Genomic DNA, 69,179 nt, shown 5'->3' on the forward strand with positions numbered 1-69,179 from the left:
TGTCCCATCTCTGACCCCTCGGCCTCCCTCAAGACCCCAAGCCCCAGGGCAGGGACTGAATCTGAGTGTCTGATTTTTCCTCCGGGCTACCGGCGGCCCCCACAGGCTGGGGCTTGGGGAAGGGGCGCTCCGTGGGCGTTAGAGGGCCGCGGAGGAATGCTCACTGGCCGGAGAGCCGATCTGGGCCGCCAGGGTGGCCGGGGACACCCCCTTCCCCGGCGGGCACCGCCCACAGCCTGCGCAGTACACCCGGGTGGGGGGATCCCGGGAGGGGGCCCCCGGCCCCCGGCTCCCAGCTCGGGCGGGCCCCGGTGGGTGGGCGTACCCGCGACCCAGGTGGCTACCTGCCGCGCGTCTCCAGCAGCCCAGGAGTCCGGTGGCTCCGGCCGCGTCGGGCGCCCTACGCGGGCCCGGGGGGCGGGGCGGGGCGGGGCCTCCGAGGCCCCCTCCCCCGGCCCCGGGCTCCGGCTCTGCGCGGTGGCAGCGGCGGCGGAGGTGGTGCGTGGACCAAGGTGAGTGGCGGGGACGGGTCCCGGAGGCCCCCGTCGGAGGAGGGGTCCGGGTGGGCAGAGGGCGGCACGCGCGCCCCTCGGAGGGCGGGGGCCCGGGCGGCGCCGGCAGAGTGGCGTGTGTGCGCGCGCGCGCGTGTCCCCGCCGAGTGCGGGGACATGGGTTGGGCGGGGGTCGGGCCTTCCCCTTGGTTGGGGGTCCAGCTCCTCCCACCCCCGTCTCCTGGGACCTCCGGAGCGCATCCTCTCTCGCAGTCTCTCTCTCGCCCACGCCCCGCCCCCCCCGCCCCCCCTTCTCTTCTCTGTCTCTGAGTTTTTCTCTGTCTCCGTGGGTGGGTCTCTGCGTGTCCGTCCGGCCGCTTGTCCAGCTGCCTTGTTTCCTGATCTTCCCCTCCCCCGACACTGCCCCTCCCCATCGCAGCTCCCCCCTGTCTTTCCACTGCCCCCCCCCAACAGAGCGAACAAAGATGGTCAGAAGGGAGACACCTCCTTTCTGAGCCCTGTCCTGGCTCGGCGTGCGGCCCCACCCCTCTGGCCTCTGGCCTGGGCCGCCCGCCACCTTCCTGCAGGGAGCTGGCCCTGCAGAGCTGTGCGGGTGCGTTTGGGGCAGCAGGCACAGCTGAGGGCAGAGGCAGAGCCTGTAGAGGTTCGTGCCCTCAACCTGGTGGGCCCCCTCCCATCCCTTGAGAGGTGGCACACGGGGCAGGTCTGCCCGGTCCGGGGTGTGGGCCTCTGGCAAAACCTCATCATGCAGAGAGCCCGTTCACATGAGCAGCGCCTGACGCTTTCTAAGGTTTTCTCTGATGGAGCCAAGGTAGGGGAGAACTTGCTGGGCTGGGGGAGGGTCCCTGGCCCGAAGGTCGCAGGGTGTGGTCTCAGCCCTGCTCGGCCAGGCCACTTCCTGAGGGCGAGCTCCATTTTCCCGTCCGTGGCTCAGGGCAGCCCTGAGAGCTGTGTGCAGCTGCTGTGAGAACCCAGCGTGTCCAGGTGATCAGCGATGCTCTTGGCTAGAGCGTGGCTGTGCCTGAGTTCCCCGGGATCCCAAAGGCCGGTCCCTGGACTGCATCTGGAGGGGGAGGGCGAGCTCTCTGTGGCCTCTCAGACCTGCTGCACCAGGCCCAACCCAAGACCCTCCCTGGAGGGGTAAGCTGGGGGCTCTGGGAGAAGAGCCCGGGACCACCAGACTGTCCTCTTTAATGACAGGGCTTGATACAATGCCGATTCCTGGACTCCTATCCTGACCTCTGATGGGGCACCAGGAATCTACACTTTACCACTCCCCCCCCTTCTGGTGCACATTCAAGTGTGAGTGCCGCTGGCTGGTGGCATTGGGTGATCGGACAAGGTCACATTAGCTCCCTCTGGCTGGCAGGCAGTGGAGCGGACCCAAGAGGAGTCCATCCTGGGTGCATGGCCTTGCTGTGTCCCTGGGCAAGCCACTTCCCCTCTCTGAGCCCACGTCCCCGTCAGTCAGAGGAGATTAGGGCCTCCCTAGGGTCTTTCCTGCCAAACGGTCTGGGATTCTGAGCCATTTGTTTAAATGGTGGTAAGGGGTGGGTGAGGGCTAGAGAAAAGCTGACCTGGGTTAGCACCTGGGTCAGCATCCACCACTGGCTGGCTGTGTGGCCCTGGGCAAGTCACTGCTTCTCTGGGCCTCAGTTTCCTTATCTGAAAACTGGGAACCTTAAAATTACGAACTCCTTGTGGGTAGTCAGGATCCAAAGAGGCACAACGCCCGACATATCACAAGCTCACCGCAAACTGGCGGTGGGGGTGGGTACCCGTTTTCCCGACATATCACAAGCTCACCACAAACTGGCGGTGGGGGTGGGTACCCGTTTTGAGAGTGGCTGGCACTCCGTGTGTCTCGACTGTTTTAACTCTCTGGTGATGGGGACAGTCACATGGACTTAATTTCTCATCAGCAGGGAAAGTGGTCTGTGCAGAAACATTTGGTAGCTGACGGATGTTTTGTTTCTAATGGGTGGCTTAAAAGGCCTGAGGACGGGCACGTGGAATTGCCTCGCAGCCTCAGGCGGCATTTCATGGCACCCGGCTGTGCGCCAGTGCCAGCTCTCTTGCTCAAGGCAGGCACTGGGAGACGACACCCTTGTTCCCCGGCGACTCCCGGCAGATTCTGGAGAGGCTGGGATGGGAGAAGGAGGGCGAAAGCCCCGGGCCCTCACCAGGTTCCCCAAATTGTGGACATTCATGGACATGAACAAAATCATCTTCTGGGACATCTGTAAGGAGAGCAGAGCTCTCGTGACGCCCAGAGAGGAACGGGAAAGTCATTCATTCATTCATTCATTCGCTCACTCACTCGTTCCCCCAGGCCTTCTTCAGGCCTGGAGGATGGCAAGCGTCCCCAGGGAGGCAGAGGGACCCACGCAGAAAGGGGGAGGCCACAGAAGCAACCTGGATGGGGAGCTGTTGGGTCAGACGTGCTGTCAGTGGTCCTCCAGGTCAAAAGCGGAGTCAGGATGTCCTGCTGCGGGACTCACCCCATAGCCCAGGGTGGCCCTCGGGGGTACGGATGCTGAGGACGACCAGAGTTAGGGTCGGGAGGAATGAATTAGGACCGTGGGCTGTGATGAAGACATGGGAGAGTGAGACAAGGAGGTGACTTCCTGGTGACAGTATAACCTTCTTTTTTCTTCTAACCACATCCCTCTTTTATGTCTCAGAATCGAACCTCAGTGGGGGAGCGCCTAGAGGCGCAGGGACTTTGAAACTCTGTGTGAGCAGAGTTCTAGTGACTCAGGAATCCAGATGTCTCGGGGGAGCAGCCCGGGTGCCGCTGCACAGAGGACTTGGCTCTAACCTCAGACCCTGGACTCTGGGTGGCCTGGAAGGGGAGCCAGCAGGGGCCAGGGAGGGGCCGCAAAGGCTGGAGAGCCCAGAGTCAGGTCCACCTGCTGAGCTTCAGTGCTCTCATGTGTACAGAGTGGATTGGAAAACACACTTAGGTGATTAAGACCTGGGTTCTGGAGCCAGGCTATTTGGGTTCGAATTTCAGCCCCACCTCTCCCCAGCTATGTGATGTTGGCAAGTCACCAAACGTCTGTGTGCACCTCGGTTTCTTCATCTATGACGTGGTGATTATCGTAGCATCTACCACATAGGGTGCTTGTGAGGACAACGTGGCTTCGTGGGAGGTTTCCAGAAGGACGGTGCCCTGTGTCGGTGTGGTAGAGGGGTCGTGCAGTGACGTGTGGTCTTGCAGTGACAGTGGCTTGCGGTCAGGCTGACCTGGCACCGGCCCTGGAGTTCTTATCAGTATTAGCGTTAATGTTGTTGTTGGAAACTCACTTGTGGGGTCACGTGATGACTGGGTGAAGCCATGTACAGGGCCCCTCGGTGCACAAGGAAGCCCTCAGGTGATGCTGGCGCCCATCTGTACCCTCTAGGGAGAGCAGAGAGGACAGAGGTGACATTTGCTACCGCATTACCACGTACTACACCCAGGCGCAAGTGGGGAGGGGCCAGGGCCAGCTCCTTTCTGAAAAGATTTTCAGGAAAATCTATGTAGTTCATTGCAGCGGGGAGTACTGCTCTCCTCGGTTCTGACTCCAAAGCCTGGATTTACCTCTGGAAGGAAGCAGGGGACAGCCATTTCCTGAGCACCTACTGTGTGCCAGGCCCTGTGTGAAGTCTTCCCCAGGCACCGTCCCACTTACTCCTCCCAGCAGCCCAGAAGGTGATCGTGGCCATGCCCAGTTAACAGATGGGCAAACTGAGGCCTGGAGAGGCCAAGGGCTGCCCAGAGACACAGGGCGGCAAGGAGCAGGGTTGGGGCTCAAACACCAGGGTCTCTGGCATGAGGTGTGCGCGCCCACTTTCCACAATGCTACATGCCTTAAGGTGAGGGAATGTCACCAAGATGCCTCACTGTCAGGAACTGCCACCGTGGGCTCCTCTGACCCCAGCAGAAGTCCTGCTCACTTTCTGGAAGGGTCTTAAGGTTTTGCTTTCTGTGCCATCAGCTGGGCTGGCTAAAGGCCTTCTTTGTGTTGCCAAAGCAGTTTCTCCAGCAAAAACAATCAGCTTGGAGTCACTTACATCCCTTTGAGTCTGAGGGGGGTGACTCTCTGTGCTTCAGTTTTCAAGTCTGTGAAATAGGAATTTTTATTTCTGTCCCACTTAGCTCCCACAAGTGGGTAGGTAAAGCTGTGAAATTATAATAGTCCTGGACAGGCACCTGGAAGGCATCTTACCTATTTGCTCTCAGTTAACCCTCTGAGGCCTTATGAGGTCATTGTATGATCCCATTGTACAGATGAGGAGGGCAAGGCACAGAGAGGTCAGTATCTTGTCCAGTGTCACACAGCTGGTAAGACTTTGGGTCTCATTAAGATGGACTGAAAGACAGCCATTGAGGCCACGTCTTGGTGGAGAGACATGACGCTCCTTGCTTGGTTATTCCCATGACAGGGAGCTCACTACCTCGTGAGCCCCTGTGATTGTTAGTCTAGGACTTGAGTAGGTGGTGGTGGTGGTGATCCCTGGTACAGTTGACTTAACGTGGGAGAACATCCTGAGCCTGGCTTTGGCTGTGCTGGGTTTGAGCTGCTGACAGGCCCAGTCATGGAGAGATGGGGAGGGTGACCCCAAGTTCTTTGTTACTTACAATGGTGTCCATCTCATTCCTCCCACTGACTAGATCTGAGGCTGAGAGAGGAGAAAACTCTCAGCAAGGGAGGGCAGACACTAGGTGCTCAATAAATCCTTGTGGTGGACCAATCCTACTTCTTTTTTTAAAGTTATTTATTTTATTTATTTTTATTTTTGGCTGCGTTGTATCTTCCTTGCTGCACGCAGGCTTTCTCTAGTTGCAGCGAGCGGGGGCGACTCTTCGTTGCGGTGTGCGGGCTTCTCCTTGCGGTGGCTTCTCTTGTTGCGGAGCACGGGCTCTAGGTGCACAGGCTTCAGTAGTTGTGTCTCACGGGCTCTAGAGTGCACAGCAGGCTCTAGCTGGGCCGCATGGCCTTAGTTGCTCCGCGGCATGTGGGATCTTCCCGGACCAGGGATCGAACCGTGTCCCCCGCGTTGGCAGGCGGATTCTTAACCACTGCGCCACCAGGGAAGCCCCCCAATCCTATTTCTAAGGAAAATTTCAAATTATAAAACCAACATAGCCACGTTGTACAAAGTCTGGAAAATAGGCTCCGATTTTACCCGTAACCTCAGCCTCTGAACATTATCATCTTGTGTATCATTTCCAGTCTTTTTTGAGTCAGTACATCTTGATGTAGAACTCTTTTCACAGGATGTCATCACACCACACGCAGTTCCGTATCCTCTTCCTTTTCACTTGCTGTAATACTGCTAGCATTTCCCCTGTTCCCTCAATAGTCCACTAGCTCCTAAAGAGCAGTGACGATTTTTCACTGGCTGCACCGTATCCTGTGCATCTTCATCATTCGACTTGGACCATCCCCCTCTCAGTGGAGCCCCCACGTGGACAAGGATGTGAAAAGCAGGTGTTGACCCCGAGGGCACGCCCCAGAGGTCCAGCAGGACAGCTGGTCAGCCCCCCCGAGCTGTGTGACCTCAGGCAGGGTCCTGCCCCTCTCTGAGTCTCAGGTTCCTGCCGTGCTGTGAAATGAGGGTGGGAACCTCATATCACAGGGCTGCTGGGAGGAGTAGACAAGGGGATGTGATGTCAATTATCTGGCCGTAGTGGGGGCTTGAAATGTGGTAGCTGTTATTACTGTTGCTGTTATTATTATTATTACTATTATTATTATTACTTAGGTCCTATCTCCACAGTTAAATTGTGGAGCCCTGCAAGCAGGAGCCAGGCTCTATACATTCCTGTGTCCCACCCCTAGACGTGCCCTATGATATTTATTGATTTGATTCCAAATGTTCAGGTCCCTCCAAAAAGAATGAGTCCATGTGGGCAAGGAGCTGGGAGACCCTTTGTTTATACAGTCTCATCTGGTCCACCATGAGTGGGGACCACCAGCCCCATTTTAGAAACAGGCTCAGAGAGTGTGATGGGCCTGCCCAAGGTCACACAGTGGGAAGAAAAAAGCCAGGAATACTTCCTGGAGGAGGTGGCAGTGCTCTGGGCCAACAGGAAGGGGTGTCTGACCAGGCCAAGGTGCAGAGTGCTGGTGTTCTGGGGGCAGTGCAGAGGAGCCTGGGAGCTGTCCAGGGCAGAGTGGAGCCCAGCACCCGCACAGTGCAAGGCAGATGGTGGCTGAGGCTCAGGGGCGTCTGCTGGGCTGAGCTGACCTGAAGTGACAGCAGGGCAGGAATGAGCTAGCTGTCTGGGCTCCTGACCCCACCGGCACCCCACCCAGCCACTTCCTTCTGTCCAGGCAGGAAGGGGTGCTCTGTGGGATCAGAGGCTGCAGGCACCTTCCTGGGGCCTGCCTGCTCTGTGAGCAGTGATAAAATATTTATCAGAGATGCCGGCAGCCGGGCTTCCCTGCACAGCGTACAGCTGGGGGCACCTCCCACCCCAGACCTGCAGCCTTGACGAGTTCCGCTGAGTCACGCGCGAGCCCGAGCCCTCCTCAGCCCCTCTGCCCTTTGGCCACGTGGATGCCTCATAATATGTAAGCCATTCGGCTGCACACAGGGCCAGGACATCCAGCTTGGTCAGTGCTGAGGGTTTCAGAGCTCATTCGGCGGCCAAGGTCATAGGCAGAGGAGGCCAGAGGGACGGGATCTCCCCCGCACCCACCCCCGCGGGGTCCCAGATCCTTAGTCCTCACTGCACCCACCCAGCAGGGTAGGTCCTCAGCACCTCCGTTTAGTGACGGAGACACCGAGGCTCAGAGCAGGGGCACGACGGGTCCAGTCTCACGCTGTTAGTGGCCGAGCGGAGATTTGGTCCTCAGCTGTCTGACCCCTCCGCCGAGGTGCTGGACTCTGTTCTAGTCCGGGGTCAGGGGCTGGGGGTCCTGCCCGCCCCAAAGTGACACAGTTGTGAATTCAGGTTTGTGCGTTTGATTTTCAGAGTGACAGCAACAACAAAACACAGTAGCAGACGGCGCCTTCCTGCTGCCGGAGGTGTGGGTGGAAGGACAGGGCTTTCGGATTCTTTCGTTCACTCATTCATAAAATACATTCTGGGTGCGCTGGCCAGGGCCAGCGTTCCAGACCCTGGGGACCAATGGGGGACACTTAGGCCGTGGTTGGGGGCGCCCTCGGAGCCGGAGAGGGCTGGCCTCTGCGCCCGGGCCCACTTACTGCTTGCGTCCGTGCTCTGTGACCTCTAGGGGGTTGGTCTCTGGTCTGTGAATGGGGGGGGTAGAATCCGCTTTCTCAAGTGAGGATCACACCTGTGTCCTTGTTCTCCGTCACACCTTCACGTTGGCCTGACGGACATCGATTGGCCTTTGGGACAGGTCTGGTTTCCAGAGAGACCCCGGCAGGCCTTGAGGTTGACTCTCCCAGGAAATAACCCGGAACCACTGCCCCAGGGGCCTTGCAGGTCTGATGGTTGAAGGTGGAAGTTTTTGCCAAGCTTGGTTCTGAAGGGAACTGGCCTCTGGAGCCGCACTCGCTGCCCACAGCTGTGAGAGGGAGCCCTGTGGGTGACCCGGGTCATCTCCCCGCTCACTGCCTGCAGGTCATCTCATATTCCTGCTTGCTGTCCGCCTTTCCCTCCTCTGGACCCTCCTCCTGCCATTCCTCTATCTGGAATTCTTTTCTTCCCTTCTTCACTGGGGGCTTTTGTTGGTTCTTCAAGCCCCCGCTGGAAGATACCCTCCTCTTCCAGGAAGCCCTCCTGGCTGCCCTGCGTCCACCCCAGGCAGGGTGGGTAGGCGCCCCTCCCGTGCCCTTTACCCTGGAATCTTTGCTCATATCTTTGATCCAGCACTGGATCAGCTCCCCGGTCTCCTCCCCTCCAGCCTGGGGCTCCAAGGGCGGAATTCTGCTCTCTTCATCTCTGGGTCCCAGGGCTCAGCTCGGGGTTGGCACAGAGTGGGGCCCCAAGGATGTGTGAGGAACGAGAGAGAATGTCGGACATGAGGGCGGGGCTGGGGTTTTAGGAACGTGTGGTAAGGGGCAGCCGCAAACCTGTGAGGTATGCTCCACGTGTGAACTCCCTGTGTTTCTGTGAGGGACCCCTGTTTTCTTGGTCTTCACAGACGATAGACGTTCAGCTAGACAGCGGGAAATAAGGGCTTCTGGGGCTGAGACTCTTGTGGGGCACGGGGTGCTGAGTCCTGGGGTTCGGGAGGGCTGGGCCCCTCCTTTTGGAACTGCATGACCCCAAGCGACTCAGCCCCTCTGTCAGGCCTCACTCCCATTCTGCAAACCCAGCATTTATTTGTGGAAGAGAAGCGGACAGGCGGCAGGCTTGCGTTCATGGGGTGCTCACGGGGGTGTCCGACAAACACTCACAACCGGCACAGAAAAAAGGCTGGAGGGAAATGCACCAAGATGGTAGCAAGAACTTTCTCTGGTGGTTTGTTTCCTCTTCCAACTTTTTTGTGTTTTTCCAATTTTCTCAAGTTCATTCAGTGACTTTGCATGGGTGTTGAGAGCCTTGCGTTGAACCCTACGAGGCAACAGAGCCCGTGCTGCTGGAACGCTCCGTCTGATAGAGAGGTAGCCCCTCTCCAACAGACTGACCCTACATGGTCTGATGGACCCATGGTGTGATGGAGCTGTCCTGGTGGGAAGCCCGGAGGAGGCCCCTGGCCCAGCCTGCAGGCTTGTGAAGTTGGGACCTTGCTGGGGAGTGGGGGAGGGCGGGGGGTGCGCAGGGGGTGGGTTGCTAGGGAGGCCGGTGTGCTGGGACTGGGGAGTGGTCTTTGGCTGGAGACCTGGATGACGGTGAGGTGAGGATGGTGAGAGACCCTGCAAGGAGAGGGTCTGGACCAGATCCTGAGGGATGGGGGGAGGGGGTGCTTCTGTTAGAATCACAATGGCTGCATCCCCTGAGGGTCCACCCACCAGCCTTTGGGGGGTGGGGGGAGGCACTGTGCACTAAGGAGCCCAGGCGACCCTTACCCCTATAGGGACCCTATGGGACTGGCACTGCTGTGTCCCCACTTTACAGAATGGCGAAACCGAGGCCAAGTACAGTGAGTGACCAAGCTGCACTTCAGATCCAGGTGTGTTTGTCCCCAGAGCCCAACCGGGACCATCTGGCCTCTCCTGCAGCCCTTGCTTGTCGCTGAGCCTTGGGGCCTCTGTTTTGTCATCCGTAGAGTGGGGATTAGAACCTGACATCTTAGACCAAATGAGCACCCTTCCTATAACTGTCAGGTCCACCCCTTGAATATTTGCTGAGTTCATGATTTCTGTCATCTATGGTTAGAGCATCGCCCGGGGTGGCAGGTTAGGGGGACGAGACACAAGCGCAGGAGGCGCCTTGGGGACAGGGCTCTGAGGAGAACCCACAGAAATGGGAAATGAGTTTGATTTCTCAAGACCAACCGGAAGGAACTTCAAGCAGCCAAAAGGAGGTCAACGTGGACAGTCCCAGGACCGGACCCGGGGGAGTGTGGGCCGCGGGCCCCGGGGGTGGCAGAAACAAAGCAGGCCGGTGGCGAGGGAGCCGGTTCAGAATGCTCTGGGCCGGGCCAGCTGAGGACTCAGGCAGGTGGGGAACACAGCTGCCCACAGAGGGGGCAGCCCCCGTGCAGGTAAGGTGTCCTCTGCTTTACCTGAAGCTGCAGAGAAGAACCAGCCAGCGAAGGGAAAAGGCCTCCGTGCTGATGGTCAAGGTCACCGGCCCTCACCTTGGTCTGTGGGCTGCAGGCCTTGGTGCTGGGCAAGGTGTAGGGGGGATGTCGCTGAGCTCAGATGGGTTTCCTCCCTGCACGTATGCTAATACAAAGGGCTCTGATGGGTGCTGTAGGCAGTAGGTGGGCGAGAGGGGAGGAGCGGGGAGGGAGAGGCCCGCCCAGGCCCCAGCCAGGGCCCACCATTCTCTTCCCTTTGCTTCACCAGCAGAGGGTGAGGGGCCCCTGCTCTCTGTGGCTTTCAGCTGGGTGGGCAAGGTGGGCAGAGAAGGCGGTGTGCAGTGGCCCCCCAGGGACCTGGACGTGTGCCCAGTGTGGGCCTCTGTCCCCCGCTGGAAAAATGAGGACAGCCCCCTCCCTTCCCCCACATTCTAGCTTGCTCCCAGAGCAGTTATGGGGCCAGACAGACACTGAGGCTGCCACAGGGTAGAAGATTTGGCCAAGGTCAGGTTCAAATCCAGCGCTTCGCTCAGGGCCTGGTACATATTAGATTCGCATGAAATACTTCCTGGAGAGAAAGTGCACATGGCCTTTGGCAAATTGTGTGGCCCTCTGAGTCCCCGTGTCCTCAGGGAAGGGGGCTGCCGAGGCCCACGCCACCCAGGAATGTTGTGCAGACAGGCCTGGTGCGGAGGGGAGTACTAAGCTGCTAGCCAGGTTAGGACCATAGGAACCAGCTAAGGAAAGAGACAGGAGCATGTCCTTAATAGTGAGGGATCTCACTCTCTGAGCTTCCTGGGGGAAAGTGCCACTGCAGCAGGTGGCCTGGGCAGTACTGTCCTCCAAATGCACGGGTATGTGTGGTCGGGTGGGGCTTGTGGAGAAGGCTTAGGTGGGTGACATCACCCTGAGCAGGGTTTTGCAGGATGAATAGGAGTTGGCCAAGCAGCCCAGGCTTAGGGAAAGGTTATCCCAGACAGTGGGACAAGGGCAAGCATGTGGACGTGAACTGGGCCTGGCCTCCAAGGACTGCACCTTCCACCAAGAAGCTGACTTCTGCTTTCATTTGTTTGGGAGGCTTCAGGAAGGCTATTGGCTCCCTTTCGTCTCCCTTCAGACAACCCATGAGCTGACGGCCTCCCTGTAAGGGGCTGGGAGCTTGTGACTGACTGCTTACCCTCTGTCTCATCCCTGCGGCAAAGCCCAGGAGACCCCACTCCTGTCACCTGCCCCCGAGTCTGGGGAAGTCCCGTGGGCCCGGCCAGTGCAGCAGGTACCATGCAGCTTTACAGTGGAGCTGGCGGCCTCAGCTCCCAGGCAGACTTCTCACCTCGGTCCCCCCCCCGGCATCTGCCACCCACACCAGCAACCACAGAGAAAGAGCCCAGGCCTCCATGACTCAAAAACAGAAACTGCTGAGACCTGAGCCGCTTGGGGGTCAGGCCGGGGGCTGGGCAGGGCCGCCCTCCCACGCCCAGCACCCCAGAGGGGGGCTCCAGGGAGAACAGGTGCCAGGACGCTGTGTCCCCGTGCCAGCTCCTGGCCCTGGCCCTGTCAGGCCATTGATCTGCCCAGGCTCTGTCACTTGGGCGACTTATGGGCCCGCGGGGAGTCCCTTCCCTGAGCCCATCCAGCCGCGCCCCAGGACCCCTGGAGGCACAGTTTCGATACACTCACACAAAGAAAGCAAAGTCACAAGAGTCACTACTTACAGATCCCAGAAATGGGGCTGGGGGAGCATAATGAGGGGGGGAAGGGGGAAGGGCAGCCCCCATCCCAGGTCACCAGCAAGAAGGACACGTGGAGAGCAGGGCGGCAGCCTCCGTGACTTAGAAGGCATCTGGGGCGGAGGCACTGGCTCTTCTCAGCCTCAACTCTAAGTGCCCCGGGGAAAGCAGAGCCCCTGGAAAAGCAAAGTGGGAACCCGGGGCGGAATCCTAAGCTCAGGCCCTTCCTTATCTACTGTCCAATCTCTGGGCGTGAACCGGGTGGTCACACTGTAAAATCTCTGGGCGGCAACTCGGACTCATCACAGGGTCTTCCTGAAACCTTTCCCCCCAAACCCCCTCATGCACCCCGAGGCGGCATCGTGGCACCCACTGTCCTCCCAGCCTTTGGGGCCCCTGCCTGGTGGCCTCACACCCTTCACAGCCCCTGGAGCTCTGGCTCCCGCCTCCCCGGGTTGCATCTTCTGCCTCTGCTCTGTGTGTGCTCTGCCCTCCCTCTGTGATGCCCTCCCCTTCGGCCTGGAGAGAGACCTGGCCCATCTGAGCACCAGCCATGGCCCATCCCCAGACGCCCCCCACCCAGATGCCCCGGGCAGGTCTGGGGCCTGAAGCTGCAGGGGGGGTGAGGAGTGCTGAGGAGAGAAGGAGAGGCCAGAGGGCCACCTCCTGCCTTTGCCCTGACCGTCCCCTCCAGAGCCCAGAGTCTCTCCCGGGGACCGCTGAGTGCAGGGCCTGTCCTCTATTGATGGCTCAGCCCATGTCCTCATCGATGCTGCGGTCCGTCCAATTCCTGCCACCAGGTCTGCAGCCCGCCCCGGCCCTGCTGGGCGAGGCCATCCTTCCAGGCTCGTTTGAAATGTCACTGCCTCTGGAAGCACTTCAGAGCTCCCCAGGGCAGTTGGTGTCCTAGGGGTTCCCATAACCCTCCACCCATTGCCTCCTCTGTTCCTGGCCTCCTGCGACTCCAGGGAAGGGGAAACGTGGCCTCCCCTGGGGACAGGTTCCGGCCTGCAGCAGGTGCTCACAATCACTAATGACTTGATGGGGGCAGAGGGGGTCCCCCGGAGTGACAGCGTGTAGCGCGGGCCCTCCAGGTTGGACCTGGGCTCGATCTCAGCACTGCCGTGCAACAGGGTAGGTCAGTTCCCTCAGAACCTCAGTTTCCTCCTGAGAAAAATGTGGGTGGAAATTCTGACCTGGCTGCCCCAGGAGGGAGGGAGTGGGGGGCCCAGCACCCAGTAGGACCTCAGTATTTGCTCTTTTCACCACACATTAGGACAGTCCTGCTCTGTGTGTGACCCTGAATGTCCCACCCCTGCTCCCGGCCTCCGTCTTTCTGTCTGTAAAATGGACAGCTGAGCTACATTAACTCCGGGGGCCTTTGGACCTGGCCTCCTGTGGGAGCGAGTGGGGTGCAGAGGGCCTGGGAAGCAGCGTCTCTTCCTTCCCCCCTGCGTTTATTGCATTGACCCGCCTTTCTTGTAGGAACGGAGGGCCAGGTGGGTTTTGTTAAATGCTCTTTCTTAGCTGCTTGTGTCAGTTACCAAACTTAAACCACATTCACGGCCAAGAAAGTGTAGGAACTGCAGACTCAGGTGTGTGAGGAGGGCTGGAGGGTCCGGGACTCCAGGGTCCTGGGTCCCTTCCCTCCAGACATCTCTAGGAGTGGAATCCTCCCAGTCTCCTACTCCCCCCACCCCCAGTCCACCCCTGCCCCCAGCCCCTCCCGAGACAGCGGAGCCTGATTGCTGCTGCTACCCTGCTATGCAGGCTGCCAGGGGAAATGCCCTGTCTGAGGCTCCACTGCTCTGATCTCACCCTCCAGGTGCCGCGGGAACATCACCGCGCCTCCTGCAGCTTCATTAGCCCTGTCTGCAGAAGCGGGAATGGCGATACCCGTGTGAGAGGGTATTGGGACTGTATGATCGTATGGTACACCCTTCAGGCCTGTGCTTGGCTATTAGAAAATGCTTATAACGTAATAACTATGGTTGTGTTATTGCTATAATCATTATCAAGATGTTCCTGGATTTTAAAATACAAACACAAAACATGCTAGGAGATCTAGTACATGTGTGAGATATGGACTGATTTTTTTTACTCTGAGCTTCCTGGCAACAAAAGCAAAGAGGGAAAGTGGATCACTCACTAGATTCATAATGCCCTTAAGATGAAAACACAGCCTTTCCTGGGAATGAAATCCAAGGGATGATCCTCCTAGGTGCCCTCCTAAAGGGCTCCCTGTGTGATGTGGTGAACAACACCCTGGCTTGATCCAAGGACCTAGTATCTGGAGCAGGACCCTCAGGCTTTCCTAACTGCAGGGAAGATGGAGAGGGGCATCCTCAGGTGGTCTGCAAGGGGGACCCAGTGAGGCCCATAACCTTGAGATGACTGAAGCTTCATGTGTTATCTTCAAAATCCGTGAGGATTTCACCTCAGTCTATAATTAAGGCATCTGTATTAACTCTAAAAATAATGTTTTCCCTCCTCTACTCAAAATCTTTGGGTACCACAGACGTTCCCTACAGATGGGCCATGCTCATTCCTTGGCTTTGCCATAAGGTGGGGTCCCAGCCCTTTTAGAGAAGCGCATGAAAGCCACACTCCTCTCCCCAACAAAACGCACACTCACATTCAGGAGTTATGCAGACAATTTCAGGGTTTCACAGATCCTGAAAAACTCCCGGGCCTCCAGGACCCTGGCTTGACAGGCTCTGATCTGGGGTGACAGGGGTAAGTGCATATCTTCTGAACCAAGCTCATGAGAATTTTTTCTCCCAGGTGGGCTTCTGTTAGACATGGAGCAGCAGAAATCTCCAATTGATCTTGAGGCTGTCTACTCTGTACAGAGCCAGATGTTTTCACTGTGGCCCAAACAGGAGTAGACCTGGTGCCTAACAGCCTCCTGGACACGCCAGGCACTTGAGTCAGTGAGGACTTTTGCACTGACTGCAGAACACCAGGGAAGGACAGGGAAATCAACGCTGAGACTGCGTACGATGCTCCCTTGTCCTGGGTCCCATCCCCTTTTTTTTTTCTTTTTTTTTTCTTTTTGCGGTACACGGGCCTCTCGCTGTTGCGGCCTCTCCCGTTGCGGAGCACAGGCTCCGGACGCGCAGGCTCAGCGGCCATGGCTCACGGGCCTAGCCGCTCCGCGGCATGTGGGATCTTCCCAGACCGGGGCACGAACCCGTGTCCCCTGCATCGGCAGGCGGACTCTCAACCACTGCGCCACCAGGGAAGCCCCCCATCCCCTTTTACACCTGGGTGGGTGCCCAGTAAGCTGGTACCTGGCTTTTATAGCATCTTGTTATATTCATGCTTTCTTTTCTCTTTGATTATGTTAAGCAAGTTCACTTTACAGTCTCTTTCCAATAGTTTCGTGGCTGAAGTTTTAGGAATGTCATCCTGACATTTGTAGCGTTTGCTCTCCTTTCCCGCATAGCGGCTGTTTCTCCGTGTGTCGCATAATTTGAGATCATGAGTTTATTTCCAGCCAGGCTTTATCTGTGGAAACCCCAGGAGGCCTGGCTTGTGCGCTTACCCCTCCAGAGCATCTCTGTGGTCGCTCTGCTTGGCAGCCTAGGGCTGTCACAGCCCGGGGCCACGTCTATGTTAATCAGTTTAGGCTCTCTCCACCCGAACCCAGCAGCCTGTGAAGGTAGGCTCTTGGCTACCGATTTTCAGGAGCCCATGCTTTTTCCTACCTCGAGTTCAGGTGGTCAGAGACAAGTTTTCGTGTCATCTCTGTCAATGGGGAGATCTTTCTCCCGGCTACCCATTTATTAGGGGTGCAGCCCCTCGAGACCCCTGGCTTTCTGTGAAGAGCTCAGTTGCATCTCCCATCGTCCTGCTTGCTGGTGTCTTATCTCCCGACTGCTGGGTTTAACCTCTCTGTCTCGATATCCCTCTCCCTACCCTACAAGGCACCTTCATTTAACGTCTGGGTTTTTAGTTCACAGTATTTTCCTGTGACTTAAATATTATGCTAATTAGAGTACAGCTAGTAGAGTGTAATAGTTAAGAATACAGACTCTGGAGCTGGACTGCCTGGGCTTGAATCCCAGCTCCACCAGCATGAGATGTGCTCAGTTTCTTCATCTGTGAAATGGGAATAGCAGTAGTTGGGGTTGCTGCAAGCGCTAGAGGGCGTTGACGGAAAACAGTAAAACACCTGTTCTTTTACCAGCAAAAATGGGTTTATTCGGGAACGGCAAAGAATTGCAATTCAGGATGCACAACCTATGGTGAACCACAGGCGAGTCCAGGGTACCATTCTTTTATAAGAGAGAAGGGGAGCTGGGAGGGGCTGTTATAAACAAAGAGTCCATTGGAGCAAACTGGGAGTTTGAAGTGTAATGGCTTTTCATTGGCTGAGTTGTACCAGTCTCTCATTGGCTGGGCTGTTGCCAGGCGAGGAGAAATTCTTCCTTCCTCCTGCTGGCAAGTAAAGTAGTAACCTTTTTCCTGTTGGAGATGCAAAGGTATGTCTCTTCCTGTTGGGTCTGTGGTTGACCAGGAGTGATGGGGTGTGAGAGCTCCCCCTTCTGGCCTCCCAAATCCATTTTAAATGAAGTTTCTGTTTATTAATTTTCACAAGGGCTTGATACATTAAGACAATTGAGAACATCGCTCCTTATTGAATTATTGCATATTGCAAGCATTATACTGGCCTTCAGTAAAATTAATATTAAATATGACATAAGTATACTGATAAGATTATCTTAATGATAATCCTAATATTATTCTGGCCCCGGTGATCATCCTCATTTCCTTACTAGCTCAGTTAGGCATTGAGATATGTGTAATTTTTTTATCCAGCATTTCTAGGCGCTATGTAGGAAAGAGCTTTCAGGTTGTGTCGTTCTCTAAATTGACCTTTCAGTGGTTAATGCAAAACAATGATCATACTCTCCAGGTATTACTACTTCTTACCAAGCACTTTCAGAGCCTGTAGATACCTGTCTAATTCTCCTAGTAAGTTGCAGGCCACCTTTGGAGTCCGGTGGAATCCAGCTCAGCTGCATACCTGCCAGCTCTGTGACACATCTGTGACACATCTTGGGGTCTGTGCAAATCTTCCATCCTTTATCCGACTGACACCCCCAGGGCCAGATGTGACTTTGGAATTCCTACTGTTTTTGAATGATAATACAGTCTGTTGCTGCCCTGTAGAAGGGATCAGGGAGGCATCCTGGGGAAAGTATTGCACAGGATCTCCACTAAGTAGGGTAGACAGAGACTCTAAGTAACCTCACTTCTGGTCAGGTCAGGTTTTGTGGCCGAATGAGCCCTGAAAAATCTGAGTTTTCAGAGCTCTTTGCATTTCTGAATCACAGGTGGAGTCTTGCAGTCGGGGCGGGGGATTGGACTTGACTGTCACTCCAACAAGGAGAAGTGGGGATTTATAGCCAAGGAGCGGGGCGGGGGTCAGTGGATGGGAAAGTAGGAAGAGGAAACATCTGGGGAAGGAGGATTCTTGCTGACCCACTTAGCCAAATCCTTGCTCAAGGCGAGCCAGGGTGGTGAGACGGCGGGGGGGTGGGGGGGCAACGAGGGGGGTCTGACAGTGGCGGGTGGAGGATTTTCACTAAACTGACTTAGGATTCTCACAGTGGATCCTACAAGGACAGAGAGGGAAGCCCAAGGTCAGGCCTCGTCCAGCAGAGGCTCCAAGGAGACTGGTTACAGTTAGGTCAAGAAGAAAGTTTTTGTCCGTGTCCGCTGGGCGTTTGCCTCTCACCTCAGCTTGCAGAAGCCTCGGCCTCCGAGAGCATCTGATGGAGAAGGTAGGCCCGTCCCGAGATCCTAACGCAAGACAGAGGGAGGACGGTCTGGGGGTTGTTGGCTGAGCTGGGTCGAGGGGAGAAAGGTCTGCATCACTGGGGTGGGGACCCAGTGCCCAGGGGAAGCCAGAGGACTGGGAGTGGAGAGCGGGAGGCCAGCTGGTGGTAATGGCTAAGGCTGCTGAGGACCTACTGTGTGCCAGGCCCATCCTAAGCGCTGGACGTCTCTGAATACATTTACAGCCTTGAGATCTCCCAGGGAGGAAGGTGTTATTCTGACTCTCATCTTACAGATGAGGAAACTGAGGCACAATTCAACAGAAGTACTCAGCCCCAGGTGGTCAGCTGTCCACTAGTGAAGGCACGTTCCAGCCCAGGCCATCTGGCTCCAGAGCCCATGCCCCGAATCACAATTCTTTACTGCCTTTTACTACTAATACAATCCCTGAAAAAGAAACTAGTTGGAGGGAAGGGAGGAAGGGCACCCAGGCAGAGGGCAGAGGCTGGGTAAAGGCCCGGAGGTGGGAAGCAGGCAGAAGGGCTGTAGGACAGTGGTTGCCTTGTCTCCTCGGGGGCTGGGGGTGGCAGGACGGGGCCTGGGGGGGCTTCGTGGGAGACGCAGCAGAGATGGGAGGATGAGTACCGCACCCAGGCTGCGGAGGTCTTGGACACCTTGCCGGAACCATGGAGTTTATCCTGCAGGTGAGGGGCCCCGGCTGAAGCCGCTGGGCAGACGGACAGGTCACACCTGGGTGGCAGAGTGAGTGTGCCAGCAGCAGGGTGGAGCCCCGTAGGCTGTGAGGCCAGGAGGCCGTGTCTGGGGCAGGGGAGGTGGTGAAGTCTGGAGCCTTCGAGGCCCAGAGGCGGGCAGGCTCCAGGGACAGGGACGGGGCCTACGCTAGCTGGCCCTGCAGGGGCTGGGGGACAGCAAGGGGGTGCTACCTGCCCAGGCTTCGGGCGGGGAAGGCCCCAGTCTCCTCCAGGAGCAGGCCTGGGTTCAGTCCACGGCCCACCATGGAAGAAGCCGGGGACTGGAACAGGGACCCCTGCATCTATGCTGGCCCTGCCTCTCTCAGCCTGTGACCTGGTAGGTGACACAGGATCTGTGGCCTCAACGTCCGTCTGCAGTGGAGGAAGAGGCAACCCAGCTGGCAGGGTTACCGTGGGGACCATGGGGTGAGCCCTCAGTAAGGGGTACCTCTCACCCCTAGGAGGAGACGCTCCCCCCGCCCCCAAACCTTACAGCAAATCTCCGCAACCGTTTCTCCTGCATTAAATGCATCCCTTCGTGGACTGTGAACTTCGTCCTTGGAGAAGCGGGAGGATGGCGACTGGAGCGCCGTCCTGGGGGGACGCCCCTCCCCTGGGAGCAAAGCCTGAGCAGAGCCCAGCTGACCCCGCATCACCTCCCCTCTGGGCTCTTTGGGCTTTGTTTACAAGGTCAAGAACACAGCCACCCACCCCCCACCGGAGCTAGTCATTCCTGCCTCACGGGGCCGTTTGGAAGAATACGTGAAGCGGCACTTCCAAAGTTCCCACGGCCACCAACCTGGTCCACGAGCTCAGGCTCCTTCTCCTGGGGCTTTTCATCATCAGTGTGAGTTCTGATGTCCTGAGCGGTACTTTTCTTTCCAAGGATTCTTCTAAGAAAAGGCTGCTGGCCAGGAAAGTGCCTAGGGAGGATATAAAGCTGGACATCAAGCCCAGTCCGCCCAGCTCTGCCCTGTGTGCCCTCAGTCCACCCCGCAGGGCCGCCTTGCGGGGCAGCTGCATTTATCCAGGTCAGGAAAGGCAGATGTGGACCCGGCTCTGCTCTCGTTCGGGGGCCACACCACGATGCCTTCGCCAGAAGTAACCTGTCACCGCCCGTCTCCCGGAGTTTGTGTGCTCCTGTTAAAGAAATCGGGAGTAGGGGGATGAGGGTGCCTCCGGTGTGCTGAGCTTTGGGGCCTGGCCTTTCCACGTTTGGATGTGGGAGTTTTCTGGACGTGGAGGTCAAAGCCGGAGTCTGGGGGAGTGCAGGCCCTGTGTGGGGAAAGGCAGTATACTGGTGTCTCAGGACTGCTTTCACCAGTCGCCACAAACTGGGTGACTTAAAACAGAAGTTGATTTTCTCACAGTTCTGGAGGCTGGAAGTCTGACATCAAGGTGTCAGCAGGTCAAGGGTCGCTCCTCGTCTCTTCCAGCCTCTGCTGGTAGCTGCCACCACGTCGCTGTCTTCCCTCTGTGCCTGGATCTCTGTGTCTTCAGGTGGCCTTCTCATAAGGACAACAGTCACTGGCTGCAGGGCCCACCCGACTCCGGTATGATCTTATCTCAGCTTGAGCATAGCTGCAAAGACCTACACCCAAATGAGTTCACAGGCACCCGGGGTTAGGACTCCAGCGTGTCTTTTGGGGGCAACGACAACGGGTGAGCAGTCTGGGTACCCCAGGACTCAGCCCAGCGGGCAGATTGCTTCTCCTGTCTTCAAGTTGATGGTGCAGAGCTGGACGGGGCAGGTGGGGTCCTTTTCCGAACAGGAGGCACCTGGGTGGTGGTGGCCCCCCTGCGTCAGTGTTGCCTCTTCTCGTGACATCGCTGAAAGGAAGGAAGTAGTGGCTGCTGCTTTCTCGGGGCCTGCTCCGCGCTGGGTCCCAGGCAGACATGCACATCCTCATTAGTGTAGGAGGTCACTGAGCAAACGTCCAGACGCCGAAGCCAGCTGGTTTGAATCCCTGGCCAGGCCGCGTGACCTTGGACCCATCGCTTTTTCCAGGGGCGCCCCTGGCTCACCTGTAAACTGGGTTGATGAGAGCAGCTCCCTCCCGGTGGAACTGCTATGGAAATTGAAGGGCGGGTGCCGCTCACCCTAGGAGGGACATTCTGCAGAGGAGTCCAAGGCTCAGGGGGCTAAGGAGCTTGCAGGGGAGGTGGCCGAGCAGGGAGCAGACCCGGTTCGGGGGGCCGTGGAGCCTGGCATCTCTGCTGTGCTCTACTCCCCTCACTGCGCCACGGGGCACCTATTTATAGACCAGAATCAGGGTTACACAACACCCGCCCGGGAGGGGCCTTGAGGACTGATTGTTTGAGACCTCGTTTACAGATGGGAAACTGAGGCTTGGAGAGTCTCCTGTGGATGCCCTGTGGGATCTAAGAACAGGGACCTCTGCTGATCCGAGCCCCCTGACCCACCCCAGGAGTGGGATCCAGAGTGAAAGGAAAGGGGAGTGTTCTGAGAGCAGAGGACAGAGACCACTAGTGTGGGGAAGGGGCTCCAGGAGGGGTCCTGGTGGCCGTGGGGTGGGAGTCGGGGCTCAGCTGGTAGAGAGAATACTTGAGGGGACCATGAACATGTCAGGAGGTGTCGGATGACAGAGCTAGGATGGGACGGCGAGCTCACCCCATGACAGCAGAGACCCTGTCTTTCCTGTCCCCTGCTGTATTCCCGACACCGAGAACAGCGCCAGGCATGTAGTAGGTTCTCAGCGTTTATTAAAGCACTGGGGAGGTGGGCTTCGTCCCCCAGCAGCACAGTGTCCCCACTCCCGCACTTTCTAGCTGACAGCTCGAGCAGGTAGCTTAACCCCACTCAGCTTCACTGTCCCCATCTGTGAAATCGGGGTGATAACGGTTGGCACTGGCTCTGAAGCCACCGGAAGGGACTTTTCCTCCGGAGCACCGTGAGGGTAGGACCCACCCACCTTTGGTGTTGGTGCCCCCAACCCAGGCTTGGCACGGGGAGCATCTATAAGTCCCCCCAGTCACGAAATGCCACACATGTTGCTTCTGGTGGGCCGACGCCCATCCAGCCTTGGAGGAGGACCGGCCGTGCAGCCTTGGGGCGGAACCGGCGCGTTGCAAAGCGTTCGGAGATGACCAGGCTGGAGTCACCGAGGGTGACGTGGGCTTAGCCCTGACTCAGGAAGCTCTTTCTGCAGTGCGACCGTCACAGTCGGCAGTAAGCAAGCCCTTGGCGTGCACCCCACGACTACGTGAATGGTCTCGTCCCACCTCGGCCCATCGTGGGGCAGGTGTGTCCCCATCCCTGTCCATCCCAGAGAAGGGAGGGATGGGCCGAGCACTCCCCGCATGGCTCCCTGCGCCCGGCATATTGCCAAGCCCTTGCCTGGGTGTCCAGGCCCTGGGGGTCCCCAACCAGCAGGAGGGACTTTCCCAGGCAGCTGTGGGGAGCACCAGCCTTCGCCACCAGGGGGCGCACGTGCCCCTCAGAGTGGGCAGGCCTGGGGCGGGCAGGGAGCGGCCGGCTGAAGTCAGCACCCGAGAGAGGGACAAGAAGGTGACAGAGCTGGCGGCTGTCTCTTCCCCGCTCGTGTCCTCACCCCGGTGGCCTAGAGGTCTGAAGGCCTGGGTTCCAGAGCTGCACGGACTTACGGCAGTCCTCTCCCCAGGCGTCAGGCCGTCCATCCGTGACGTGAGGGGCTGAGCCAGGCTCGGGGGTTTGCAGACCCCACGGACTCACGCAAGAGTCCCCGAGGTGCTCCTGAGAAATCCCAGGTCCCACTCCCAAAGGTCCTGACTGGGGTTTTGTCCCAGCCCCAGGGGACTTCCTGATGCAAAGTCCCAGTGCCTTGAGCCCATCCTAAAGGTCACTGCCAGCCCTAGAGCGGTGCCCGTGAAGACAAAACCTCTGGCCAGCTCCTCAGCACAGTCATACCTCAGGGACCAAAGACACCTAGGTCACCATCTCCTGCCACATCTACGGGGAGCACGTGGCCTCTGAAAGGCTTTATGGGGTCTCATTTCCCCTGTCCCTCAACCCTCAACCCCATGCATCTTACAGATGGGCAGACCGAGGCCCTAGAGGTCATTTGACTTGGTGGCAGGGCCAGTGGACCCCAGTTCTGGCCCCCCAACCGAGGGCTCCCTCTCCCAGCAGAAGGAAGAGCCCTGCGGGGGGCGGTCCCGCTTAGTGACCAGGGTCCTGTACCAGCTCCCGACACCCCACTGGTCGGGGAGGGGTTGGAATGAAGTTTGGATCCTGAAGGAGAGGACATGGTTGATGCTGTCAGGCCTGGCACGGTTCTCGGGGCAGGGTTACTCTGGCAGCTTTGGGGGTGCATGATGGGTATCCCCGTCTCCCATTCCCTTGAATGGAGGGCATTTCCCATCCCTGAGTGCCAGACACACATGGGCCCAGCGCAGCATCCCCCCTCCCCCCGTACGGTTGCTCAATCCCCAACCCCTCATCTGGCCTGGAAGGCTCTGTAAGTGAGTGGAGGGCCCGTGCCTGCCTGCGGGGCAGCAGCTCAGCCAGAGCGGTCACGTGGGGCCTCAGGCCCCGGAGGCCTGGTCATCTGATGCTTCCCAGGAAGCCAGAAATCAGGGTTTCTATGTCAGCCTCTCCATTGTAGAACCTTGGCTGCATGCAGTTGGGGTTTTTTGTTTTCTTTCCCCGCACTGCCGGCTGCGCGGAACACGTTTAAGGGCTGGACTTGGCCATCGGCCACCCAGTTGCCCCCTGCTTTGGGGGGTGGGAGGGTTTGTCTCCTCCTGGCCTCGGCCTCAGATTCTGGCCCTGGGGGCTGGCTGCTCCCCTGGCTGTCCAGCCCCCCTCCCCGCCCCGTGCCCCTCCCTGCCTGTCGCCAGCCCAAACACAGGGCGGCGGCACCTTTGCCTGGGTCTCCACTACACCCCCAGTACTGGACTGTTGGGTGCAGACGGATCTTACAGAAGTCTGCGGCGGGCTTCAGGGGGCAGCTAAAGCTGATTCCTTAACACTGGGTGTGCATGGCTTTTAAATCCCTCAGCCGTCCCCACCTCTGGCATTTCTTGCTGGCCTCTTCTCCCAGCCCCTCCTCTTCTTGTCTTCTCCTGCCCTCCCACCGTGGGCTGCCCTTACCACGCACCTCCATTTTTCCCTCGATTCCCCATCCAGAGCAGTCCAGCCTCCCTCCGCACTCAGCCGGCCGCTCCGGCCAGCAAGGGCCTCCCGGTGGTTGAGTGTTTCGCGCCCGAGGGTGCCAAGCAAACGCAGCCAGCCCCTCCCCCGCGAGTCTGCCTCCAGTTCGGGAAACCATCCTTCATCCCGTCCACCCGGGGTCTGAGCCAGTCCCGGGGGTTCTCTGCTGCATTTGCACCAGAGGCAGTTACAGTGGTTCTATCTCTGTCCAGTGTGGTACCTTTTACAAAGCATTGAATCCCTTCCTGCCTGTGAGACAGATGCTTATCCGTCCATTTGACCAAATATTTACTGCGTGTCTACTGCATGCTGGGCTCAGGAATGTAGTGGTGAACCAGTTAGTACAGTCCCAGCCCTCCTGGCTTATGGCATCGCATGGAAAACTCACCAGATGACCAGAGGGCCCTTGAGCCTAACCCAGGGTGAAGGCGGTCAGAAGGGGGAGCCAGGAGAGGCAGGGAAGGCCCTCCAAGCTCTGGCTCTGGACTCCAGGCTCTGGACCTGATTCTCGGGGCAGTGGGAACACGCAGGAGCTCTAAGCACAGGGGCGTGTGAGTGTGCACTCCAGCCACCACCCAGAGGATGGGCTTGTCCGGTGACCTGTGTGGCCCCGGGGAGAGAGGTCAGGGAGTGTCTGTTGTCCTGGCCTGGGAAGGTGACAGTGGAAGTGGAAGGAGTAGACGGGCTCCACAGAAGTTTCTAAAAGGGCGAGAAACCACCAGGGGCTTCACTGAGAGTTCAGTCCTTCCTGGTCTGTCACTCACACTGGGTCACGCAGGTCTCGGCCTTGGGGATTATGGGTTCTGGGGGAGTCAAAGGTCTCTGTTCCCTCGATTTGGAGCTCAGGGTCAGGGGGTTTGCCGGGCATGACTCTGCCCCCCTAGGATGATGGTAATGTCTGGCACGCAGTAGGTGCTCGGAAAATGCTGGTTGATTTCACTGGACGTCTCCTCACCAGGGTCTCATACACCTTATATGAGGTTCTCCTGGTTCCTGGAGCCACAAAACAGGCTCATTGGCTGCTCGGCCTGGCCTTGGCAACCCACCCTGCCTGGGGCATTCAGCAGAAAGAGCCCCAGCCGGGGGGGCTGAGGCAGGCCCCCTGCACCACCTCCTCCACACCGAGGAGCAGATCCCTGTCTCTGAGTGGGGACGATAACGTCGACCTATGCCGTGTCAGACTGAATTAGCAAGCCCCACAAGGCCCGGGGGGCAGGTGCTTTGATTCTGCCCTTGGGGAGGGGCATCTCATGCACACACCCTGGCATAGAGGACCCCGGGAACCCAGTGGCCTCTGGGCCTCCGTTCCCTCTTCTGTACAGCATGGTTGGGGGGCCTCTGAGCACACGTCCCATGCTGAGGTTCTAGGATTGGCCCCTCCTCTCCCCCTCTGATTCACGCAGGAAGCATTTATAGGAAGACATGAGGCCCGTGCTCTGGTGACACAGGCATTGCTTCAGGAAAGAAATGAAGGAAGTAGGGGAGGGCGGCAACACTGTCTTGCTCTGTCTGATGGAGGGGGTAGGGGGGAGGGAGCCCCACGGGGACCCCGGAAGCTGGAGGAGTCCCCTGCCGTGTGCTCAGGAGGCCTGAGTTAGGCCCAGCCTTGCCATTGGTCGATTGCATGACGTTGGGCACGTTCTTTCACCCTCTGAGCTTCAGTTTCCTCAACTGGAAAATGGGCTGAAGACCTCGACCCAGTCTTCATGATAACCACGGAGGAGTCTGTGTCCACGTGGCGGGGTCCTGAGGGATCTGTGTGGGCACAGCCTTTGTGGGGAGGGATGGCAAGAAGGGGAAAGATAACCACTGCACTAGGGGTCTGGGAGCGGGCGCGAAGCTGAGCACCGTGTGGGTGTGGCCGCAGGAGCCGGCGCTGGGTGGGTGCTTGGGGTTGGATTGTGCGGTCGTCCGTGTTGATTTCCTGTGGGCACTGGTGGCCCTTGGAAGGACAGAGGGGGCCAGAGTGCGACCCCAGGAGGGCGGACTCGGGTTGCCTGGGGGAGGGGCGGGGCGAGTGGGATGCGGCGGCCGAGGCCGCGGAGGCCCCGGCCCCGCCCCCAGCTCGTGGCCCCGCCCAGCTTGGTCCCGCCTCTGCGCACGCCCTCTTTCTTGAGGCCCCGCCTCGGCTCCGCCCCTCTCCTGCTCCGCCCCCGGGGCCTACCATGCTCCGCCTCCAGCCCTGAACCCCGCCTCCAGCCCTGAACCCCGCCCCCGGGCCCGTTTAGCGCCGAATCCGCGCTACTGGCAGCGCTCTGGGAGCTCCACGTTGCGGCCGCTCCGAGCAATGATTAACCTGGCGGGGCGGCCGGCGCGGGGCCCGGGGCGGAGGCGTGGGGCCGGGGCGGGACCCTGGAGGGCCGCTCGGCTTCCTGCTTTTGCCCAAGTCTCCTCGTAGAGGGCGCCGCAACGGCCGGGGCCCGCGGCGCGGCGTGGCGCAGGGCGAGGTGCCGGGCGCGCGTGGGCGCGGAGCCTGTCGCCGGGGTCACCATGAGGACTCTCCGCAGGTTGAAGTTCATGAGTTCGCCCAGCCTCAGTGACCTGGGCAAGAGAGAGCCGGCCGCCGCCGCCGCGGACGAGCGGGGCACGCAGCAGCGCCGGGCCTGCGCCAACGCCACCTGGAACAGGTAAGGCCGCGCCCTCCCGGCCGGCCCGCGGGCCGCTGGCCCCGGGTGCCAGAGCCAGGGAAGGGGGAGCCCTGGAGCAGGTCCGCGGGCGAGGGCCGGCCCCCAGCGAGGAACTGTGCTGGGGGGCAGCGCGGCACTTTACAGTTTGTAGAGAACTTGCTCCGCCGGAGTTGTGCGGACGGGAAGGGAAGTTTAGTGCAACGTGTTTCTAGAACGGAGGGACGAGACCGCAGACCCGGGGCTGGTCCCAACGCGCCCAGCTGGTGGGTGGTGGGGTGGGCCTGGATCCCGAGAGCCAGCCTCCCCCGCCCTCCCCCCGGGGTCTTCCCACGTCTTCGCTCCAGTGCTCATGGCAACCTGGGAGGTAAATAGAGCAGGAAGTATTTATCCCATTTCGCAGATAAACCTCGCGGGCGCAGTCGGTGGGTTGCCGCTGCGCTTCCTGTTCTGCGTTTAGGTCCCTTTGGTCGGCAGTGGGCGGGTGGCTTTCCCTTGAGCGGCCCCCTGCCCTCCCAGCTGTCAGCAGGGGTGCAGCAGCTGCCCGGCATTCTTTAGACGACCTTCCCCCCGCGGGCCCTTCCCAGACAAGCAGGGGCGTGGGAAGTCCCACCACTCCCTCCCACTTGGTTTGAAGAGCAAGGCTGGGATCTCCGGAAAAGAGACGATTTATTTAGTGGGATTCCCCACCGTGTTTGCTCATGAGCCCTTTTCAACAATAGATATTTCCACCAAAGGGAAAATGGGAGGGCAGGAGAAGAGAGTAGGGCAGGCTATCCAGGGGGCTGTGCCCCCGTCACCGCACACACCCGGCAGTGAAACCCTGCCAGATGCTCCACCGTCTGTGGTCTTGGCCATCGGAAAACCAGCTGTCAGTGTGGACACTCATTTATTCTGTCCATCAGTCGTTTCATGAGCGTCATGGTGGGCACAGGGCTTCCAGCCCGAGACCCTCCTCTGTGCACTAGGCAGGACGCCGTCGTCCAGTCGCGTGCTTGTCTTCTGCCCCCTGCCAAGTTGCGAATTGCTTGAGTGCTGGGACGAGCCTGCCTCAGTTTCCCTATCGGTCAGCGGGCGTACACATTCCTTCTTACAGGACCGGTGTGGGGACAGAGAAGGAAGGACTCTCGCTGGGTAATATCATCAGCTCAGTGACTGCACATTGCCTTCAGAGGCGTTTCCTCCTCTCGCAGAATTGCGGAGAGAAGCGGTCTCCCTCCTCGTTTCTCTGCCGTGGTTTAGCGCAAGGAGCCAAACAGACTTAGTTCAAATCCCAGCTCTGCCTCTTCCCTGCTGCGTGTGCTTGAGCAAGCTGTTTAGCCTCCCTGGTTCTTAATTTCCTTTTCTGTAAAATGGGCCATTGTGGGGATTAAATGTGAAGATCTGTATTGAAGTCCTCAGCACGTGCCTGGCACGTGGTAGGGCCTCCGTAACTTATATTTCAAGCTCCAACTCGTGCTGGGGACAAACTCGTGTCAGGGAGGGCCTGTAGGGACAGGGTTTGGGGGGGCCCTCAGGCGTCTGCTGGTCCCTGAGCTTTCACCACCAGCAGCTTTCTCCTGCTGAGGGGTTCTCCAGGCAGAGGTGGGGGCACCCTGGGGTAGGCTCGGAGTCTTCTGGAGCTCAGGGAGGTGCCTGTAGGGAGAGGCCGCCTGGGTCCCCCCCACTGCTTCTCACTTAAAGGAACTTTCAAACTTCAGTGCCATCCTGTGCCTCGGCCGGGCAGACTGCAGGGCAGCGGCCCGGCCCACAGCCGGCGTCTCTAAGGCCCCGAGCCGCCCAGCCCTTGGACCCACGAGCCCCGCTTGCCATGCGGCACTCCTGCGTGCCGGGCCCCTTCACGGCCCTTGGTGCCCTTCGTAGCCCAGGGAGGGAGTTATGACTACCACGCCCCATATAGAGGTGCAGAGGGGGACGCAGAGAGGACCAGGAAGCCTGCCCGTGTGGACGCCGCAGAGCGGAGCCACCGCTCTCCCTGGGCAGAGGGGGCCCTGAGCCAGGGAGGGGCAGTGCCTTCCCCGCCAGCGTTCCGCAGGTACCACGGGGAGGTCGGGGCCTCTTCTGGTCGCTGCCTAGCTGCCCAGCCCCGATCCTCGCAGTCCTCCCTGCCGGGGCCCCCCAGGACACAGCCTTGGGGGGCGGGACAGTACAGGTCCTGCCTTGCTAGGTTGTAGACTCCTTATTTTGAGTCCAAGATGAACCCCCTTTTTCCACGTGACCACGTTAGCTTCCCGGGGCAACCGTAACAAATTGTCACAAACTTGTAGCTTAAAACCACAGAGGTTCGTTCTCTCACAGCGCTGGAGGCCGGAAGCCCCACATCAGGGTGTCGCCAGGGCCTCGCTCCCTCTGGAGGTTCCGGGGAAGGCTCCTTCCTGCCTCTTCCAGCTCCCAGTGGCTCCTTGGCCTGTGGCTGCATCACCCCGTTCTCCGATTCTCTCTTCATCTGGCCACCTTCTCTGTGTCCAAACCTCCCTCTCCTTTCTCTTAGAAAGTCATTGGGCCCCCTAATGTAGCGGCCACCCCAAATCCAGGATGACTTGGTCTCAAGATTCTTAACTAATTACATCTGCAAAGACCCTGTTTCCACATAAGCTCTGGGGTAGCAGGTGGACATGAATTTCTAGGGGACACTGTTCAACCCACTACAGTGGACCCTGGGTCCATCCCCTAAATTCCTTGTGCCTCTGTTTCCTCATCTGGACATGGGGCAAAATACATAGCTTGCTCCCGTGATAGTGGAATCCGTGCACTCACCTAGCCACTCGCTCATTCGTTCATTCATTCACTCTCCGGCTCTGGTCCGGAGAGTGGTGTTGAGCGCTGAGGGGTGGATTAGCAGGGGGACCGCGGGTGCTGACCACACACAGAGGGGGCCCGGGCTCCCTTCCGCACGTGCGCAGGGCAGGTCTGAGTGCTGGGTGCCGGGCTGCCGGCCGGCTGGGCCACACTCACAAACCGGAAACTAGAACAGAACCGTCAGAAGCTGTTTCCTAAGCCCCTGCTGCTGCTTTGCGGGGCGGGTTTGCCCCCTGTGCCCGGCCCAGGGCACTGCAGGGGAGGGCACAGGGCTGGCTTAGAAGGCTAACCTGTCACTCCCACCTGGAGCCCCTGATCCCCTCCCTCCCGAAGGGCCCGGGCATGGCATGTTGTGTCCCTGTCTGTCCCTGTGTTGGCCCCAGTTAGCTCCTCGCCGGGTGTGCACCCCACGCGTGTGCAAGGCCCCCAGCTGCACGAAGGTCACTGAGCTGAGGGGCCCGCTGGGGGGCGGGCAGGAGTCCCATGTACCCGCGTTTGGGCCAGAGGGTGTACACCATTATGGAGCCCTACTCCTTGCCAGGCCTGGATCTGCCCGAATGCCTGGGGCTTGGTGAGCCTGGCGCCCACCCGCCTTCTGGCTGTGAGAGCAGAGGCCCTGCGCAGGTGGAGCGCACGCCCTCTCGTTCCCACGGGACCACCTCCGAGGCTGGGCTGATGGTCCTTAGCATCCAGATAGAGAAACTGAGGCCAGAGAAGGAGAGGGACTTGGCCAAGAGCCCCTGCTCACGTTGAGTCTGAACCCTGGCCTGACCTGAAGCCGCTGCCCAGGGACACGTGTGAGTTGGTGTCTGCTGGGGCCGGGCGAGGCGGGGGTTGGTGGTGAGAGCCCGAGGTGCAGCCCTCCCTCCTCATCTGCTCGTCCCTGGTCCTGGACGGGGCCACTGCTGGCCAAAGCCCACAGGGCGTCCTGCACCGGGCCTGTGATTGCTCTATCCCCTGGACGGCGGTGCCCACCAACCCTGACCTGTGCCGGGCCCTGTCCCAACCCCAGGCGTGGAGAAGCTGCTTTCATCCCTGCAACGGCCTTCAAGGTGGGACTTGTTGCCCCCATCTTGCAGATGGGGATACTGAGGTCCAGAGGTGTGGGCACTGCCCAGGTCTAAGTCCAGAGCTTCTGCCACCGCCTCATGGGGTCTCAGGGGCCGGAGGAGGTTGGCTGAAGCCCTCAGGGTGACCGGTTGGTTGGGAGTTGGGGGGTGGAGGCCAGTGGGGGGCCGGTGCTTGGCTTCCCGGCCAACCCTCACGGACAACTTGCTCTGAGTCGGGCCTGGGTCCTGAGCCCCCTGCCGCTCTGAGGCGGTCTGGGAGTGGCCAGCAGAGTCACGGCCCTCGAAGATGTCTGGGAATCTGTGAATACGTTCCCTTACACGGCAAGAGGGACTTGTCAGATGTAATTAAGTAAATGACCCTCAGATGGGGAGATGGTCCAGGTGGACCCAGTGTCACCACAAGGGTGCTAATGGGAGGGAGGCCCAGGGGTCAGAGTTCAAGAAGGAGACGCGAGGATGGGAACCGAGAGGCTGAGGACACCGCACTGCTGGCTGTAAGGATGGAGGGAGGAGTCCTGACCGAGCTGGGAGAGGCCGGGAAGCAGACTCTCGCCCGGAGCGTGAAGGAGCCGCACCTTGATTCCAGCCCTGTGACACTGACACAGCTTCCGGCTGCAGAGCTGTCAAAAGCCAGCCTTTGGCTGCCTTGCAGCCGCTGTGTGGGGGCCTTGGTTACAGCAGCCAGAGGACACTCGTGTGCTGGGCTTCCCTCCCTCCCCGCCCTGCGCCCTGGGCCCTCACTTCCCCCAGCAGTCGGGGCTCAGGGCCATCGGCCCCCAGCCCAGCGTCCAGAACCTGCCCTCCAGCTGGACGGGTGGGACTGTGCGGCCAGGCAGCCATGGGGGCGGCGTGGGCACCCTGCTGTCCCCCTGCAGCCTGTCGGGACGGGGGGTCAGCGCAGTCAGGCGTCTGCCTCCCTGGGCAGGTGGGGCTCTGGAGAAAAGCTCTGAGTTCTTGCCTGGAGCCCAGGGAGGAGCAGGGCTGGGAACTGGGGGCCGTGTAAGCCAGGGCCAGGGCACTGAAAGCAGGGTGAGCGTGGGAACGGCCCGCAGGCCTGAGAGTGGTGCCCTCAGTACCCGCATCTGCCAGAGGGTCACCTTGAGGCCCGGAGGGGGGCGGATTGGGTTCCGAGTTGCCTGCCTCCCCTGTGCCTTCACTGGGCGTGAAGAGGAGGCCTGTGGGTGCTTCCCCCGGGGCGACCGGGGCAGAGCGAAGCAGGGCTTCCTCTCTCAGGGCTGGCCTTGGGCCCCTGGGATAATGATGAGGATGTTGGAGGCCCCGGGCCCGAGTTGCACTTCTGTCTGGGGGGATACGTCACATGAGGGCCTCTCCTCTGCCCACCCCACCTCCCCTCTCTCCGGCGGCTCACAGCAGGGCTTTTTATCGACCCAAGGGTTGATCACCCTTGGATGGACAGGGCAGAGGGGGGACTAGAGCCTGGGCTGTCCGGGGTGGGAGCCCAGGCGGGCACACCGGTGGAGCCCAGCGCCTCCGCCCACCCTCGCCCACCCGCGCCCACAGGCCAGCTCCTGAGAAAGAGCCAGGCCTCGACAGCAGGGGGAGGGGCTCGAGGAAGCGCTAACCCCTCTCGGGGTCCGGGTCGCCCTTCTGGGGACACCAAGTGAGAGGGTGAGGCGGGCACCTGGCGGAGGCCTGCCCCCCTCTCTGATTTCTGAGGCTCCAGAGGCAGCGCCAGAGCAGGGTGGGGCCTGAGAAAGGGCAGAGCTCCACCTCCAGGCCTCTCCGCCTCTCCGAGGGTTCCCGGAGGTGTGTTGTCTGTCCCCCCAGAGGCCAGGCTTCGGGGTCCCCCACGCACTCTCTGCCGGACCTTCCTGTGGGGGCAGGTGGGCAACACTGAGACCGGTGACGGTGGGCCAGGGACCCGCCCCGCTGGGGTCCCACCGGCTCGCAGCACCACACCGGCCCCAGCCGAGCCGGGGCTGCTACAGGCGGGTCCCCCCAGAGGCCTCACCATCAGCCCTTCCCCCCCAAGCCTGACCACAGGGCCCCCGGCCCCCCTGGTGGCAGCAGGCCTTGGCACCGTCCTGCATGCCGTGGGTCCCCACTAAGGGTTCTGGCATCTCCCCTCAGCCCGTGCTCAGGTGACAGATGCTGAGACTTGTCACTGCCCTCCTGTCTCCCTACATGGGCAGAGCGACAGGCCCGGAGAGAGGAGGTGATGGGTCAGCTGCTGCTCGGCCCTCACCCAGAAGTGCCCCGGAGCGCCTGCCGTTTCCAGGGGGCTGCTCCCAGTGCCCCCGGCTGGGCCTCGGTGTGGGAGGCCCCGGGCCGGAGTTTCACTTCTGTCTGGGGGGATAAGTCACATGAGGGCCTCTCCTCTCCCCACCCCTCCTCCTCTCTCTCCCACGGCTCACAGCAGGGCTTTGTTATTGACCCAACTTGGACTTTGGAAAGAAGGCTGCAGAGAAACGGGAAGGAGCGGGGCCTTGCCTGTCCACCAAGCCCAGGTTGAGCAGCTGTGGGGGGCAGGAGGACGGTGGGCCCCGGGCTCCCTTCTGGCCCTGCCGGGCGTCGAGCTGTGTGACTCTGGGCCGTCCGCTGGCTTCTCTGAGCCTCAGTGTTTCCTTCTGCAGCCTGGGCTGTCACAGTCCCCACCTCATGGTGTGGTTAGAAGGAGATGGAGGAACCCCGGGGCAGATGGCTGGGCCGTGGGATGCTTCCGGGGGCACATATCCTGCCCCCCCGCAGTCACTGCTGATGATGCCGTGGCACACGGAACCCCACAAGGGCTGCGATTGAGTCCCGTTGTATGGAGGGGGAAGCTGAGGCACTCACGGTCCAGTCTCCAGAGGCGGGCAGCAGGGAAGCCCAGAGCTGGGATTCAACCCCAGGCCCGCACCTGAACGAGCCTCGGGGCTGGAGGTGGGAAAGGCAGGGGCAGGGTCCACCAGGGTGGAGGCCGGGCTGGGTGGGGGTGTGGATAGGAGAACTCAAGGGTGACCCTAGGGCTGGCCGGGGCGCTGCTCAGATACACGTAGGGTGGTGCGAGACCCGGGCTGGGGGGAGCCAGGCCTAAGTGGTAAACCAAATAGACCTCCCCTCCCCGCGAAGGAGCTGGGATCAAATGCTGTCTGCACACAGGTGTGAGCAGGGAGGGACCTGACGTCACAGTGAGCCTCAGGGAGCGGGAACAGCAAGGATGATGGCCCTGAGGCAGGAGGAGGCCAGCACTGCTCAGACCCAGGGGTGGGCGGTTCAAGTGACACAGATGGCGATGGGCCCCTGAGGGCCTCGGGGAAAGACTTGTCCAAAGAGCCCGTCTTCCCATCCAAAACTGTGGGTTAAGGTGCCTCCGGGCCGGGGACCAGAGTGGGCTGCGCTCCCTCCGGAAGGCTTACTGGAGGAGGAGGGAGGAGGGACTTGGAAAGGCTGGTGAGAAGAGCAGGGCCAGGCCTGGGAGGCTGACGAGGGTCCCCCACGCTGTCCCCTCGGCCTGGTGGAGACCTGGTCCCCAGGGAGGACTTGGCAAGGCCCCTCTGAGCCTCAGGAGGGGCCGGGCCCCCGGGGCCATGCTCAGGACGCCCCATTTGCCAGCTCCCAGGCTCCTGCAGGTTTGGGAGGGTCTGACCTCTGCCCCCAGCAGCCCCCAGGCTGGGCACAAGTCCGCATCTGTTAGGATTTCAGGGTGGCAGCCATTAGACTTCCCGTCAGACTGTAAATGGGGAACAGCCTTACTGTAGCTGTTCGCCGGAGCCCACCAGGCACTTTTTTTTTTTTTTTTTTTTTGTGGTACGCGGGCCTCTCACTGTTGTGGCCTCTCCCGTCGCGGAGCACAGGCTCCGGACGCGCAGGCTCAGCGGCCATGGCTCACGGGCCCAGCCGCTTCGCGGCATGTGGGATCTTCCCGGACCGGGGCACGAACCCGCGTCCCCTGCATCGGCAGGCGGACTCTCAACCACTGCGCCACCAGGGAAGCCCTCACCAGGCACTTCTGACAGAGCCGAGCACAGCCCCGGCCGTGACCACACCAAGGCTCGGCGCCGGCCGGGCTTTCGTCCTGACAGCAACCTGGGGGCGGGCACATTCGCAGCCTCCATTTCACAGGCAGGAAACAGAAGTTAGAGGGCATGTGTGCCTGGACATGCGAATAAGCAACATTTCAACACCAGGTGCCTGGGTAGTCAGGCGTCGTCGGGTCAGGTGACAAGGCCTCTGGCCTGGCCTGGTCGGGACCAGCTGTGGACCCCTGGGGCGCGTCCCTGCACTGCTCAGAGCTGCCTTCACCCACCTGGGGTGCGGGGCCCTGCCCCTGCCCTGCCCCTTCCAGGGTGCGGAACTGGAAGCCCTGCCCACACCTGGCTCCGTGGGGAGAGGGGGCAGCGGTTGGGTGAGCTCTGTGGCCTCCCAGAGCTTGGTCCCTCTGAGCCTCAGTTTCCTCATCTGCAAAGTGGGCGGCCAGTCCACATTGCTGGGAAGGGTGGAGCTGGTGAGAGCAGACAGGGGCAGCAGGAGCTTGGGGGCCCCCACCTACTCCATGATGTGAACGGCAGCACGTGTCCAGCTGTCCCTGTCCATCAAGAATCACACAGCTCGTCTGCAGTGGTGAGTTTAGAGCAGCAACCCAGTCCTGAGTGGAGGGCGGTGGAGCCCCCCAGACCTGGTTCTCCCCCTTGGGAGCTTATGGCCGGTGGTGAGGGCTAACATGAAAGTAAATCGGCAGAGTGCCGGGACCTACGTCTGCACGGGGAAGGGAGGCGGTCAGGAGGGCTTCTGGAGGCAGTGGCCTCTGAGCCAGGGCTCCAGTATGAATAGCTCCTTGCCTAGTAGATAGCATAAAGCCCCCCCGCCCCAGGTAGGAAGGGCAGTGGGTACAGAGACCCTGAGCTGTGGCTCCCCTGGCGGCTCCAGTACTCTGTGAGCATTGGGTGCCCGAGAATGCGGGGAGGGGCCATTCCAGACGAGCCTTGAATGCCGCATTCAGGCCTTGGGCTGTACCTGCAGGGCCCAGGGCAGGGGGCACTGAGTGCATGAGGAGGTGCCTGTGCGATCAGAGGCCAGGCGAGCATGGAGGAGAGAGAAGCGTGCAGCAGAGATCTAGCGGGTAGAGATTGTTGGGGCTTCAGGGTCTGTAGGACCTGGAGGGCCAGGGAGAGTCAGGGTGCATTTCACCAGATAACTACCAGGCTGCTCCTTTGAGCCAGGTGAGAGCACACAGTCATAGACGGCACAGGGCCCTGTGCGCCGAGGTTTATAGATGGCCGTGGGAACCAATCAGTCAAACGAGTCCCAGATAAACATGTAGGTGCACACTGACAAGTGCTGTAAACGCTGTGACCTCTTGTGACCTGAAGGAAGGATCCACGTAGACAGGCGTGGGGGGTGAGGGTGGGGACCAAGCAGAAGAAAGGACATGTGCAAAGGTCCTGTGGTGAGGGCAGCTTCCCCAGTGGGGCCAGGTGCAGATAACACAGGTACCCAGTTCAGTGAGGCAGGCGCTGGCTCACAGGCACCTGGAAGCACAGGGTGAGAAAGCCAGTTGGACTTGGTTATGTTTGGGGGTGCGAGAGACCATCAGAGGGTGTCCCCTAGTTTCCAGCCTGGAGGCAGAGGGTTCAAGAACATGGGAAGGGAGGCAGAGTGTGTGGAAGGTAACCCAGTGACAGCCTGGAGAGGTGACCGGTGGCAGGCCTGGGGCTCCAGGGAGGCTGGGGCTGGGAGCCCAGGATCTGGCGCTCAAGATGGGAATTGAGGCTCTGGGGCGGATGGGGTCCGATGGGGCGGCCAGTTCCTGTGCTCCAGGCCTGCCTTCGAAGCGAAAGGACTGGCGCCCTGCTTCTGACCGGGCCCCTTCTGTTCCTCGAGGAGAGCAGGAGGGGCTCAGTGGGAGAGGGAAGGAGGGGAGGAGTCTTAGGGCCTCTGGACAGCAGCGCTCTTCTTCCGTCCCCCACGCAGCATCCACAACGGGGTGATTGCCGTCTTCCAGCGCAAGGGGCTGCCCGACCAGGAGCTTTTCAGCCTCAACGAGGGCGTCCGGTGAGTGGTCGTTTGTCCCATCCAGGCCTGGGTCTGTAAGTGGTGGGAGGGCTGTGCCAGGTGGGAGGCCTGCCCCCCCCACCCCGTGGGTCCACCAGCCTCAGGTTCTGCCTTTGGAGCCCAGGTGGGCGGTGACCACCACGTGGACCTTGACCCCAGGCCCTGTCCTGTGGCCTTCACCCCCACCCTCCTGAAGACTCCTTTTCAGGGGAAACAGGGAGGGACTGGGACAGTGGCTCAAGATAACGCCCACATGCCCCGCTGGTGTTAAGCATCACAAAGCGTATTTGTTCTGTTAAAAGAGGAAGGACTGGAACTTCACTGGTGGCACAGTGGTTAAGAATCCGCCTGCCAACGCAGGGGACACGGGTTCGAGCCCTGGCCCGGGGAAGATCCCACGTGCCACGGAGCAACTAAGGCCGTGCGCCACAACTACTGAGCCTGCGCTCTAGAGCCCACGAGCCACAACTGCTGAGTCCGTGAGCCACGACTACTGAAGCCCACGCACCTAGAGCCCGTGCTTCTCAACAAGAGAAGCCACCGCAATGAGAAGCCCGTGCACCACATCAAAGAGTAGCTCCCACTCGCCACAACTAGAGAAAGCCCGCGCGCAGCAACGAAGACCCAACGCAGCCAAAAATAAATAAAGTTAAAAAAAAAAAAAAGAGGAAGGACCCACCTGCCTAATGATGGGAGTGTTGTTCCCAGAAAAGCAATCACAGCCCCGCCGAGTACCCCTCATTTCCTGTGAATAGCTGAGAATTGAGCGCTTGTGAAGGGGCCCAGCATGGACCAGCTTTGAGGGAATCTGCGGAGCCGAGGCATTAGTCCTGCGTTTTAGTGGAGGAGGCTGGAGCTCAGAGAGGTCGAGAGACTTGCCCGGGGTCACAGCTGCCGCAAGGAGGCATTTCCCACCTCTGTGCTCTTTCCCTCACGCCCTGGCCTGTGCCACCCTGTCCCTGCAGCAAAAGAATATGCAAACCTCCTCATCAGCTTGGGGCAGGAGTAAAAGGGTAATTGGGGCAGGGTCCCCCCACTCCAACCCTAAATGGCCCTTACAGACAGATAAACCGAGGCCCAGGGAGGGAAAGGGGCTGCCTGCGGTCACAGCAGGGGCTTGTAGCCTCTCCCAGGCCTGATGTGTGTGACCGTTGCAGGGGGTCCTGCTTTTTTTGGGCTCATGTGGCCACTCAGGGGTGGGGCCCCAGGAACCCCATTTTCCTAATATGCCTCTGCATCCCTCGGCTTTGCCCAGCCATGAGAAGGGCCGGGGATGGTGCAGGGTAACAAGGCTCTGATGTCTGGCCGTCATTCTTGTTTTCTGCCATTTTATACGCGTGTGTGTGTGTGAGTGTGTGTGAGTGTGTGTGTGTGTGTGGTTTCGTGTATTCACAAGTTGTGCAACTGTCGTTAATTCCAGGGCTTTTTCGTCACCTCAGAAGGATACCCCATATTTATAGACAGGTAGTCCCCATTCTCCTCTCCCCCCAGCCCCAGGCCACCACCAAATAGACATAGCTTTTGTTTTTTTAAGATACAGGTTGTCCTTTTACAATGTACAGTTCAGTGGTTTTTAGTACATTCACAAGCTGGTATAACTATCACTATTTAATTCCAGAACATTTTCCTCACCCGCCCCAAAAAAAGCCTGTACTCCTTAACGGTCTCTCCCGGTTACCCGACCTCCCCCAGCAGCCTCTGGCCGACACCAGTCAACTTTGTCTCCATGGATTTGCATATCCTGGACATTTCATATAAATGGAGTCGTGCTACGTACGTGTGGCCTTTTGCATCTAGCTTCGTTCACAGCGTGATGGTCCTCCACACTCGGGGTCATCCAGGCTGGGGCAGGTGTCAGCGCTTCGTTTCTTTTTATGGCCAGAGAATACCCCGTTGTGTGAAAAACACCACTGTGTTTATCCAGTCATCTGTTGATGGACATTTGGGTCGTTTCCACCTTTTGGCTGTTGTGAGCAGCGCCGCTGGGAGCATCTGTGTAGGAGACCTTGTGTGGATCTGTGTTTCCACTGCTCTCGGGTCCGCACCTGGGGCGGAATGACTGGGTCATATATCGGCTCTACCTGTAATCTTTTGAGGAACCGCCCAGCTGTTGTGCACAGAGACTGCACCATTTTACGTTCCCACTAGCTGTGAGTGAGGGTTCGATTTCCCCACTTTCTCACCGACACTTGTTACTGCCCGGCTTTTTTCTTTTCCGCCTGGGGTTTTGATTCTAACAGCACTAGTGCAGGTGAAGTACCATCTCGGGGTTTGGGTTCGTGTCCCCCTGGTTACTCACGATGGGGCATCTTCCCACACGCTTATTGGCCATTTGTGTATCTTCAGAGAAATATCTAGTCACGTCCTCACGTCACTGGGCTAAGGGGGCGGGTCTCCCGCTGCAGGCGGCCCCCAGCCCTCACTGGCACCGTGGGGTCTTTGACTCCTGCCCTCCCGCCCACAGGCAGCTGCTGAAGACGGAGCTGGGGTCCTTCTTCACGGAGTACCTACAGGTGGGTGCTCTGTGCTCTCCTGAGGGGTTGCTTCCTGAGCTGGCCAGAAAGGGCGGGGGTAGGGGCCACTGGCTCCCGGTGGGTACGTGGAGCTCTGGGTTCAAGGTCTCCGCCTGGCCATGACTCAGTTTCCCCCGTCTAGCCAGTGTGGGTTGTTGGGTAGGTTATACGGTGAGATGCAGGTGAGGACTCACCACCCTGCCTGGCACGTGGCGCGGCTCGAGGTCAGTTTTGTGATTAGTTGTCCACCTCCTCCTGGAGCATCGGGGTGGGTCCCCAGAGCCCACGGGTGGCTCATCTGCAAACCCCAGGGCCCTGAGCCGCGTGGTGATGATGTTAGCGTGGCACCAGTGTCGCCGAGGCTGAGCTGTGGTAGGCGCTGCGGCCGCAGGCTTGCCAAGTGGATGAACACATGGAACCCTGGGGCTCGGGGAAGGGAGAGGACCCCCGAGGTCGCACAGGCAGGAAGGCAGAGATGCTGCAGGCAGGGGCGTCCTCACGCAGCCTCGGAGTATCGTGCCCACCCTCCCGGGGGAGGGCGAAGTGAGGACCAGCCTGCGGCTCCTCCCATCCTGTGGGTTTAGGGTTGGTTTTTTTTAAGTTAACAGCTTTATTGAGGTGTAATTCACCTAACCATACTGCACACCCGCTGAACGTGTGCAGGTCAGGGGTATGCAGTGTATTCACAGGGTTGGGCAGCCGTCACTGCTAATGCCAGGGCTTTTTCATCACCCCAAAAGGAGACCGCATGTTTATAGCTGGGTAACCCCCCTTGCCCTCTCCCCCAGCCCTAGGTCACCGCTAGTCTCTTTTCTGTCTCTGGATTTACCTGTGTGGACATTTCATGTCAGTGGGATCTCACAGCGCGTTGCTCTTTGTGTCTGGCTTCTCTCGCTGAGCACAGAGTTTTCGAGGTTCGTCCATGTTGTTCGTATCAGAACCTCATCCCCTTTTACGGCCAAGTAGTGTTCCACGGTGCGGCGAGGCCACGTCTTGCTTATCCATCCGTCCGTCTGTGGTCCCCGGGTTGTTTCTACTCTCGGGCTGCTATGACTGCTGCTGAGACCACGGGGTGTCACTCAGCCACGCCCAGGGTGAGAGTGCAGGGGGGCTGCCGTTGGAGCCTCATGGCAGTGGGTGATGGCAGCGCTCAAGCCAGGCCTTTGGTCCCGGGGCCCCTCTTGCCCGAAAGTCCCTCCTTCCTTGTGGGATGCGGGGGCAGCTGCCTGCCCGCCCGCTGAGCCTGAAACAGGAGGCCCAGGCCTGGCCTGTCTCTTGGGGGCGGTGAGGGTGGGGTCCCCGCACCACCTCCCATCTGGGACAGCCTGGTTGGGTCAGTTGCCCACGTGCGCCCGGGGAGCTGAGGTTCCAGCTCTGCAACGACTGGACCGGGTTGTCGGTGAGTCCTTCCCCCTCTGGGCCTTGGCTGCCTGTTGGCGGAGCCTTGGGGGCCCTGGGTACCCCTGGGGCGGTGACAGCATCTCCACGTGTGCCTTGCAGAACCAGCTGTTGACAAAAGGCATGGTGATCCTGCGAGACAAGATCCGCTTCTACGAAGGTGAGTCTGGTGGCCGCTGCCGGGACCGGGTGCCGGGCCACGCTGCTCGCGGGGTGGCCGCTGGGAGCCGTGGCCTTACATGGGCTCCACCTGGGGCTGTGGGTGGGTGGTGTGGCCCTTCTGGTCGAGAGAGTCCAGAGGGGCAGAAGCAATGTCTCGAGGGCAGCAGGGCTGAGATCTGACCCCGGGAGGGGACCCTGCTGGGAAGAGCATCTGCCCCCCATCTTGCTGGGGCCCAGGAGGGCTGAGGGATGTCTGGGAGAAGGCCCCTGCTTCACCTCACTGCCCACGAGGGCTTCTGGCCCCCGTGAACCCTGTCCCAGCAGCCTGGGAGAACCCCCATCAGGATCTTTGAGGACCGGAGGGGAACTGGCCTAGACCCGGGGGAAGAGGTAGAGCTGGAAGCTGCCGCCTGGAGGACCAGCGGATGTGGGCTCCCTGCCAGGGTTTGGGGCCCAGGCTTGGTGCGGGGCTTTCTGGGCAAATTTTCTCTTTTAATGCTCATACCTACCCTGTGAGGCCTTTGGGTCACTGTACCCATTTCACAGATGGGGAACAACGCAGCGATGGCCCTCAACGTGTCCATAGCCACAGTGCACGTAAGGGGTGGAGGTGGGATTCGAACCCAGGGCATCCCGACTCCAGAACACACCCCCTTTGCCCTTCTAGGGGCAGGCCCACAAGTCACAGCTGGCCTCGCTGCCCAGCTCGGGCCCCAGCAAGGAGAGGGAGGTCCTGGCCGGCCGCTGTCTCCTTCTGCCAGGCCCAGAGCCCTGGCAGGATGTGCCCGGTCCCGGAACCCTTGGGCTCCCTGTGCCCATGGGCTGGGGGTGACAAGTACTGTGTGTACACTTCCCGGCAGGAGTGAGTTGGTGTAGAGAGAAATCAAATTATGGGGGGAGACGCAGCTCAAACCGGCACATCTTGCTACGGGCCCGCTGTGTGTCAGGCCCTGTGCAGGTCACGACCCTCCCTCTGTGTACCAGGCACCAGCCGCCGCACGTCCTCACCCTGTGCTGGGCTTGTCCGAGAGTTTCCATTGCCTGACTCCTAGATCACCCCACAACCCTGTGAAGAAGCTTCCATTGTTGTAGCCACTGAACACTTGGGGAAACTGAGGCACAGAGGGGCTGAGTAACTCGCCTGAGCCCCACAGCCCTACCTGGCAGCCTGGCTCCCGAGCCTGCACTCCTCTCTGTGCTGCTCCAGGTTCCTCCTCGAGTTCTCAGTGACCCCAGGAAGCACGGGTCGTCGCCCATTTCACAGAGGCAGAGACCGAGGCTTGGGGTGCTCAGCGTAACTCAGAGCCCCGTGTCCTGTGTTCCTCCTGCACCGCCTCTGCGTGTGTCGAGGGGAAGCAGCCAAGGCAGGAGCCTGAGAAGGGCTGTGAGGACCACAGACGTGGGGGCAGGAGGCACAGGCCGCTGGGCATCCGGGCGGGCTTCCTGGAGGGGGCAGCACCGAGCCAGCAGGCTCAGCACATTCTGGCAGTGCCTGCCCTCCCACCAGCTCCGGCCCAGGGGAGCTGGGACCTTAGCAGAAGAGGCGCTTTGTGTGGCTTGGTGGAGTCCTGCCCGCAGTGGCCGTGTCCGCCAGGCCACCCAGGAGGGAGCACCGACCCCATCCAACCGCCCTTGGCCTCAGGCACAGGCACAGAGCCCCAGGCTGGGGGCCAGGGGGCCCGGCCTCCGGTTCCCTTCCAGCCACAGACTGTCATTTCCTTCTGTCCCCACCTTAGCACAGGGGGTTAGACAGGCTCCACCCATGTGCTCACTACAGGTCAGGCCCCAGGTAGCCTTTGGGGACCTGGAGATGGACCTAGGCCCTGCCTGGCAGGGGCTCACAGCCCAGCTGGGGACACAGACATGGACCAGACAGTGAGAGTCCACTGTGATGAATGTCAAAGTGAAGGGAAGCCCTGGGGAAGGAAGGGCTAGTTCCACCTTGGCAGTCAGGGAGAGCTGCGTGGAAGCGGCAGCCTTTGAGTCAGGCCTCGAAACATCGAGAGGACATCTGCCCCCCTTCAGCCAGTGCAGTGGGGACAGTGGCTGACATCACACCCCGAGGAGCTGCCTTGGGAGCCTCCCCGTTCTGCCTACTACCGGGTCCCAGGGAGAGCTCTTCCTTAAGACTACTCCCTGCGGCCAGCCATGTCCTCAGCCCGTGCCTCTGCTGGAGGTGGTGGGTAGCCCCACGAGGGGCAGCCCAGGACCTGGCCACCTGCCCCCCTCCAGCCTCCAGCAAGACCTTGAACCCGAGCACAGTGATTCCTGGAAGTGGGAGGCCTGGAGGGGCCTTGAGGTGGAGGCCTCCCTCCCTGGGGCCACATTCAAGGTGGTGGTTCGGTGGGCTCAGCTGCAGCGGGGGTAGCTTCTCAGCAGCCGGACGCTCTGGGACTCCGAGGGGGAGCCCAGGGTTTCTGCAGGCTCCGGGCCCTGGGCTCTGCCTGCCCTGCAGGAATCCCAGCCTGTTAAGGTCAGGCCACCAAACTGCACTGCGACGGCCCTCACACGCTCTCCTCCGAGCCTGGCCACCCTCCTCCAAGCTCCTGCTGTGGCCTTTCCGACTGCCCTCTGGTCACCACTAAGATCTGAGCTAAGATCAGCCTGGTGCATTCCGTCTCCAGGGCCTGCACAGTCGGACTGAAGAAAGGAAGACAGACAGGCTGACCCACGCCCCATCCTGGGAGATCCAGCTCAAGGGCACGGCCGCTGGGTGGCGTGTGTCCTGAGCGTCGGCGCGGCCTCAGACCACGCGGGCCCGCTAGTCAGCGCCAGGCTAACAGCTGAGCACTTGCTACAGGGTAGCTTTTGGCCTTTGAGTGTGGACACGTTGATCACGCCCATTTTACAGAGGACCACACTGAGGCTCGGGCTGAGGGACCCCCTGGGGCCCCAGGGCGGGACTTCGACGCCGTGTGCTTGACTCACCCCTGCCGACCCTGGTGTCCCCAGACCGCAGTTCCCGGGCAGCAGAGAGCCCAGCCAGGACACGGAGCCGAGCTTCCTGGCCCCTTGGTCGGCGTGTGGCTCTGGCGGGGCCTGGACTGTACGACATCCCCTTTCCGCCCCGCGGGCTGGAGAGCAGCCTGCGCTCCGCAGACGCCGCCTGGCCCGCGCCCAGAGCCGCCCCATGGCCGCCTGGGGAACTGAGCCGCCTTTCTTCTCACCGGTGACGGCGGGGACCTCAAGGGACCTTTGTATGCAGGCAGAGCTCCTCGGGTGATGGGCACCCACCGTCCTGGGTTCCATAGAGCCCGCTGTGGGCTGTGGGCCCCCGGTCGGACCAGGAGCTGGCCGCCAGCCAGGGCGCTCCAGTTCCGGCAGACGGGCTGCATGGAAAGGTGGACCCGCCCTCACCACGGTCACCCCCACCAGGCTCCCCTCCCAGAGCCCGGCACCCACACAGACCCGGGGGCTTTATGGGGGGGAGGGGTTGGGGGGCTCAGAGCCCAGGAAAAGGGAGCACAAGAGGCAAAGGCCCTTGACCGACCTCCTGGTTCCCACGGAAACCTTGAGGAGTCGGGCATGGGCGGTGCGCTCTGGGAGGCTGGCCAGCCCGTGGCCCTGGCCCCTCCACTCCTGGGGATGCCCGCCACCACGGCCGTGTTTCTCCAGCCAACCGCCAGTCTGGCTTCCAGGTGGGGTCCCGCCAAGCAGCAGAGGCCTCGGCGACATGTCCCGGAGGCCTGCTTATCCTGACCCAGCAGCCTTTCATCCCAGCTCTCCGCTCCTTCCAGGCAGAGGGGCTGAGGGTTCAGCACTTGGCGTTTCCTGGGGGAGTGCAGAGCCGGCTGGGGGGCACCTCAGCTGTCCCCACCCCCAGGGTCTGTCCACCTTGTGACTGGCGCTGCTGCTTCCCCAGAGCCGGCAGAAAGGCCCACAGAGCTTGTCCAAATGCCTGCTTTCCACACGTGTACTTCCATGGTTCATGTGCCAAGGGTTTCAGTCCACCAGGCAAAACGGTCCTCCTGAATTAGCTTGGGTATCACCTCCTCCAGGAAGCTCTCCCTGCGTGACCCCCTCGTGCCTGGGACCATTGCTGCTGTTGGATGCGGTTTCCCTGGCTCCCCAGATCCCAGCCCAGGCAGCCTGGGTGGTGGGGACGCAGGCCCTCGAGGCAGAGACCCGCACCTCTGAGGCCCAGGCACCTCATCTGCCCGCTGGGGGTCACTCCTCCCTCGCCAGGGTGGCTGTTCACTGTCCCGCTGCCCTGTCACGTGGTGAGACTGGAGCAGTTTTGGGCTCAGCTGGGTCCCCAGTGCCAGGCCTGGCACAGCATAGCTGCTGTGTGAATGTCTGTCAGGTGGACAGAGGGACAGACCGATGGGTGGGCGGAAGGAGGGGGAGGGCGGATGAGACAAGGGTGTGAGTGGAGCGCCTGTCGGGCTGTGCCTGTAGGGTTTGTGTGCAGAGGAAACGGACCCCCTGGCACCTCTCTGCCCCAGGCCCTGCTTCATCTCCTTTCCTCCTGTCGGCTCTGAGGGGTTCGCCCTGCTACAGCCCCGTTTTATTAGTGGGGCAGCTGAGACTCAGGGGGGTGAAGCTGGGCATCCGGGCCCATTACCCTGGCAGGTGGGGGGGCCTTCCAGGGCCCGGCCCTCAGCTCCCACGTCCTCCTGCTGCCAGGAGAAGTGACTCGCGACCTGGGAAGGCGGGAAGCATCTGCCGGCGCCCCTTGGGGTAATGGTGATGGTCCCTGTGCCCACAGGACAGAAGCTGCTGGACTCGCTGGCAGAGACCTGGGATTTCTTCTTCAGCGACGTGCTGCCCACGCTGCAGGCCGTCTTCTACCCGGTGCAGGTGAGCGGCTCCTGGGCCACAGGGACAGCCGATCCCGGCCTGGGGGTGGGCACACCTCTGCCCTTGTTGCCACGTGTGGGCCATCTGCGCCTGCGCTCGCCCCCGGACCTCCCAGAACCTGCTCCCCACCCCCAAGACGGGCATAAGGACAGCTCCATGCTCAGAACCTTGGGAAGCCCTTAGCACACAGTAGGCCGTGCCCTGCCCGCAGTAGGGGCTCTGTGCGTGACAGCCGCCCTTCCCTTGCCTGAGGGAGCCGCGTGGGGCCCTCTCTCCGCAGAACGAGGGTCATCTGGGGAGGAGGACGGAGTGGAAGGGGATCTGGCGGTCAGTGGTCCGTCCCTGTATCTGGCCCCAGAACTGGTGGGGGCAGGGGAGCAAGGGTCTCACGTGATAGCGGCGGCCCCCACGTCTGCAGGGCAAGGAGCCGTCGGTGCGCCAGCTGGCTCTGCTGCACTTCCGGAACATCATCACCCTCAGTGTGAAGCTGGAGGACGCGCTGGCCCGGGCCCGCGCCCGCGTGCCCCCCGCCGTCGTGCAGATGCTGTTGGTGCTGCAGGTGCGCGGGGCCCGTGGGGGCTGCGCTCAGCCCGGTGACGGGCACAGGCGGCATGTCCCAGGCTCCCTGGGGACAGAGCCTGAGATGTGGGTGTGGGGCCACGTGACTTCTCAACGGTGGGGGAGGGCGGGGGTGGGGAGGGACTCCCAGGAGAAACCTGGGAGGGAGAAGGAAGCAGCGGGGGCTGAGAAGGAGCTGGACGAAGGTGTGGGTTCTTTCACAATAAGGCCGGCCCGGGAGCCCACAGGGAGCCCAGGAGTGTGGACAGAGTGTCCCTCGAGGGCAGCGGGGCCAGGCCTTTACTCCCCCATCGGTCAGTCACTGAGGTTGGGGGCCACCGCCTCCCGCTCCCCACAGCAGTTCCAGACATTTCCGAAGGACCTTTCTGCAAACTGCTGCGCCCCAAGCCCTGTGGCGGGCACGGCACCCTACAGTTTGCCAGCCTGTCTCACTGTCACAGCCCCAGGACAACCCCATGTTACAGGTGGGGAAGTAGAGTCCTCACTTGCCCGGAGCTGTGATGGCTGGGAGCCTGGCCTTCCCTGAGGCTGACAGGCTCCCAACCCTGTTCACTGTCCTGAACCCACCCATGCACGTGGAAGTCCTTCTAAATTTATGTCTGTGAGGTTGGTCCTGGGGCCCAGGGCAGCTGGTTGAAGATTCCAGAGCAAAGAAGGGGCTGATGAATGTGGACGTTAGAAGGGTCGAGGGGCTACACTCGGTGGGAGCCGGTGGTCGTCCTGGCGGCCACGCAGGGCAGCGACTGGCGGGACATTGCATCCCTCGGCCTGTTTCCTCGAAGGATAACGAGGAGAAATCGACACAAAGTCCTCCATGGTGCACTTCCTCTTGGGGGCGGGAAGTGATGAGGCTGGGATTTCAAGCCAAGGAATAAGGTCTCATCTTGATCCCATGAACAGCACCCGGGTGGCGGCCAGGCCGGGGTGGTGCTGCCCCCTGGTGGTCGCTGTGCCTCATGCAGCTTCTGGGCTTGGCCCCATTTTCCCCCAGAGCGTCCTTCTATCCCTCCTGGGTGCGACCCCTACCCCCAGCCACAACCCTTTGCTCTCGCCTTGGCCTCCACTTTGAATGGCCTTGTCCCAGCCCTGCGGTGAACTTGTCCCCACTGTTTTCAAGTCCCAGATGGATCTGAGGTCACAGCTACTGGTCAGCATATCTTTTGAGGGCCTACTATGTGCCCCATGCTTCACGTGCAGAATCAAAGCTCCTTCTCACTGGGGTCCCAGAAGCTGAGTACCAGCCCTGCATCTGAGCGTGGTACACAAATAATGCAGCCCCGGGGCCCGCATTTCCTCACCGGGCAATGGGGAGCAGAGACCAGACACCACAAACAAATGCTGGGAATGAAGGGACACAACGTTTGTGAAACGCCCAGCACAGCTCAGCAGTAACGCCATCCTCATCCATGGCACTGTTGCTGGGGGCGGGGGCGGCTCCTCCAGGTTCATCTGGATGACTTCCGGGGGCACCCCCTCCTTGTCCAAACACAGCTGGATCCGTGGGTCTGTAGTGATGTCCCCGCTTTCGTTTCTCACGTTAGTCCTTTGGGTCTTCTCTCTCTTTTGTCCGTAGCTGGTCTGGCTAGAGGCTTGTGGGTTTTATTGATCTTTTCAAAGCTTTTGCTCTTGTTGATTTTCTCCATCCATTTTTCTGTTTTCAATTCCGTTGATTTCTGCTGATTCTTATTTTTTTTCTTCTGCTTACTTTGGACTTAATTTGCTCTTCTTTGTCTAGTTTCCTAAGGTGGAAGTTTACAAGACTGCTTGTAGACTTTTTATATTCTAATGTATCCATTCAGTGCTATAAATTTCCCTCTAAGCACTGCTTCGACGCATCCTGATAATTTGGACGTTGGCGTTTTCATTTTCATTAATTCAAAATATTTAAAAACTCTTCTTTGACCCCTGTGTCATTTAGAAGGGAGTTGTTTAATCTCCGTGTGTTTGGGGGTTTTCAGTTATCATTGTGTTACGGATTCCTGGTTTAATTTCTTGGTGGTCTGAGGGCAGACATTGTACGATTTCTGTTCTTTTAAATGTGTCGAGGTGTGTTTTATGGCCCAGAACGTGGTCTGTCTTGGAGGATGTCCCACGTGAGCTTGAGAAGAATCTAGATTCTGCCATTGGACAAGTTGTCTATAGCTGTCAGTTATATCCAGTTGATTGATGGTGGTGTTGGGTTCATCTGTGTCCTTCCTGATTTTCTGCCTGCTGGATCTGTTTCTGAGAGGGGTGTTGAAGCCTCCAGCTAGGAGGATGGATTTCTCTGTCCTCGCAGCCCCGTCACTTTTTGCCTCCGTAGTTTCCTGCTCTGTGTTAGGTCCGTACACATTAGGGATTGTTATGTCACCTCGGAGAAGTGACCTCTTTACCATTAGGTAATGCCCTTCCTTATCCCTGATAGATTGCTTTGGTCTGAAGTCTGTCCTGTCTGAAATCGACATGGCTCCTCGTGCTGTGATCTGTGTTATCGTGGTCTGTGATCCCTGTTCTCACATACAGTCCTGCACTCCCTTACTTCTCGTCTGTGTGTGTCTTTAATAGTTTAAGTGGGTTTCTCGTAGGCAGCACAGAGTTGGGTTCTCGCTGTCTTGAATCGTCGTTCAACGTTAACCTGGGTGTATCTTGCTTCTTAACTGCTGGCAGCCCCTTGGGGATGATTCATTCGTTCAGAGACATCATTCGTTCAGCAAGCACTCGCTAAAAACCTGCTGTGTGCCCGGCCCTCTGCCGGGGGCGCTGGGGACCCAGAGCTTGCCTCCTGGTCAGCTCACAGCTGAGTGGGCAAGGCCACGGCTGTCCCGTGGGCAGCCTCATTTTCCAGGCTTTGGCTCCAGTGAAACGGGAGGGGTGGAAAACCCTTCAAAGCTGCGAATGAGGGGAGGTGTTGGGAGGCGCTGGCCGGTGCCTGGCCGGGGAAGCAGTGTGGGAGCGGGAGGGGCGGCTCTATCAGATGGACGGGCCTTGACCACTCAGCTTGGATACAGACCTGGACCTGGGCCTGGCCCAGGGGGCAGCCTGTCCTGCCTACAGTGCTCCTTGGGGCGAGGGAGTGAGGGTTCGGGTCCAGGTGAATGAGCTTGGCCCCCCAGGACTGCCCAGAGCCTCTGGGAAGCCAGCTCACGGAAGGGGACACACAACTGTCCCGAGGGGGAGGTGCAGGGTGCCCAGCCTAATTTGGCCACAGACCCCTTTCCCGCAGGCATCATGGTCTCCCAGCCACGCGGGCTCCTGTGTGCAGCGGGCAGCCCCGAGGGCGTTAAAGCAGGAGGGTGGCTCAGAGGCCCCAACCCGAGAGACGGCTGAGAAGGGAGGGTGCGGGGCCACCGCCTTGGGGGCCAGGACCCCGGGGGAGGGGGAGGGCGCCATTCGTGGTGGCCTTTGAGCTAAGCACGGCTGGGCTAGGGAGGCAGGGAACAGGCCGACCAGCGGACCCCCGCACCCCTCCCTCTTGCAGGGGGTGCACGAGTCCCGGGGAGTGACCAAGGACTACCTGCGCCTGGAGACGCTGATCCAGAAGGTGGTGTCGCCCTACCTGGGCACCTACGGCCTCTACTCCAGCGAGGGTGCCTTCACACACTCCTGCATCCTGGGTAGGCGTCGCCTGGGCGTGGGTGGGAGCAGGGTGACCCCTGGCCCCATCCACCTCTGCCCGGTCGGGGGCCCAGGCCTCCCAGGGGAGTCATGCAGAACCAGATGTGCAGCCACGGCAAACCTGACCTGAGCATCCACCGGCCGTGCTGTGTGCGGGGCACCGGGCAGAGGGCGGGTCACGTGGGGTCCCTCCTTCAAGGGCTGACGTCACAAGTGGTGCTGCAGTGCCTCCCCTGAGAGCCCGGCAGAGACCCCCGCACCCGCCACGGAGGTCACCTCCGAGCTCAGTCCTGAAAGTCAGGAGTTGACGAGGGAGAGGACCCAGCATGTGCAAAGGCCCGGAGCCCAAGAAGTCCTGGCTTACCTGGGGACTCACGGGGGGTGTGGAGGGGTTGTGAAGTGGGCATGGCTGGGCGTCCTGGGGCTGCCTGGCCCCGTCGGTTCGTTCAGCACTGTAAACTGAACACCTACTGTGCGCCAGCCCCTGTTCTTGGTCCTGAGGGTTCAGCAGAGACCAAGCCCCACCCTCATTTGCTCTTGTCCACCAGGGGAGGCAGACCAATGAGTAAACCATCCCCAGATGAGCGCCCAAGGGGACCAGTGCCCAGGTGACATGAGGGCCATGGGCGGGGAACTCAGGGAAGGCCAGACTGGGAGCTGAAGGGCAGGGAGGATCCAGGCCTGGGAAGAAATGCATGAAGAGAACCAAGGGGACAGCGGTACGAGAGCTCATCAGGAGTGTCCCCTCGTCCAGAGGGCCCACACACCTGCAGTTATAAAACCTGCCCAGCTAGCATGTCCCAGCTCCGGCGGGGCTCCAGCAGCTGGAGGAACTTTGAGGTCTGTGTGGCCCTGGACACCGAGACCCCTGCCAGGCAAAGAGGGAGCCTGTGTCCTGTGGTCCAGGACAGCCTCTGGTTCATCCCGCTCAGCCCTGCCACCTGGCGGTCAACTCTGGAACTGCAGGGTCCTGAGTGGGAGCCTGAGACCTGCCCCTATATCCGTCCTCTCCCACCCCCGGGGTCACCCCCCACACTCAGAACAAACCCCAGCCCTGACCTCATGTGCTGCCCCATCCGGGCACTTGCCACTGCCCGACCTGTGGCCCACCCAGAGGAGTTTCTAGTCCCACACACACACAGTAGGACTCCAGCTCTGAGGACAGGGGCTGTGTCTGCCTAAGAAAGTGCTGGCCCTTAGCAAGTGCTTGGGTTTGTTGACTTTCCGCAGGTGAGGAAACTGAGGCACGTGCATAGGTCCCTGGCAAGGTGCATGTCTGAACCCAGGCGGTTGACTTGAGGCCCCCCGCCTCCATTCCAGGCTGAGAGGCCAGACTGAGGAGAGAAGGAGGTCACGTAGGGCTGGACCCAGTATCAGCTGGGGTGGAAACCCCAACTCCCCTCCAGGCTGCCCCAGCAGGATCTCCACCGGTCGGGCTTTTCCCTGTAGCGGTCCCTTGCTGCAGAGCTGGGCGCAAAGTAGGTGCTTGCAGTGGGTGTTCCCTAGCATCTGGCCAGCCCCACCCTGGCCCCCTGCCTGATGCCCTGTCTGTCTGTCTGTATGCAGAGAAGCACTTCCTGCGCCGCTCCCGATCGGGGGACATCCTGGCCAAGAACCCGGTGGTGCGGTCCAAGAGCTACAACACGCCACTGCTGAACCCCGTGGCGGAGCACGAGGCCGAGGGTGCGGTGGCCGGCGGCACGGGCATCCGCAGGCACTCGGTCTCCGAGATGACGTCCTGCCCCGAGCCCCAGGGCTTTGCTGACACACCCGGCCAGGACCCTGCTGGGACCTTCAGACCCTCCCCAGCGCCCCCGTCGGGGCCTTGCCCCAGCAGACTGTACCCCCCAGCGCAGCCCCCTGAGCCTGGCCCAGGCCCGGCCCGCAGCTCACCGGCCTCCTCCAGCCCCGAGAACCTGGTGGACCAGATCCTGGAGTCGGTCGACTCGGATTCGGAAGGGATCTTCATTGACTTTGGGCGGGGCGGCGGCTGTGGCACGTCTGAGTCTGAGGGGGCAGGGGGCCGGCAGAGTGTCGTGTGACCCAGGCCTTGTGTTTTTACTGACCCCGCGTGTACGCCTGTGCGGTGCGTGAGTGCGAGAGTTTTCTACTCTGTCCCGTCCAGTCCCCCATCGGCCTCAGCCACTTTGGCATTCCTGAGTCTTTGTCGAAAAGACCGTCGCCGCGTCAGGGGCTCAGCAGGTGCAGGGCAGCCTCCTGTGCGTGGAGCAGACCTGGCCGCTCCCTGCACCCCAGCCTGCTCAGCCCTCCAGTGTCCACACCATGCAGACTGTGAACCCCTCAGCTCGGCCAGGCCCCCAGAGAGACCCCCAGGGTCTGTGGCAGAACTGCCTCCCCGCCCCCCACTCGCCTCGGGCCACAGCGTGACCTCCTGTGTGCACCTCTGTCCCAGACCCTCCACACAGCCCGTCCTCGCTCGGCCTGGCGTGGCCGTGGGTGGAAAGCGGGTGGAATAAAACTTGTCTGCCCGGCTCTCGAGCTGTGTCTGCGATGCCAGGCCCTGAGGACGTTCCTCCAGGGTCCTCACCCTCGGGCTGCACCCGGCCTCACTGGGGTCTCCCCTTCCCGCTCCCAGAGGGCTCAGGTTCCCAGGGCCGGCTCTGGGCCTCTGGAGGGGGCCTTCCGGGCTAGGCGGGGAGACCCCCGACTCGTTCCCAGGGCTCCCCTCTCGTGGAGTTAACCTTTGGTTGGAGGTGGGGCGTGGGTGCCCTACGAGCAGGTAACAGGACAGACCCAGGGCGCGTGAGCCGGTGATTGGCGGTTGCTGGGAGTCGGGTGGTCGGGGAAGGGAGGTGGGCGCCTGGTGAGAAGCGTCAGCCCACGGGGGCCTGCGGGAGGAGCCACCTGGGGGGACAAGCTCCTCCTGTCGAGTGGGAAAAGCGAGCCAGGAGCCCCTGCTCCAGCCCAGGGAGGGGTGCGCAGGGGATGGCAGGGTAGGAGCGAAGCTTCGTGGTCTGATCTGGGACGTACTGACTGCACAGTACTGACTGCACGGGGCCTCGTCGCTCCTCAGCAGCGGGAAGGTGCCCAGGGGCGTGGCCGGCAGAGCGGAAGTGAGCCAGCCTCGGAGGAGCCAGGTGGGGGATGGGGCCGGAAGCCCGTCCCCAGTCTGAGGACCAACGAGCATGTGGCCACTCAGCTGCGCTGATGGGGCTGAGATCCCTGAACCGCCCTGCTTGGCTCCCAGCTCCCATACGGAACCCGGGATAGGCCTGGGACCGGCTGAGCCTGGGGTGGGGTGGGGAGTATTATGGGCAGGGTCCCCTCGAGACGGAAGGACCAGGCAAAGGCAGAGGCTGTAGCAGGGGGCTGTCTGCCTGGGCTCTATCCGCCCCGGCACTGGGCCCTGTCCTGCCCTCACCTCCCGAGTGTCGGGGGCTCTATCGAGCACTGCCACCTCGTGGGCTGCTGGGCCTGCTCTGATACCTGGGGACTCTGCTGGCGCACGGCCCCACGCCCAGGCATGACCTTTGTCTGTGGGGGGCCCTGAGCTCTTTGACCAATCCCTCCACCCCGGGCGGAAGGGGAGCCCCAGACACCGGCCAGCCGTGCCTTCCCAGCAGTGGGGAGACAGAACCCGGGGAGGGGGTGGCTGCTGAGCCTGGGTCCCGCAGCAGTTCCAGACACCCAGGCGGGGCCTCCAGCTGGGGCTGCCCCCGCTCCCCCATAAAGGGGTATCCCATCAAGGTGGGCTTTGAGCGTGTGCATGTGTTGAACCCACTCTTGTTCGAAAAATGTTTGAGGAACTCTACATCGAAACATCTTGCTATAAATTGGTAAATTATAAATGAAAAATCAAGACCAGGGAACACATAAATTCGGATAGAAAACCAGTTATTGCTGGTCTCCCCAATCTACAGAACCGTCACGCGCAGCCGTATGGGCCTTGGTTTAAGATGGAGCCCAGGTTTCCCAGCCGAGACCCAAACCTTGCAATGAAGGTCACATCACCGACCGTGTCTCACTTTGGCCACCAGGGAGCTCAGGCCAAGCCCCAAGCTAGCTGTGGCCAAGGCCAGCCTATGGCCCTGTGTCCGCCCCACCGGCCTACCCGCCTCCCACCCCCGAGTCCTCTCCCCACCTCCTGTTTCCCCACCCATTCACGGCACTTGTCACTCTGTAATTAAGGGTGGAAACAGGGACTGTGCGGTCGGAAGCTTATGTGGTGCGGTTTTCTTTCAGAGCAGAGTGGAAAGAGACGGTGGATAAACTACATCTGCCTTGGAGGGACCAGAGCCCGAGAGAGGCTCGGAGGTTTTAGCTCATGGGAGACCCCTCTGGAAGAAATGAATTTGTTATTAGCTTTTCCCCCCACAAGAAGGCAGCCCCACGTGGCCAGGAGGCCCCCCTGCCCTGTTCCCACTGAGCCCTCAGCCCCAGGTCAGTGCCCAGCACACGCTGGTTGCTCAGTTAATTGAAGGTTGATCCGGCCTCAGCATGAGCAGGGGAGCCTTCTTCAGAGGATGGTCCGTCTGCATCTCCAGGGCTGAGGTGCAAGAGACCAGCTCACTGTTTTTGTCTTTTTCTGGTTTATTTGCTGTAGGTCTTCCAGGGGACCCTGATGACCACGCTCGCCTTTGCCTCTCAGATGCAGAGTCTCAGGCCAGCCCACGCCTGCTGATACTGGATCTGCATTTCAGCCAGATGCTGGGGGTCTGCGTGCTGTGAGCTGTGCTGGCTGTGCTCGGGGTCTGAGGCGGGTGTTCCGAAGGCATCTGGAATGGAAGGTCCCGCTAAATAATGAAAGTCGACAGCACTTCAGGCTTAACAGCCAAAAAGCAGATGACAGAACATCCCTTGTAGTCAGAGTAGGACGTCTGTCCCGTCCGTCCAGCAACCTGCAGCAGGGGTGCTCGCTGTGGAGAGGATGTGCTCACGGTGAAGGGGGTACGAGGGGCCCCGGAGAGCTGCACGTCCAGGAGATCTGGGGGAAGTGAAAAAGATGTTATTTAAAAAACACACTTGGGGACTCCCCGTCAGCACTGAGCGGGGGCCATTCTCCACCTCGGGGGGGTCTTGACCTGCCCTGTGTATCTCCTTCGGGCGTCCCGGGAAGCCCAGGGACACAGTCTTAGAATAGTGTTTTCACAATAAAACGCATAGGATGACGAGGAAACCAACTATGCTGACGTACAACCTTGAAGGTCTCTTTAAAATGTGTGACTGGTGGTGCCTTATTAACTCATCAGTAGACAGATCTCCTGCAGGTCACCTGCTGACCGGGGTCGGGGTGGCGATGAGTGGAACTAGCAACCGCTGGGTGTGACGTCAGCACAGTCCCCACCTCTGCTGGTGACAAGCCGATTTGTCGCGGAGAGGCTGACCGCCACTCCGAGGTCAGTTAGCCAGCACAAAGCCGTCGCTTTTGCCAAGTGCTTTCCCCAGGCAGCGGGGAGTCCGAGAGCTGCACTCCAGACCCTGCCGCCCACCTCCACACTCCCCTCCGCTGGGGCCTTGTAAGCCCTCCAGTGTCTGCTGGCCTCCTCTCCCCACCAGAGGAGCTGGACTCAGCCCTTCAGGGAGTAAAGGGCACACAGGATACAGGCTCCCTGCCCACCACCCTAGAGGCCCACAGTCTCAAGGGATAGCTGGTTCCAGGAACATTGCTGGTAGAGTCGGGAACTCCTGCCGGGTTGGGGGGGAGGGAGGAAGGGAAATTGGCTGTTGGGGTGTGTGTGTGTGTGTGTCCCCAGGACCTATATTCTTGCGAACACAGTCCTTGATGTGATGGGACAGCAATGAAAACTATGTATAGATGCAGGAGGGGAGGGTGTCCATCAGTGGATGGTGGCTAAGCAAAATGTGGTCCATCCATTCAATGAAATATGACTCAGCCTTAAAAAGGAAGGAAATTCTGCCATGTGCTACACTGGGGCTGAACCTTTCTAAGTGAAACAAGCTAGTCACAAGGACAAATATTGTAGGATTCCACTTACATGAGGCACCTAGAGGAGTCAAGTTCATCAAGACAGAAAGTAGATGGTGGGGGCCAGGGGCAGGGGGAGGGGATGTGGAGTCAGTGTTTATGGGGACAGAGTTTCAGTTTTCTTTTTTTAAAACATTTTTTGGTGGGGGGTGCGGGGAGCACACCACACGGCATGTGGGACCCTAGTTCCCCGACCAGGGATCGAACCCGCATCCCCTGCATTGGCAGCGCGGAGCCTCAACCACTGGTCTGCCAGGGAAGTCCCGAGTTTCGGTTTTGCAACGTCCGTGTGCTTAACAACACTCACTGTAGACTTAGATGTGGTTACGACAGTAAATGTTATGTTACGTGTATTTTACCACATTAAAACACGCACGCGTGCACACACACAAGAACGAAAGGAAGAAGGGGGGAGGGGGGATGAAGAGTTCCCTTTCTCCTTGCAGTTCCGCAGCGCTTGCCTTGGGGAGTGTGGGCGGCCCGTGTGGGCCCCTCTGCAAGGGCCCAAGTGGAGGGGAGCAGCCTTCCAGCAGGGAACCGTGTTCCCAAAGCTCAGGCGTGTCCGGCAGTGGAGTGGGCAGTACTCTTGGGGAGGCTGGGAGAAGTGGGGAGGCTGCTGGACAGAGGAGCATGTGCCAGGGATGCAACGGGCACAGACTCAAGATAAGTCCCTAAAATCACAATGGTCTCCTGCTCCCTGCTTCCCGAGCACACAGAAGGGCCACACTTCCTGGTCCCCTTGGGGCTGGGTGGGGTGCTGTGACCAGCTCTGGCCAGCGACTTCTGAGCAGAGGGCCCCTCTGGCGTTGGATCTTTTCATTGCCAGGCAGAGACCCTCCAGAGCTCTCCTCTTCTCTGTGTGGTGATGGGCACTCTCCAGATGGGGCTGCTCCGGCAGGCTGGGTCCCAGGGGGCTGTGGACGGGCAGCGTGCATGAGAAGTAGACCAGTTTGGTGTAAGCCCAGGAGACTGGGGATATTTATTGCTGCAGCATAACCTGGCGTGACTAACTGATACACTCCTCTTTCCCAAACACTCTAGAGGAAGGTCATCTGCGGATGGGGAGAAGGCTGATGCTGGCATATGGCATTTTATTTATTTATGTGTGCTGCGTACCCCTCGTGGGCAGAGCCAGGACCCAGGGTTCTGATCCTGAATTGGTCACTACCTTGCTGTGTAATATTGGGCCAGTCACACATTCTCAGATTCCTCATCCATAGTGAGGCTCTTTCCAGATGTAATATTCTGTGACTGATGATATTGCTCTGCTAGTCTGTACACTATGGACACAGGCAGAGCAGGGGCTGTAAGATCACAAACCCCGAGATACCAAGCATCCTTGATTAAGAAACTCTGTGCAGGGCTTCCCTGATGGCGCAGTGGTTGAGAGTCCGCCTGCTGATGCAGGGGACGCGGGTTCATGCCCCGGTCCGGGAAGATCCCACATGCCGCGGAGCGGCTGGGCCCGTGAGCCATGGCCGCTGAGCCTGCGCGTCCGGAGCCTGGGCTCCGCAACGGGAGAGGCCACAACAGTGAGAGGCCCGCGTACCACAAAAAAAAAAAAGAAAGAAACTCTGTGCAGATGACAATGTATGGGGCCCGACAAGAACTTAATGGATTTTGACCTGAAGGTGATAATGACTTAATAAACTGATGGTTTCACCCAAGAACGCTTCCCCTCATTGACAGACATGTTTGCAGAAAACTCAGAACTGCTTTAACAGACTGCAAAAAGCTATAAAAATGTAAAGCATCATCGACGTCATCACGAGAAGAATTTCTCACGTTGGCATTTCTCTTTTCACTACGGGGATTTATGTCAGCCTGTGTTTGGCAGGGGAGGAGGGACAGGTTTACGTCAGCCTGTGTTTGGCAGGGGAGGAGGGAGAGGTAGCGCGAAATAGGAGGGTGCAGAGGATAAGGCAGGGCTCTTATCTGCAAGCAATGGCGGCAGATTCTGCTGATTACCCAGAGAAGGAGTTTATTGAAGGATGTTGGGAGTTCCTAGAGCTGTCAGGAGGTGGGAGAGCCAAGCTCGAGGCTTACCTTCCAAATGCCTCAAACTGTCGCATATGACAGGCCTGGTGGGAAAACTGCCACTACCACGCCACTGCACAGGGATACTCACACCCCACAGAGATACTCCCATTGCCTGGAGAGGCTGCTATGGCACAGAGATGCTCCCACCACTCAGAGATGCTTCTACCACACAGGGATGTGCTTACCACATAGAGATGCTCCCACCACACAAGGATGCTCCGGTTGTACTGGACCAAACCCACAACTGTCACCAGCACCAATAGCAATCACGTCCCAGGTATTTAAACTTGTACCCACTGCAGTGTCAACCCCACCCCCCACCCCCAGCTGAACATCCGAGGCTGCCCTTTCCCATAATAAATTGCAGGGCCACCTCCTCTCTTAAGGTGTAGGTCGCAATGGTGGAGCCTAGTCAATGTCTGGGTCCTGACTGCAAAGGACTCTGGGTAAACCCGTGGTCTGGCCACCTCGGGTGGAGAGACTGGTAGGACAGGGAATCCCAATAGAACAAGGGCATTTGAAAGGTGCACGGTGTCAGGGGACACAACCAGCGTTCCAGCCTGATGTCAAAAAGGCATCAAGAATGTCACCTGCTCAGTTTCAGATCAAAAGAGTTTCAACAATTAGGTCCAAGCAATCACAGAAGACATCGTGGAGTGTGCATGTGGGTTGTACTCAGTTTGCAGAGAAGTGGTTTGCCGTTTGCAGTCGACGCTAACAACCAAATGCATTTGCTCTAAAACTTGGACCAGGGCACATGATAGGAGGCCAGGGAGTCGGGAAACCTGGCTGGGGTTCCTGGCTTGGCTACGCAGCAGCAGAGAAAACCCCTTACCTCGCTGGTCTGCGCCCTTAAGGGGGAGGGTTGGAACGCGATCTCCCAGATGCCTTCTGGCTCAACCTATTTTGGTTTCATGGTTTTAATAAGGTTCAAAGCAGACCACGTCTTGGCTCAAGCAGCTGGCAGGGAGAGTTAATTTGGGAAAAAACAAATGAGAAGTCCAAGACCAGGGACCAGGGGTCTTTCTTTCCTCCTTCCCTCAAGTTCCCATCCCCCACTGCTTATTGATGTGGAATTTGCTGCTTGGGGGAAAAGCAGCTCTCCGACTTCATAAACATTTGTACCGAGAGCAAATTTAATAAAGCTGAGAATAATACCATTCAGATGTAATTCCTTCATTTTGCATTATTATTCTTTCTTTTCTATCGCAAAGCATTTGAAATGCAAGGAGTTATTGTTATAGCTACAAAAGGAAATGACTAACTGGTGGGTTATTGATTAGACGTGCTTGGGGAAAAACAGAAGAACCAAAAAGGGAGCTGGCCTGGGTCTCACAGTTTCTTTCTACTTCTTTTTCCTTTTATTATGAAAGGCAGGATACACCTGCATTCTTTTCCTGACAATCATTCTGTATGATTGCTTTATTGTATATATTTAAATATCACTAAGCTATGGTAGCAGAATTTGTATGAGATTTTCACAAAACACAAATGCGAGGAGGGTGGCATTCCCCCTGACATGTCTTGATACCACGGAATTACTCTGCCAGCCGTAGACCATCTGGGGCGTGTTTTCTCTTACTTCTGTCCAAAGTCGCTTTTTGAACCAGAAAACCTGCAAATTGTCCGGCTTTCATGAGACCCATCTGACACTGATAATAAAAGGTGTTTACATTCCACAAAAGGAAAAGAGAAACCAGCGCAAAGCATTAGACGAAACCCATCAAGTGTGAGTCCCTGGCATTAGGCATCCTCTCGATTTCCTTGTCAAGTTTTGAGAGGGAAGAAGAGTTTCGACCCAGAAATAGGCCCCCTTCCTGATCCATCGAGGGGGGCTCAGGTATGCGTGAGACTTAGAGGTCAGGCGGTACCATAGATGCTTCCGCTTTCTCACCACCAAAGTCCACTGGGAGCAAGGAAGGTACAAATAACGTGCAAGTGTGCTGTGTGAGGTGAACAGGCCCATGTGCTAGGATGGTTACAAATTCTTTGCACGAAACAGGCAGCTGCTTGAGTGACGGTAGAGAGAAACAGTGGTCATTCATTCATTCATACTGATTGGGGATAGTGGCTACCATGTGCCGGACCCAGGGCTAGACACTGGAGATACTGCAGCAAGCAAACAGCCTCATGGTTCATGGCTACCATTAGCACAACTGGCTTGAAGCTGACTGTCTTGACTTTGGGGAGGATAAAGTTCTGGTCTGTCTAACTCCCTTCCTATCCCTGGAATGGTCATGTGTCTTGGGCTCAGTCATCCAGGGCTTCCCTGGGCTTTTTTTTTTTTTTTTTTCTGCTAATGCTGTCAGGAGAGAAACTCTTTGTAATTTAGCTAAAAGGTATAAAGATATTTTATCAGAGGGCATTTTGGTTGTAAGAAATAGAAAATTCAAACTAGTTCAAACAATAAGAGAATTTATTGGTGCATTTAATGAGAAAGTCTGGAGGAAGTGTGGGCCCCCCGGGTGGGTTTGATCCAGGGGCTCTGCAAGGTCACCAAGGACCCAGTTCCTTGCCATCTCTGTTTTATCCCAAGCCTTGATCCCATTGTGGTCACAGGATGGCTTCTTGCTATTCCCAGTGCACTAAGCTTCTCATCTAAGTTGGGGGAGAGAAAAGGACAGAGCAGGATTTGTTCTTCCCCAATCTTCCAGGCAAAGTCCAGCTCCTCCCACCAACTGGAGTGTCCTGAACTGCTCACTGTGGCCCAGCGAAGGCCTGCGTCATTGGCTTGGGCCCAGTGACTTCCGGAACCGGAACCAGTCACTGTAGCAGCGTGTGGTATTATGCCAGCTGGCCTCTGCAATCAGATCCCCCCTCTAGAAATGGGGAGGGGTCAACACACCTGATTGTCTTGGCTGCTGTACACAGGCCACTGGGGACCACAGAGCCCACCACACGTGATCCCAGAGCTGCCAGCAGCCGTGCCACCTTCCACGCAAGGCAGCCTGGGATTGTGCAGCTGCTAGCGCCAGCCCCCTCCCCCAAGAGCAGGAAGGGGGAGGGACACGAGCAGGGGCAGGGCAGGATCGCATGGAAGGATGCCCCTGGCTGCTGTGCTAACACAGATGGAAAGGGGCAAGGGCAGAAGCCAGGAGATGTATTAGGAGGCTCTGCTGCACTGAGCCACGTAGAGATGCTGGTGGCCTGGACCACTTGGGCCAGCGTGGGTGGACAGAAGTGGTGGCACTGCGACATGTTTTGAAGGAAAAGCTATCGGGGCTCATCCAGGGACCACGCATGGGGTGTGAGGGAATGAGGGAAGCCAAGGATGCCCCGACGGGTTTGGAAGGGGCTGGTGGAGAACCGGATGGGAAGCCCAGGAGAGAAGGCCACGTGGACGTGTGGGGATGTCAGGTGGGCAGTCAGAGGCAGGAGGCTGGAGTCGAGAGACAACGGTTGGGGATCATCTGGTACAGGCTGTATTGAAAGCAGGAGGCTGGGGAGTAAATGAAAAGAGGTGCAGCCCCAGTCCCGGGCGCCGACCTTCAGAAACCAGGGAGACGGGGAGGAGGCAGCGGAGACAGAGCTGCAGCCAGAAGGGGGCGCCAGACACCGGGCCTGATAGAAATCCACCCTTAGAAGTCACCTCCTGAGCGGCTCTCCGGGTGGGAATGCGATCCTATCGGAGGACCAGTCACCCTCTTGCCTGGGGCCCCGGAACGTCAGTGGCACCTCTAGAGGTATCTGGGCCCCAGCCTGGTCTTTCCTGAGTACATGACCCCCGCCTCAGGGCTGGAACGGTGACTTTGCCCATGCGCAGAAATGCAGGCATAGCCCGCAATGACTCTGGGCCACTCAGGTCCTGTGCTCCAGGGAAACAGCGCTGGCTGGGTAGCGCGCGGGGCGGGGCGAGGGGCGGGGCCTGCACGGAAGCCACGTCCGGGGCGGGGCCAGGTGAGTCGCGGGCTGAGCCGAGCCCAGGTGAGGCACCGGCGGAGCTGTAGTCAGGTAAGGACCATTGTCCGCGGGAAGGAACCCGCCTGGGCCCAGGTGGGGACGCAGCGCGGGTTCTGGGGCTGGGCCCATTGCTCAGGCGGGCAAGCCGAGGCGGGGAGGGGGGCGGGGCCGCATGACGCGGTGCGGAGACGGGCGGGGACCCCGGAGCCCGCGCTCGCCGCCGCGTGTTCCCGGCCCCTCCGACACCCCAGCCCCTACCTTACCCCACCCCCGTTTTGCACGAGCGCGCGCTCCTCTCCCACTCCTCCAGTCCTGTTCCCCCGCACCCTCCCTGTACCCCCGTCCCCTCCTTTCCTGCTCCCTCGCTTCTCCCGCGGCTGGGCCGTCTCAGCCCAAACTTTCACCGTTCCCCCATTTTCCTCCCCAAATTCAGGGTCTCCGATCCTGCCGGGTCCACATCATTTCCCTCAGCTCCAACTTGGGAGGCAGGAAGCATCGCTCCGCTTCACAGATGAGAAAACTGAGGCTGCGCAGTTGTTACGCTGATTCAGACTCAGAGGCTCCGGCTGGGGGTGCGGGCCCGCTCATCACAGGGGATGGACCCCCAAGACTTAATATGCCCCAAACTTAAATCAGCCTCCAAAATCGCCAGTTAGGGGAGAGGCCCTGGACGCTTTCACTTTTCCCAAACCTTGGCCCGGCGCCACTGTCAACAGCACTGGCTTGGGGGTTCCCCAGGGCCTGGCAGGTGTGTGAAGAGTGGAGGCTAAGGCTCCCGGAGAAGGAAGCAGGGTGGGAGGGGAGGAGCTCCTCAGTCCTTGTCGGCGGGGTGGGGACCTGGCCTTGGCTGTCTGGAGGCCACAGACTTTGAGGTTTTGTGACGGAGGCTGTGTGGATTCCAGAGAGCACGCGGTGCTTATTGACGGTGAAATGCAGTGTTGACATTTGTCCTGGTGAGAGCTCAGAATCTAAGACTCAACAGTAAATATCCTTTGGTCTCTCTCTGTTGGTGGTTTTAGGGTCTTGTTTGCGAGTTTCTCCTTTAATGCAGTGATGTTAAACCATTTCTCAAACCAACAGCACGGCAGGGGCCGAGGGGTGAAGACGGACACAGTGCACTGGGCTGAGCCGGGCTAGTCCTTGTGGACAGCCACCTCTCCAGTCCCCTGTCCACGGAGGACTCAAAGTCTAGCCTCTGTGTGACAGAGGGAAGCCAGGGGCTTGTGGGAAGTCAGGGAGGGCTTCCTGGAGGAAGTGACCGTTGAGTTGGAAGATGGGTGAGAGATAGGCAGGGAAGGGTGTGGCACACTGCGGTTACACAGAGGCTGGGGGACTGTAGTTGGCTGGGGATAAGTCACATGTGAGGTGGGGGTAGAAATACATGCGGAGAACCTGACAGGTGGTCAGGTAAAGCCGGTAGGAATTTACTTGGTTGATGTCATTGAGTTGCTGAAGTGCAACCTCAGTGAGATGTTTTGTTTGTTTGTTGTATTCATTTGTTTAATATTTAGATTGCGCCTATAAGTGAGAAAGTATTTGTCTTTCTCTGACTTACTTCACAAAGCATGATACCTTCCAGGTCCATCTGTATTTTTGCAAATGGCAATATTTGATGCTTTTCTTTTTATGGCTGAGTAATATTCCATTGTGTATATATGCTATGTCTTTATCCACTCATCTGTTGATGGGCGCTGCAGCGAGATGTTTTAAGGTCTGGAAACTTGACTAAACATCCCATGGATCTTGGCATCTCCCTAACAAGGCAGTTCCAGCTGAGTCGGTTGTGGGCACGCCATGGGTGGTGGCTTCCAGCAAGAGCTCAGCCACCTTGGAAGTGCCTGGCATGCATACCCATTCCCTGATTTTATCCTCTTTTACTGATGGGGAACCCAAGGCACAGAGGCAGCAGGAGGGGGAGAATGAACCACAGAGGGAGTCAGAGACCTAGTTTTGGAGCAGGTCACTTTCCCTCTTGGGGACTCAGCCTCCTGACCTGTAAAGTGGCCGCCCTTGGCCATCCTTCCCCCAAAGCATCACGGGCACCTTTGCTAATGGCTCTCAGGCCCTAACTGTCCACTTGATTGGATCATTCCTCACTCACACCAGCCTCATGAGGCAGGGGCTGTTACTGTCCCCTTTTACAGATGAGGAAACTGAGGCAGGGATGTTTAGATGACTTTCTGAGGTCACATGGCCGGGGAATGGAGAGCCAGGCCCGCTGTGCTGTGGCTGCAGCATTCGCGGCCTCCCCACCGGGCCAGCCGCCTCCCAGGGCCCTGAGGTCCGTCTCCTGGGTGGAGACATTCCAAGCCTGCCAGTGACTGCCCTTCAAATCTAAGTGAGAATAGCTTTGGGATATGAAAATGATGCTTTCAGTTTCTTTTCAGATAAATTACTTAACTTTTCCCTCAATCCTTTGATTAAAATTGATGCTCACGGAAGATGCGCCACATGTATCCAGAGGCTTCCCAGGCCGCCCAGGGTACATCTGAGGGTCCCCTTCTGGGCCCGGCACTGAGGGAGGGGGATGACCTCAGAGATGTCCATGTGGGGCTCCGCTGCAGGGTCCCATCCCAGCCATCTGCCTGGAGGCTCCCAGAGCTGCTGGCAGCTGGATCTGGCCACTGTCCCGGTTTCTGGGTCCCTGAAAGGCAGGAGACCAGGCTGAGTTGGGTCCTCGTTTTCTCACCTCTCAAATGGGCATCAAGCAGCAGGGTGTGCTGAAGCTCAGAGGGAATAACTCCTCAGAGGAGAGGACCCAGGGTCCCCCCACCCGACAGGTCTGAGTATGGATGATGGAGATTACGGCAGAGGCCCCAGCTGCGTCCTCTTCCGGGACAGAGCAGCCTGGGATGGCAGACAGTGGAGCGAGCAAGGTGGGCAGTGGGAGTGACCTGGGGAGGGGGTGGGTGTTGGTGAGATGGGCCAGGAAGGCTTTGAATGCTAGGCTCTGCTGTGTACACTTTGCCTGCTCTCTTGTTCAACAGACACCCCAAGTTCCTTTCATGTCCTGGGTTGGATGAGTGCTGGGGCTCAAGTGTGAGTCAGAAATGGCCCCGGCTGTGAGGGGACACACGGTGATGGGTCAAGAAGGACACATGGACACCTGGTGAAGGCCGATGAGGGCTGCCAGAGTTTGGAGGAAGCCCCTCTCCCAGCCTGTGGCAGGTGTGGGGTCTGGGAGCATCCTAACGCTTTTGACTGTAACAAACAGAAAACCCAGCTCTGAACCAGCCCAGAAGTCCAAGCGGCCATATTGGCCCATGTAGCTGAAATGGTCTGGGGATGCTATGGAAATCAGGTATGGCTCGATCAAGGCTGAGCAATTTCCTGCCCTTTTTCGTGGGCTGCTGGATCTTCGGGGTGGCAGCAGATTGGCTCCAGCCATTCCAGGCCTCATCTTTATACACAGCTGTGTGGAGAGAAACTGCTCCAGTGGCCCTCTCAGGACAGCAAGGGATCTTCTTTCCCAGAAGCACCTGGAAAGCTTTTCCTGATACCTCACGGGCCTGAATGAACCTATATCTGTGGCCAGGAAAGTTGCCGTGTGCTGACTGGCTCAACTTGGCTTCCTCAACAAACCTTTGAGAGGGGAGATGGGCTTCCTCTTAGGTAATCAGGCAGGCTGGGAGGTGGGGTGGGTCAGCTCCTTGCAGCTGGAGGGCTCTGCAGGTGAGGGGTGCACACCTGAGCGAGCACCTGGGTTCCGTGGGCAGGGCCACAGGGATGCTGGGGAGGGGAACGGCCCCAAGTGTCGAGGCTGGTGTCTACAAGAACCACAGGTCTCTCTGCAGACCCCCCCTTGTCTTTTCAGAGTGCCCACTGTCCCTGGGACTTGTGGGCAGGCCTCTGACAAAGTCCTGTAGCAGGTCACAGCTCATTTGCACCTTGCTGCTGCCACCCTTGGGTGTCACGCCCAGGTTCCAGTGGCTTCTGGCCCCGCTACCTGCACAAATGATCTACATCTGCCTTCTCACCAGTGTCGGGGACCCGGTGGTGTTTGTGATAAACAGTGGGCAGTGGGGTCTGTATAAATAAATTTGTGACATAGCTGAGACAAAAGGGTGAAAATGACTCTTCATGGGGTGCAACCTGGAGACTCTGGAATCCCAACTCAGGCGGCCCCCTTCTCAGCCCCTGCCCCTCATGGCTTGACTTTGCCCCCCCCACCCAGGTGGGACCCTGTGCCAGCCCCCTTCTCTCTGGGTCTCTGTGACCTCCCTGTAAATACAGGGTTAGGCCTGGATGGCCCTGAGCCCGCCTCTCTTTCCCGCAGAGCCCTGTATCAGACGCCCCATCCTGAGCCTAAAGCCGAGAGCCAGGTCCTACAGATACGGCCGAGGGCTCTTGCTCTGTGCGCCCCGCACATCGTCCGCGCCACTCAAATTAAATTTGGTGCTAATTTGCCCGAGGTAAGTAGGTGATAATTTGTAGCTACAGCATTAAGATAATGGCTGTGAGGGTCTGTTTGTGTAATGTGCAAATATATTTTCATAGCAACAAACCATTTTGCTATGAATTATACATAGAACTGTCGGGTGATTTGAAGCCTCTTTTGCGTGCCGGCCGTGTTGCGCCTGCCCCGGTCCGTGGCTTTAGCCGGCGCGGCCTCGCGATGCTGGTGGCTCCTCGGTGCCCACGTCCCCCATCCGTAGGCCACGGAGCCTGGCTCAGAGGGAAAGGGCTTAGCAGCAAGAGGTTCAGGAAGGCGTTGAGGCGTGTGTGGACTCAGGTGGAGAGCAAGGCAGGTCGGCGGTGATGGAGCTGCTGCTCTGAAGCCCACTGCCGAGGAAGAAGGGTCCATTTGTAATGTCTGGTTGATTCTCATTTGATTTCGGCATTTACGGAGGCCCGTATATGCCGGGCCTGGTGCTCCAGGATCCCGTTTGATCGAGTCCAAGCCCCACCTTGTGGGGGTGGTGAGGGAGCCCCCCAGTCATGTTAACTAAAGGATCACAGAACCATGTATCCACTCGTACCTGGTGGAGAGGTGCAAATGACGGGTACCAGAGGTGCGAATGATGGGTACCAGAGGGGTGAATGATGGGTACCAGAGCTGTGAATGATGGGTACCAGAGGGGTGAATGATGGGTACCAGAGGTGCGAATGATGGGTACCAGAGCTGCAAATGATGGGTACCAGAGGGTTGAATGATGGGTACCAGAGGTGTGAATGATGGGTACCAGAGGGGTGAATGATGGGTACCAGAGCTGTGAATGATGGGTACCAGAGGGGTGAATGATGGGTACCAGAGCTGCAAATGATGGGTACCAGGGGGTTGAATGATGGGTACCAGAGGTGTGAATGATGGGTACCAGAGGGGTGAATGATGGGTACCAGAGGGGTGAATGATGGGTACCAGAGGTGCGAATGATAGGTACCAGAGGTGCAAATGATGGGTACCAGAGATGCGAATGATGGGTACCAGAGGGGTGAATGATGGGTACCAGAGCTGCAAATGATGGATACCAGAGGGTTGAATGATGGGTACCAGAGGTGTGAATGATGGGTACCAGAGGTGCAAATGATGGGTACCAGAGGTGCGAATGATGGGTACCAGAGGTGCAAATGATGGGTACCAGAGGGGTGAATGATGGGTACCAGAGGGGTGAATGATGGATACCAGAGCTGTGAATGATGGGTACCAGAGGTGCGAATGATGGGTACCAGAGGTGCGAATGATGGGTACCAGAGATGCGAATGATGGATACCAGAGGTGCGAATGATGGGTACCAGAGGTGCAAATGATGGGTACCAGAGAGGTCGGGACTGAGTGCAGGGCAGGGCTGATGTCCATTGGTGCCGTCATAGCTCTGTTCTAAGCCAGATCTCCCCCAAAGAGTTTTCAGAAATGAAGTTCATTTTCTTGTGCCACAACCAAAAAGAAAAACAGTGTGGGCTTGATTGTTTCATTCTCTTAAAGTAGAGAATACCGAGGAAGATTTCATTGTGTTTCAATACCACTGATCTTTCAAAGAAAAAAAATCAGTGCTCGTTTTGTTACAAGTGACAGGTCATCTATAACCCAAACTGGCTTAAGCAGAAAAGAGGGTTTATTGGATCTTTGCACTCAAGTACAGCTGGATCCAGGTGCACAGTGTTTTAGGGACATTTTCTCCATCCCTTGCATTGTCTTCTGCCATGGGCTTCATTTTCCTCCAGTTCCATGTGGTGACCTTGGGTAACTCCAGGCTCACATCCTCTCAAGTTTGGGTCCAGTAGAAGAAAATTTAAAAGTATCTCTTCTGGGCTTCCCTGGTGGCGCAGTGGTTAAGAACCCACCTGCCAATGCAGGGGACATGCGGTCGAGCCCTGGTCCAGGAAGATCCCACATGCTGCGGAGCAACTAAGCCCGTGCACCACAACTACTGAGCCTGCGCTCTAGATCCCGCGAGCCACAACTACTGAGCCCACGCACCTAGAGCCCGTGCTCCGCAACAAGAGAAGCCACCGCAATGAGAAGCCTGCACACCGCAACGAAGAGTAGCCCCCGCTCGCCGCAACTAGACAAAGCCTGCGTGCAGCAACGAAGATCCAACACAGCCAAAAATAAATTAATTAAAAAGATAGTGTTGATTTAAATATTTTAGGGAATTCCCTGGCGGTCCAGTGGTTAGGACTGTGCGCTCTCGCTGCCGAGGGCCTGGGTTCAACCCCTGGTCAGGGAACTAAAATCCTGCAAGCCATGCGGCACAGCCAAGAAATAAAATAAAAAATATTTTAAAGAGTGGTGGTCACCTTCTGAAGCTCCAGTCTGGGTCTGGGGCTGTGAGCTGAGAGGCACATTAGATGTTGGAAAGCAGGGTGGGCAGAGGGAAAGTTCCGCCCCCGGATCAGAGGCGGTGGGAGGTATAATCTTAGAGGCGAGTGGCGAAGAAGAGAGAACAGAGGGACGTGCCGGCCTTGGTCCTGCTGGGTGACTGACAAGTCACCACCTTCACAGCCAGAGCTTCTCTCACAGCCATGCAGACCCCAGCTGGGATTTCCTGCAGGACACAGACAAAACGAGTCTTCAAATCCCCTTTCACTCATGCAAAAAACAGTTAGCAACCTTAAAATAAAAACCTAAACAAACTCCCACATTAGTCCCAGTGAGATCGCTGATGCCTTTATTACGCAATTTTTTTTTTTTTTTTTTTCTTTTGCGGTACGCGGGCCTCTCACTGTTGTGGCCTCTCCCGTTGTGGAGCACAGGCTCCGGACACGCAGGCTCAGCGGCCATGGCTCACGGGACCAGCCGCTCCGCGGCATGTGGGATCTTCCCGGACCTGGGCACGAACCTGTGTCCCCTGCATCGGCAGGCGGACTCTCCACCACTGCGCCACCAGGGAAGCCCCTTTATTATGCGTTTTAATCGTCCTTCACTCTCTGGAGCCGATGATGGATGGTGGTGGGCGTGTCACGGGTCTCAGCTCAGGGAATCATTCCTTTATGCATAAACAGGGCTTCTCCTGTCTCGGAGACAGTGGACAATGTCGTGTTGTAAACAGCGAGGGGAGAAGAAGGGGTCGTGAGTTAAACCGATGCCTTGTAGAATCTGCATTTTATTGATAGTTTTCATTTCCTCCCACGTATCATCATCTTGGAGCCCGTTTCGATACACTGGCCTGTGTTGCCAGCGAGCGGCAAGGGCGTCTACTCATCCTGACTGATGTTAACGCAGATGCCCGGCGACTGTTCAGTGAGCGGAAGGGCTGGGGGTCCTGGGGCTCCTCACGGCTGCGGAGGAGGCCTCAACGCAGGGGCTGCGGGAGCGCGAAGGCCTCCCCACCCGGAACATGGGGTCCCAGGGGCAGAGGGGGCCGTGGAGGCCGGGCTGGGGGTGCTGCCCTTGAAGCCAGCTGGTGTCTCACTTGGCTTCTCTGGGCCTCGATTTCCTCACCCGCAAATGAAACGGCACACCTGGAAGCACCCACCCTCCTGCCGGACACGTGGTAACGGGTCACATTTATTGAGCATCTGCTGTGTGCCATCTCTGCATGGCTTAATTCAAGCTGTGGATTTAGTCCTTCCTGCTCCCCGCGAAGTCAGTTCTCTTATCCCCACGTTGTAGACGAGCAGAGAGGCTGGCCCAGGGCTGCCCGGCTGGTGCGCGGGGCAGGGGTTCTGTCCCTACGGGCAGAGCGCCCAGCCTTGACTCTTCCTCTCTCCCTCCCTCCTTTTTCATTTTTTTTAA

General features: G+C 59.0%; 1 protein-coding gene across 4 annotated transcripts; it reads left to right on the forward strand.

The window, feature by feature from the left end:
* The first annotated feature begins 489 nt into the window (after positions 1–489).
* Positions 490–51,602, forward strand: PRR5 (proline rich 5). 4 transcript variants are annotated; one of them, XM_060025807.1, is made up of 9 exons: positions 490–512; positions 26,091–26,210; positions 35,990–36,070; positions 38,535–38,583; positions 40,084–40,141; positions 44,852–44,943; positions 45,362–45,502; positions 48,980–49,115; positions 50,683–51,602. In XM_060025807.1, exons 2-9 carry the CDS (start codon positions 26,101–26,103, stop codon positions 51,156–51,158), a joined length of 1,143 nt encoding a protein of 380 aa, XP_059881790.1. In that variant the 5' UTR covers positions 490–512; positions 26,091–26,100; the 3' UTR covers positions 51,159–51,602. The 4 variants fall into 4 exon arrangements, with proteins under 4 accessions (XP_059881790.1, XP_059881791.1, XP_059881789.1 ...); XM_060025806.1 differs by lacking the exon at positions 490–512 and having other exon boundaries at positions 25,824–26,210; XM_060025808.1 differs by lacking the exons at positions 490–512; positions 45,362–45,502 and having other exon boundaries at positions 25,823–26,210.
* The last annotated feature ends 17,577 nt before the right edge of the window (positions 51,603–69,179 follow it).

The sequence above is a fragment of the Delphinus delphis genome, chromosome 11, assembly GCF_949987515.2.
Source record: "Delphinus delphis chromosome 11, mDelDel1.2, whole genome shotgun sequence".
Taxonomy (NCBI): domain Eukaryota; kingdom Metazoa; phylum Chordata; class Mammalia; order Artiodactyla; family Delphinidae; genus Delphinus; species Delphinus delphis.

Excerpts from the sequence above, each read along its gene's own strand:
- PRR5 (XM_060025806.1), top strand. The coding sequence starts at position 26,074 with ATGAGGACTCTCCGCAGGTTGAAGTTCATGAGTTCGCCCAGCCTCAGT. Across the intron at positions 36,071-38,534 it reads AGCCTCAACGAGGGCGTCCG|GCAGCTGCTGAAGACGGAGC; the intron begins GTGAGTGGTCGT and ends TCCCGCCCACAG. Across the intron at positions 49,116-50,682 it reads CACACACTCCTGCATCCTGG|AGAAGCACTTCCTGCGCCGC; the intron begins GTAGGCGTCGCC and ends GTCTGTATGCAG.